This window comes from Eublepharis macularius, chromosome 12 (assembly GCF_028583425.1).
Source record: "Eublepharis macularius isolate TG4126 chromosome 12, MPM_Emac_v1.0, whole genome shotgun sequence".
Lineage (NCBI taxonomy): Eukaryota > Metazoa > Chordata > Lepidosauria > Squamata > Eublepharidae > Eublepharis > Eublepharis macularius.
In genome coordinates, this window is record NC_072801.1 from 73,167,426 (window position 1) to 73,239,168 (window position 71,743).

The 71,743-nt window shown below is 41.9% G+C and overlaps 5 protein-coding genes across 5 annotated transcripts; 4 read left to right on the forward strand and 1 right to left on the reverse strand.

Annotated features, from left to right (window-relative positions):
• Positions 1-9,470: 9,470 nt before the first annotated feature.
• On the forward strand, positions 9,471-15,137 carry LOC129339852 (vomeronasal type-2 receptor 26-like). Its single transcript, XM_054994427.1, has 4 exons — positions 9,471-10,268; positions 11,030-11,257; positions 12,194-12,320; positions 14,218-15,137. The coding sequence occupies exons 1-4, from the start codon at positions 9,471-9,473 to the stop codon at positions 15,135-15,137; spliced, it is 2,073 nt and encodes a 690-aa protein (XP_054850402.1).
• Positions 15,138-23,859: 8,722 nt separating this feature from the next.
• LOC129338198 (vomeronasal type-2 receptor 26-like) lies at positions 23,860-30,124 on the forward strand. Its single transcript, XM_054992249.1, has 4 exons — positions 23,860-24,657; positions 24,962-25,189; positions 28,161-28,287; positions 29,223-30,124. Exons 1-4 carry the CDS (start codon positions 23,860-23,862, stop codon positions 30,122-30,124), a joined length of 2,055 nt encoding a protein of 684 aa, XP_054848224.1.
• Positions 30,125-37,656: 7,532 nt separating this feature from the next.
• Positions 37,657-38,619, forward strand: LOC129339853 (olfactory receptor 49-like). Its single transcript, XM_054994428.1, has one exon. It carries the CDS (start codon positions 37,657-37,659, stop codon positions 38,617-38,619), a length of 963 nt encoding a protein of 320 aa, XP_054850403.1.
• Positions 38,620-46,736: 8,117 nt separating this feature from the next.
• On the forward strand, positions 46,737-51,835 carry LOC129339854 (olfactory receptor 6C1-like). Its single transcript, XM_054994429.1, has 2 exons — positions 46,737-47,632; positions 51,739-51,835. The coding sequence occupies exons 1-2, from the start codon at positions 46,737-46,739 to the stop codon at positions 51,833-51,835; spliced, it is 993 nt and encodes a 330-aa protein (XP_054850404.1).
• Positions 51,836-70,002: 18,167 nt separating this feature from the next.
• Positions 70,003-70,971, reverse strand: LOC129339855 (olfactory receptor 6X1-like). The gene has a single exon (XM_054994430.1). It carries the CDS (start codon positions 70,969-70,971, stop codon positions 70,003-70,005), a length of 969 nt encoding a protein of 322 aa, XP_054850405.1.
• Between the last annotated feature and the right edge of the window lie 772 nt (positions 70,972-71,743).

Genomic DNA, 71,743 nt, shown 5'->3' on the forward strand with positions numbered 1-71,743 from the left:
GAACCTCTGGATAGTTGCCCCTTGCTGGGAACACCCCCCCCCCCACACACACACTCCTTTAGCAACTTCTCAAAGCCACCAGTTGGTCAAGGATTGCCCAGTAGCACTGGCCACTAGTCAGAGATGTGAGGCCAGAATCCAGGTAACATTTCAAAACCACAGCAAAATGCTTTATTACTACAAAGCAGAACTTGAGAGTAATCACAGAACAAAACTCGGGTGTCGGAAAAGGAAATAAAAGAACACCAAAAAGGTTACTAATTAGGTGAGACTTAAAAAATTCCGGACATCTGCCCCTTCCTTTCAAAGGGTGTAGGCATGAAATGTATGCTAGTAATTCTGAATTTTCAGTCATGGTCAGACACATACAGAATCACATATCCACCCAAATCTTCACACTCATGAATTCAAAGGTCCTTTTAAGGTCTCCCCTCTCTCCATGACATTAGAGGCACTAGCCAATATGAGCCTGCAGTTCTGGAATCTAAAACTCGCTAAACCCACCATGTCCAATTGAGAGATGTTGGCAAATCAAAGGGATACTGTGGATTCCTTCTGAGCTATAAAACGAATTCATCCGGGCTGAATGGGGCTTTGACAAGGCTGTATGACTCCATTTGGCTAGTCACTCTCCTTAAATTTCGAAGCTCTCTCTGCCTACCTGCCTATCTCATCTATGACTCATACCTTCTTTAAATATTGGTAGATTTGCATGGGAGTCGTGGAAGAGCTTCCTTTGGGAGGTGCCACTAGGCTGAGTAGTCAATTTGCTTTCATTGCATCACAATTTGTAACAAAATGATGGTAAAAATATCTGTTTTAACTGCACAACGATACACTGATTGTAGCAGGCACAATGGTCATGCTTGCTCACTTTTTTCTTCACACTTCAGCAGGCGCAAAATAATTCCTTATGTCTCCCACCCTAAACTCCATTTGTTTTTTCCATAGGTCGTGCCCCTGTCTCTGTGTAATGATCCCTGCAACTCCGGCTATCATAAGAAAAAGAAGGAAGGGAAGAAATTTTGCTGCTACGCATGTGCTTCTTGCCCCGAAGGGAAGATTTCAAGCCAAAAGGGTGGGTGATGTCATCCAAGATTAGTCAGATGTTTTGATTGTCAATTTTGGATGGAATTGAAAGAGTCATCATTAGGGCTACCTTCCACAGGCAGGCCAAAGTATTTTCAGAATAAAAATCTTGTCAGAAATTGATTAGAACATGACCTTAGTAATCCATCAACCACGACATTCTTGAGTGATTCGTGCAGAAAAAGGTATGTGCAATGTCCCATCATTGATCAAAGCATTTGGGCAGAAGAAAAACATCGGAGGACTGTTCCCCCCCCCCTAGATATGCCTTTCTTTTAAGGGTACTTCAACTAATCCATGGATTCAGCTCAGTAATCACATCTGACTGCAGTTGACATACTGTCCATTAACTGTCAAAAACAATATTGCAGTTCTGCTGCATAAAAGTGACTGTTCCTGCAAAATCTATACCGAACAAGTTGTTAAACAAGTTGTTAAACAAGTTGCACCTATTAGACTAACAAAATGAGTGGTAGGGTATGAGTTTTCATGATTCACAGCTCTCTTCTTCAGATACAGCTAAAATGTGAGTCCGTCTGTCCTTATATCTTGGAGAGTGGAGTGATTTCAGATGCCAAATGACAATGGCAGGTTAAATAACAATAGCCAGTAAATGAAACTAGCAGGAGTGATTGGATAAGCTGATGTTCACAGAGCGACAGGAAGGGTGTTTTTGCCCTTCGTCCCTTCGCACGGGCCTGCAGGGCAGCAGAGGAGGCTGCCATTTGAGGGGTGAAAGGGTATTTTTGCCTTCTCTGCTTCCGCGCATGTCCTCAGGGCAGTGAAGGAGGCCATTCCGGGTTGCCAAATTTGTTCATTGTTATTCGCTGGCTATTGTCATTACCTGCTATTGTTATTCAGCATCTGAAACCACTCCATTCTCCATGATATAAAGACAAATGGACTCCATTCTAGATGGATCTGGAGAAGTGAGCTGTGACTCACGAAATCTCATACTCTACCACAAATTTTGTCATATAGGTGATACTGGACTTTTGCTCTTTTCTACTGCTACAGATAGACTAACACAGCTACTCACCTTAATCGTTCTTCAAGTTGGTGTTTGCCTTTGAGCTGTCAAAATCAGCACCATCTAGAACCAATTCAATAATGGAAGAAAAGTTCTTAATCTGCACAGTGTTACAGAGTGGTCACATCTGAAACCCCATTCTTACTTTGATCCCACTTATTACACAGTTTCCATCACTTGCACTCTTACTGAAGGATGAATTCTTCATCCTTTTTTCTGGATTAAAAAAATGGCTTGGTGTGTGCGGTGTGGAGGGGGAGAGAGAGAGAGATTGAGAGAGAGAGAGAGAGAGAGAGAGAGAGAGAGAGAATGGATTTAGTGAGATGGGGTGTTGACTTGAGGAATAATCATTGCTGGGTTACCTATGAGTAAGGAGGAAAAGAGGAGAGAAAGAAGTATGGTGAAGTTTTATTCTTGCTCACCATTGGACTTTGGGGGAATCTCAGGTTGTTATGCACATCTTGGATGCACCTTCTAGGCAGGTAATGGAAATGAAATTCATACTTCATCAGCATAGGTAAAAGTAATAAAATTAATAGCAAAAACAGTAAAAGAAACAATAATCATTGTAATAACTAATGCAATATATTAAACTGCCTCGGAGTGTTTGGAGTACTGCCATAGGAAGCAACTGCAGTAGTAATTAAATATAAATATTTAATACAAATACAAATACAATATCTTCCCCACATTTTTTCTCATCAGATTTGTCATGTAACTTGTACCATATCTCTTGCCATTGTGATTGTTCCTCTCATCTTTTTTATTAGACGCGGATGATTGCATAAAATGCCCGAGTGATCAATATCCAACCAAGAACCAAGACGGATGCATGCCAAAGAAGATCAGCTTTCTGTCTTTTGAAGAACCTTTAGGAGTTAGTTTGGCTTCCATAGCTGTTTCTTTAGCTATGATCACAATCATGGTGTTAGGAACATTCATTAAACACAAAGATACCCCCATCGTCAAAGCCAACAACCGGGACATCACCTACATCCTTCTCATTGCTCTCTTGCTTTGCTTCCTCTCTTCTTTGCTATTCCTTGGCCAACCAACAAAGGTGACCTGCTTCCTCCGACAATCTTCTTTCAGCATCATCTTCTCTGTGGCTGTTTCTTGTGTGTTGGCCAAAACCATCACTGTGGTTGTAGCTTTCATGGCCACCAGACCTGGGTCCAGCACACAGAAGTGGGTGGGGAAAAGAATAACTAACTCCATTGTCTTTTCCTGTTCTCTCATCCAAGCAGGCATTTGTGTGGTGTGGTTAAATACCTCACCACTATTCCCAGATTTTCACACACTTTCACTGACGGAAGAGATCATAGTAGAATGTAAAGAAGGGTCAGTCCTCCTCTTCTACATTGGCCTCGGTTATATGGGACTACTGTCCATCATCAGCTTGACTGTGGCTTTCCTAGCCAGGAAGTTGCCTGAAAGTTTTAATGAAGCCAAGTTCATCACCTTCAGCATGTTGATATTTTGCAGTGTTTGGTTGTCTTTTGTTCCAACCTATTTGAGCACCAAAGGGAAATCCATGGTAGCCGTGGAGATCTTCTCTATCTTGGTGTCCAGTTCTGGGTTACTCAGCTGTATCTTTTCCCCCAAATGCTATATTATTGTGTTGAGACCTGAAATGAACAAGAGAGAACAACTAATAAGGAGAAAAAATAACAAGAGCAGTGATTCCTAATATCTCTTTCTTCTTCCATAAAAGTTGTCTAGCCTATACCAGCAGTCAGTTGGGGTATTAGTTATATATGAGTTCTAACTTTTATAAATCTAAAGAGGGATAGAGAGGAGAAATGCTGTATACTTTAAGCATACTGATATATATTTTGTTTTTATTTCTTTATGTATTGTTAACTGTTTATTGTTTATTCTTAAATAAATAAATAAATAAATAAGTAAATGAATAAATGAATGAATGAATAAATAAATAAATAAACCTCCACCAGCTGGATCAGCTGCTTGGCAAGGATCTCCACAGCCAAGCAGCTGATCACAGGGTTTAAATTCCCCTTTCCATGCCTCTGCGAAGCTCACCCTCACTTCAGTATGCTCCAAATCTTTACGGAGCATTCCGAAGCAAGCTAAATGCCAGAATCCGAAGCTTCGCAAAACAATATGAATTGCTCTGGGAAGTTTTCATTTGGGGTTTCCGAATCATTGTGAATCAGGTCCAATTCGGGTAATTTACCCAAATCTGAAACCTGAATTGCACACCCTTATTTACCCATATAGAGTGCTAAGGAAACAGGCTGATTGGGATTGCCTGATCTGAAATCATATTTTGCTGCAAGTTGCTTTGTTTGGATGAAAGAATGGGTCTTGTTGAAAAACAGACGATTACTGAATTTAGAAGGGCACAACTTAAGATTTGGATGACATGGCTATTTGTGGCATGATGAAGTCAAATGTTAATGCAGAATTTAATAATCATTATCTTCGGCATGCTTTGTTGAGAATTTGGAATAAATATAAACCTCGATTTTGTCCCAAAGTACCTATGTATGTATGTATGTATGTATGTATGTATGTATGTATGTATGTATGTATGTATGTATGTATGTATGTCATTTATAGTCCACCTTTCTCACTTAGACTCAAGGATTACACAGTATGAGATTAGTACAATCAGTACCAGTACATTTCAATGCAGTATCAAGGACATTTCCATAAACAATGCCATAGGGTAAGAGATACAAGTTTAAAAGACATAGTATTAGCAAGAATCCTATATAAAGTAGAAAAAATACTGAAGCAGAACTTAAGCAATTCTAGGACTGACATTAGATAACATGGAGCACCAGTGGTATATAGGAGTACATATTTAAAGCATCAGATAATATGTAAGGCAATATAGTGATGAAGTCTATGGTCCCTAACTCATTAGCGAAACATGTGGCTATGGCTACAAGAAGCACATTTTAGAAGGGAGTTGGTAAGCCCATCCAATTGGTTAACTTATTGAGAAATGCTAATAGTTTCACAGGGTGATGTTAAAATAAAATCATGAGAGGACTTTTTAAGTGGGGATATACTTGTCAATGGTTTACTTACAAGCAAATGGTGGAAAGGTTTAAAGCAAGAGTCAATATGACTCTGATCAACCTAAGACTGATTTTGAGACAGAATTATATGCAAAGTATAAATGTGTTATAGCTGAAATGTATACACATCAAAGAACATAGCATAAGATGGGTTAAAAACTTTGGTGAAGATATTTTAATGAACAATAGAAAATATATGGTTAAAAGGGTTGAAGTTTACATTAAGTTCCAGTCTTAAGGTGAATTTTTATAAGATAAGGTATTGATAGTGTATGACTCTCGAGAAATTGGGTAGAATGCATAAGACTGTGTCAAATGTATGTTGGAAATGTGTTGCTCAACATGAAGGATCGTTTATTATATGTGGTGATCTTATGAAATAGCAAAAACATTTTGGAAACAGCTACATTTTTAATACGGAAGATTTTAAAGATTAAAGTGCAATTGAAACCTGAAATATTTCTATTGGGAAATACAGATTTTTCGATAGAAAAGAACTGCCAGCAGTCTCTTTCTGTACATGATTAGAGCAGCGAGACTACTATATGCTCAAAATTGGAAGAATTTGACACAGCCCACAATGGGAGAATGGCTGACAAAGACGCTGGAACTGGCCAAGATGGCAAAGCTTAATTCACTGATTAGAAAGAAGTCAATAAATGCATTTGCTACCCTAGTCAGAAGAAAGAGGCAGACACAGGTTTTGGGTACTAAGGGCTACTTTATTAAAGCAACAACATAACATTAACAGCGGCAACAAGGGGAGCTAACTAGCGGTACAGGTCAAGCCAGTGGTCCCATGGGACCTCCTCCTTGAACCTGCCTGGGCGAGACCCACTGCCCCGGGTGCGAGCCATCCAACTGAGATGGCTTGGGCCCGGCCGGCCAGGCAAATGGTTCCCCCCATAAAGCTCCAAACACCCCAAGCCGTACAGCCTGAGATAAGGACTTGTCTGGGAGGTCCCACCAGGCAGTCTGCCCTCGCAGCTGAGCCGTAGAGCCGCAGCCGCTCCTGACAGACCCCAATTCCCCACCAATGAGGATGTGCCAAGGGTACTCACCGGCCCGCTCTCAAATCCCAACTCTAACCTGCCACTAACCTAACAGGCTTCTGCACCACCTACAAATTCCCACAACCACTACAACAGAACAAGGTAGGCGAAAAAACCCCATTGCCCATGCCAATTTGCAACAGGGGGAAAAATTCCTACCTGGCCCCGAATGAGGCGACCGGCTAATCCTGTCCTGTTACAGGGTGCGGGGGGTGGGCCGAGCTCGAGGCGCCAACTGAGGGGAAAACGGGTGGAGCGCGCCTAAACCCGCGAACTCTGCCCACCCCTCAGGTCCTGGAAGGGGAGCTCTGCTCTCTCTCCTTCCAGGGCAGCAAAAGAGGCACCCAGACTTAACGGCTATGCCGTGGCTGGGGGTTGCCGTCTTGTTGATGAATGGACACCCTTCATAAATTATTTACATAAAACAGACAATAATGATTTGATGATTTGTGGATTTATGGACTAAGGGATTTTGACATTAGGAAAAAGGGAGGTTCTAATCATTATCTAGAGGAAGTGTGAATTTAACATGAAATGAACATTTGTTTTGGAGAAGATCTGAAACCTTTTAGTTTAGACAGTTGGTTTTTCCTTTACTGTTGGTGTTTTTTGCATTACGTATTTTTTGTTATTTTTGTTTCTTGATTAGTTGTTTTTATTGTTTTATTAGTATGTACAAAATTGCAGTGTGTGTGTTTGTTTTATATTGATATAAAACTCGTAATAAAAAAATAAAGTTCTTTGCTATATCCCCAATCAAACTAATGTCTCAAACCTCTTCATTTTTGTTAATCTTGGAAGTCTTAATTCCTCTTCCTTTGGTTCCCATTAAGGAGCAGAACAAATATGTGCTCAGATTCAGGAAAAATAAATACCCTGTTTGCTACCAAATTTCACATAGATTTACTATTAGCAGCCATAATTGTTTCCCCCTGGAATTGTCCAAATAACTGTAATCTGCATTTCCACTACAAACCTCCTTTGGCCTTTTAGAAGCTTCTAGAAAGCAACCAGCATGGAAACAGATATAAAACCACTGAGCTATTGACAGCTGGCAGGAAGAAGTCACTGCATGCCAATTTGATCCCTTACGTGTTGTCTTTTTAAGCCAGATGTTGCATCTGAGTACTTTCGCTACGAAGCTGCATGTATTTGTTTTCCTGAATCTTTTAACATAATCAACCCATTATCTTTTAGTCTCAGCTGCCAGCCAAGGTAGCCTGATGAAGGCTGTATGAGGTTGTAAACAGGTGCAGGAAAGTCAGGCATTGCAGGCAGGATGTTGAAACTGCTGATGTTGCTGCTCTTTCTACCTCCAATCATGTGCAAAGCAGATGCCGCCACGTGTCTCATGAAGGATCCTCTCCCTGTACCACATGAGTGGTTCCAGTCAGGAGATCTCCTCATTGGTGGAATTGCTACTCAGATGGGTTATCATTTGCATGAAATAGACTTTAGTCGATATCCAGCTGAGGAGTTGTATAAGAATCCAAAGTAAGGAATAAATATATTTCTCTTGTGAACTCTATACTTGAACAATAGTTCAAGGGAAAGATGGTGGACCCTTCTTTCAACCAGTGATGATCTTTTTCAATCACATTTGGAATCTTATTTATTCAGCCTTGTTTGTGGTTCATCTGGCCTGTGTTCATCCACAAACATGAACTCGTCTTTTTCTGGAGGACAAAAGAGAGCAATCATATCCTCCAAACTTGTAGCTCCTTGATATGAAGCACAGCCTGAGTACAACCTCTACACTGTACACTGCCTTCTGTAGGCTATTTTCATTTATTTTGACTCAGCCTGACCTATGCCCAGAGAAGTGTCTCTTTTTTGGAATAAAAAACATACATATTCTATTATATGAAACTGAGCTGCAAATATATCTCAAGAAGTGTAGTTATTTAAATACCACATTGTGTGCTGTCATGATGTTTTAGTGTTCAGACATGCGTAATTACACACACACATCATCAAACTCCTTCACTTTTACTTTTCCAATACACAACAAAAATGTCCATCTCTTGAACAACTTACTGTTTCTATATTTCTGTTTACAGTATGATGACAAAGTTCTACCAGCATGTCCTGGCCTTGGTGTTTGCTGTAAATGAAATCAACAGAAATCCCAAAATCTTGCCCAACATCACTCTTGGGTTCCATATTTGTGACAGCTACAATGATATGAGGATGACCTATCGCACCACTTTTGATCTGCTCTTTAAATTGCACCGATATATTCCTAACTACAAGTGTGATGGCTCAAAAAACTTAGCAGCTGTCATTGGGGGATTGACCTCTGATACCTCATTCCACATGGCAGACATCCTAAGTCCCTACAAGATTCTACAGGTAAGACTTTTGATTAGAACAAATGATTTCACAAATTGTAGTATTTCTTTGCTGGGTGTTATTCTGTGGTTAAGAAAAAATGGAGAGATGTGAATGTCCAAAAGGAACCAACCCAAAGAAAATTTCATTATACAAATGAGAGGAATAAGAAGGAGCAGACAGTGGGAATGGACTGGGGCTAAGTGGTGGAATATACACTTTATTTCTGGGCAGTCCCTGGTTCATTTCAAAGCATTTCAAGTTGATGGGATCACATTATAGGTCAAGCAAAAGACTGAATACCTAGCGAGCCAATGCTAATCAGAGTTGACAATACTGACCAATAGACCAGTGGTCTCAAGTAATATAACATAACATTTTATGTTTGTGATATTTTTAGTCCACTATTCTCCTCAAAATTTGTGTTCTCAGAATTTGAGATAAATCTACCAGAAGTGTATTTGGTTTTAACTCTTGCCAAATCTACAGTTTCCCAAATGAGAGAATAAGCGATAAGCTTTAGCAATAAGTACTGTGCACTTTAAAATCTTATGGGTCTTTGAATGGTACATGTGACTTACACTTTCTAGTTGCCTTACTCTGATTTTTCTAAAAATCAGTTGCCCTAAGTATAAACACAGTGATTATATGGTGTGTTGCTGGTAAAAACCAAATACAGAAACTGCATTTATAAACTGATCTTGATACTTTATTGCTGACAGCAAGTACTTTATTGTACTTATTTAGGTTCTTGTGAAATCTACAGTTTCCTTCAAAATATTCATATGCTAATTAAACATTAGCACTCAACCATTTTTCCTAATGTGTATAATAGACATTTCCAATTATTTTTAGCTCACATATGGCTCATTTGCCCCAGAGCAGATAGAAGTGAAACAGTCTCCTTCTTTTTACCTCATGAGCCCAACTGAAGCTCATCAGAACACTGGGATCATCCGGTTACTTCTCCATTTCCAATGGAAGTGGGTCGGACTTTTTGCAGCGGATGATGACAGTGGAGAAAATTTTGTGAAAGTCCTGGAGCCCCTTCTTTCCCAAAATGGAATCTGTTTGGCTTTGATGCGGAAAATTCCAAACAAATCCAACTGGAATGACCTGGATTACCTCAATGATATATTTTTATCTACATACCTACCTTTTAGAGGCAGCAATGCCAATACATTTATCTTCTATGGAGATTCTGTTGCACTTACAGCAAGCATTCTTATATTCCTCAGCAACCCCAACTATAAGGAAAATGCATCATTGAGAAAAGTGTGGATTATGACATCCCAAATTGATTTTGCACTAACAGGTCTTCAGAGGGCCTGGGATTTTGAGATCTTCCATGGGTCCATTGCCTTCACAATTCCCTCAAATGAACCTTATGGCTTCCAGAATTTTCTCCAAAACATAAAACCTTATAAAAAACAAGAAGATGGCTTTCTCAAGGAATTCTGGGAGCAAGCATTTGACTGTTTCTATCCGAATCCCCAGGAGCCAGTGGATGTCAGTGAAATCTGTACTGGGGAGGAGAGGCTAGGCAGCCTTCCTGAGTCACTGTTTGAAATGTGCATGACTGGCCACAGCTACAGCATCTACAATGCAGTCTATGCCGTAGCACATGCTATTCATGTTCTGTATTCGTTCAGATGCAATCAAAGGACTGTGAAGGGTGGCCAAAGAACAGAACTTAAAGATGTCCAGCCTTGGCAGGTATTGTCTCCCTAAGGAAATTTCTCTCTTTTCTATGAATATAGATAGAACGATATTTTTCCCAACTGGGCCAATTACATACATATTATTTGATGTCAGCTTGTCTGCATTCTTATTTATTGTGGTAACTAGAGCATGAGAAAAAACAGTGTACGATGTATTGTCGAAGGCTTTCATGGCCGGAGAACGATGGTTGTTGTGGGTTTTCCGGGCTGTATTGCCATGGTCTTGGCATTGTAGTTCCTGACATTTCTCCAGCAGCTGTGACTGGCATCTTCAGCGGTGTAGCACCTCTGAAGATGCCAGCCACAGCTGCTGGCGAAACGTCAGGAACTACAATGCCAAGACCATGGCAATACAGCCCGGAAAACCCACAACAACCATAGAAACAGTGTACTTTGTTAATCTTCTTCAAATGAGATATAACTATTAACAAGCTTGGTCTACTTGAATAATAACATTCAATTTATATACTGCCCTTCAGAACAACCCACTCAGATCGGTTGACAAAGTGTATTATTCTTATCCTCATGACAATCTCCCTGTGAGGTGGGTGGGGCTGAGACGGCGCCAAAGAGTTGTGCCAGACCCAAGGTCACCCAGCTGGCTTCAAGCAGAGGAGTGGAGAATCAAACCTCTTTCTCCAGATTAGAGCCCTGCTGCTCTTAACCACTCCATGATGTGAAAGTATAGCCTTGTTATATCTCAGGATTGAGACTCCAGTGTTGTGTTGCTTCTTCCCCACCTACCCTTTCAACTAGATTCACCGCTTTCTACAAGTCATTGCATTTAACAACTCAGCTGGAGAAATAGTATCTTTTAATGATAAGAGGGAAATGGGAGCTGCATTGGATATAATGAACCTGGTCACATTTCCAAACAAGTCCTTCCATAGGGTGAAAATTGGACAGGTAAACTCCAATGCTCCTGAAGGCCAAGAGTTCATCATTCAAGAGAATATGATTGTGTGGCAAACCATTTTTAACCAGGTATCTATTTCAGTTTTGTCATGAGTTATTTCATGGAAAAGTTTCATAATTAGGTGAGACTTAAAGATTCTGGACATCTGTTCCTCCTCCCTTGAATGTAGGAAATGGATGCTGATGCTGCTGTATTTTTCCCATGATCAGAAACATTAATAATCACGTATGCACTCAAATATTCAAACACATGAGCACAAAGAGACTGATCCTTTTTAGGTCTGCTACAATATATGTCCAAAAGAGAACTAGGCAATCTGGGCCTGGGGTTCTGCTGTCTAAAACATGCCAATCTCACCATGCCAAAATGAGGGTCATTGACAAATCAAAGTATTTTATTACTACTTTTTATGTAGTCATTTTTTTTGTGATTGCAGAAAAAGTAGTAATAAAATAATGGTGAAAGTATTTCACCAAATATAAGTAGGGAAAGATACACTTATAGTAGCAAGAGCGGGGCTTTTTTCAAATTGAACGTGGTGGAATGGAGTTCCGGCACCTCTTGAAAATGGTCACATAGCTGGTGGCCCCGCCCCCTGATCTCCAGACAGAGAGGAGTTTAGATTGCCCTCCACAGCACAGAGGGCAATCTAAACTCCCCTCTGGAGATCAGGGGGTGGGGCCACCAGCTATGTGACCATTTTTGCCAAGGGCAATTTAAACTTTAAAAAACTCCCCCCTTGTTCCAGCTGACCCAAAGTGACATCATTGTGTGGTCCTGGGAGCGTGCATGCACTTTGCGCACATGCATGTGGTACCCAGCCACCTCCTGCCTGGAGTTGCCCCCTGAGCTGGCAACCCACTGAATTCCATCACCTCTTTTCCCAGAAAAAAAGCCCTGAGCAAGAGCAATGGTCAAACTTGCTTACTTGATTCCTCACACCTCAGCAAACACAAAATAATGCTTAATGCCTCCCCTTTTAAACTCCATTCATTTTGAAATAGGTGCTGCCCCTATCTGTGTGCAATGATTACTGCAAGCCCGGCTATCATAAGAAAAAGAAAGAAGGGGAGAAATTTTGCTGCTACAATTGTGTTCCTTGCCCAGAGGGGAAGATTTCAAGCCAAAAGGGTAGGGGATGACATTCCGTGTTAATTCAGAGGATCATTGTCAATTTTTGATGAAATTGAAAGAAAAATAATTAAGTTTGCCTTCCCCCATTTCGCTCTCAGTGAAATTTATTCATCTGGCAATCTAAAGTATTTTCAGATCAAAATCCTTGTCAAAAATTGGTCAGAAAAGGTCCTCAGTAATTTATAACATTCAAGAGGTCCTGGGGGCATAAAGCCACCACCCTGTTAAGCAATCTGTACGGCTTGTGGTATGTGCTAATGTCCAAACCTGGATCAAGATGTAATAAGACAGTCAACAGAGCAATAAAGCAAAGACAATAAATCCTTCTGTGAAAAACATTCTATTATAGAAATGTATAGTTCTGTTTATCATATAAGGTACTGAGAGCCTTCGGGCCAATTTGCAACTAATTAACTAATTTTTTTACGTTGTTACTTGATTGCGGTTTGACTGTGACTCTTTGAAAAAGATTAATATTGAAACGGGCCATTGAGGATCTAGATACCCCATTATAGTATTTATGACTCTTCATACTCTCCACAGCCACTTAATGAAGAACCTTTGTGTCAAGTCTTATTTCCTCTAATACCATTGTGATATAAGTGCTTTTTGGACTTTCTTAACTGTTGGACTCATGTTTGATTGTTGGATATGCTCTGCAGACTATTATATGCTGCTATACATGCACTTTAATATTTCCACGTGCAATATGATTACTCTTTGAGGAGTAGCACCTTTACTATTTGTATTCTGTGTTTCCGGTGTGTATATCCTTCACCAATTTGCAATAGCACTTTAAGAATTTACTCACTTTAGATACAGAGACCTTAGAACTATACATTTCTATATTAGAATATTTTTCACAGAAGGATTTATTGTCTTCTTTATTTGCTTTAGTGCTCTATTGACTGTGTCTTATTACATCTTAGTCAGTATATCGCGGGCTATCTTGTTTTTGTTTTTGCCAGTGCTCACCGTGATTCTCTCTCCTTGTTGTGCCAAATATGGATCAAAGCATTTGGGAACAAGAAAAATATTGTAGATCTTTTTCCAGATTATTCTTCCTTTTAAGAGTACTTAAAGGGCTTCACAGATCCAGCTCAGTAATCCCGTGTGACTGCTGCAGACATCCTGATTTACACATGTCAAAACATAGATTTCAGTCCGGCTGGATACAAGTGACTGTACCTTCAAAATGTCTACCAAAGAAGTCACAGTGAGCTTTTGGAGAATCAATATTGGCATCATCCAAAGCTTTCTCAAAATCTGGAACAAATTCAGTAATGACAAAAAAAAATCATTATTCTTTGCAGTGTGAAAAAGTGGTCACACAAACCCAAAATCCTTTGTGCTTTTGATCTTGCTTGTCTCACATTGTCCTCCACTTGCATTCCTACTGAATGCAGAATTCTTCATAGATTTACTTTCTGAGCAAGAAATCAAGGGCAGGCATTGGCTTTGTGAGAAGGATGGTTGTCTAGAGGAATTATCATTCCTGGGTTACCTCTGAGTACGGAGGACAAGAAGAGAGAAGGAGGGAGGATGATTTTTTTTTCTTTAGCTCACCATCCTAGTGGAAGAGAGTTCTCAGATTGTAATACTCACCTTGGGTACAACTTGGAAGCAGGTATTAGAATCCAAAGTCATGCTTCATCATCATGATAAAATCAATATAGAAATAAGTGCAAAAACAATAAAAGCAACAGTAATCATAGTACTGACTTGTGCAAGATGTAGAACTGAATGTTTGGAGTACCACCAAAGTATGCCTGAGCAGTAGATATTAAACATGAATAAGATTTCCCACATTGTTCTTGCATAAAATGTGGTCACAAAGAACATATGAAATAATATCTCATATCCACTTCTACTGTGATGTCCATCTCTTTTCCAGACATGGATGATTGCATCAAATGTCCAAGTGATCAATATCCAACCAAGGACCAAGATGGATGCATTCCCAAGAGAATGAGCTTCCTGACTTTTAAAGAACCTTTAGGAATTAGTTTGGCTTCTGCAGCTGTTTCTTTAGCTCTGATCACAATCATGGTGTTAGGGACTTTCATTAAACACAAGGACACCCCAGTTGTCAAAGCCAATAACCGGGACATCACCTACATCCTTCTCATTGCTCTCCTGCTCTGTTTCCTCTCTTCTTTGCTATTCCTTGGCCAACCAACAAAGGTGACCTGCTTCCTCCGACAATCTTCCTTCAGCATCATCTTCTCAATGGCCGTGTCTTGTGTCTTGGCCAAAACCATCACTGTGGTTGTAGCTTTCATGGCCACCAGACCCAAGTCCAGCATGAGGAAGTGGGTGGGGAAAAGACTGGCCAACTCCGTTGTCCTTTCCTGCTCCCTTATTGAAGCAGGAATTTGTATGTTATGGCTTGGAATCTCTCCCCCTTTCCCAGATTTTGACATGCTCTATTTGACTAAAGAGATCATAGTAGAATGTTACGAAGGATCTGTCCTCATATTCTACATTGTCTTGGGTTATATGGGCCTTCTGTCCATCATCAGCTTGAGTGTGGCTTTCCTAGCCAGAAAGTTGCCAGATGCTTTTAATGAAGCCAAGTTCATCACCTTCAGCATGCTCATCTTTTGCAGTGTTTGGTTATCTTTCATTCCAACCTACCTGAGCACCCGAGGGAAATACATGGTAGCTGTGGAGATCTTCTCTATTTTGGCCTCCGGTGCAGGGTTACTGGGTTGTATCTTTTCCCCTAAATGTTATGTGATCCTGGTGAGACCTGAGCTGAACAGGAGAGAGAAACTATTTATGAACAAATACAACATAGGTTGCAATTCCTAATATCTACCTATCTTCTTTACCTAAGGGATGCCGGGCCTACTTCAGCAGTTTTTGGGATGCAAGCATATCAATTGTTCCAGCATACTGCTCTATTCTATGTAAACACCAGAAAGCAACAGATTCTAGGAATAAATTATTTTAAAATCAGTAATTATTTTTCAGTAATATAATTTCTTATATCCAGTCCAGCAACAGCTAGAATGTGGGTAAAAATCCTGTAGTGTAGTCTGTGTTCCACTGATCAGTTTTTTTCTAATATGTGACTTTTCTTTGAAATATTTCATTTCTATGGCTTGCATATTAATGACGGCTCCAAGTAAAAATGGAAAGGATTGGAGAGTGAATTTTTCACAGGGACTGATGAGACTGGTGGATCATCTAGAGGAAAATGGTAGGCATGAATCAATGGAGAGGGACAATAGCGTCATTCATAACGGCAAACGAACTCCCTGTGCTGAGCCTGGATAACAAGTAAGGCTCTAAAGGAGTTTCTGTTTCAGGAGGAACATCTGAGATCTTGAGAAAGGCATCTTGAATTCATTGTATCCTCCAAAAGATTGGAATAGCAATAGCAATGGACTACACTATACAAAGTGGAGAGGTATTCAGAAGGTGGGCAGTGGAGCATCATAGCTGATTTATGGTGATTCCTAGCAGGATTTTCTAGGCTTCAGAGACTGTGGGCCAAGCTACACATGACGAAAGACACTTGAACGGCAAGTGTATTTCTCCCTGTTCACTTGCCCTCCACTCAATCCACTTGCCGTTCAAGTGTCATTCGTCACTTGTAGCTTGGCCCTGAGCTTCAGTGAAATTGCTGCACATTTGAGCAGGTATGACAGTGGGAGAAAAGGGGAAACAGCAGCGTGGTGACAATTCTCATTGGCTTTGGTTTGCTGTTGGCTTTTAGATTCATTTTCATGCTGTGTATATATATATATATATATATATATATATATATATATATATATATATATATATATATATATATTCATTATATGTAGCTATGTATCTCCGTTATTCACATTATACGCATATAATGCTAGTTTACAGATGAGTCATGAATTCAGTCTGGACAAAAGTGAAGCAAATTTAAAATAATGATTTTTCAGGCTGAAAGTACAGGGATGAGATATTCAGTTGGGGAGCTTTTCTAGTCCTTTTAACCCAGCTTTCAGGCTTGTGAAAAGGGAAGAAACACTTGCATGGGAGGAAAGGAATATGGGGACTTTATGATATGCATGTGGGAGAATGGCCGTTTTCACACATCTTACCGGCCTTGGAAAATCGTGCAAAAATCCCAGAACGACGGTGTCTTCCTGGCGCGATTTCCTGTCATTTCTGACGTCATCGTGCTATGAACCAGAGTCATGATGGGAAATCATTCTTCGAGTTTTGCGCCATTTTCCATGGCCGGTAAGACATGTGAAAACGGCCAAGTAGTCACAACTGAAACAAAAAGTGTGCCTATCTTCTATATATGTGATGGTTGTCTTCTGCATTCAAGGTGTCACATCCCCGATCCCCTGGGATATATGGAAAATCTCAGGGTTTCCAGCCAATGAGCGGCCTTGGATTCTTGGTGTGGGGTGGAGGTGGAGTTGTGAGAGGGAGGTAGAAAATGAGGCTCAGCCAGATAAACAAAGAAATAGTTATTAGATATTAATAGGACAAGGTATCCTGTTAGGCAGGTTAGTCTAACCTTATCTGCAGGATCTGAGTCAAGGGGTGATCATCCTGGAAGAATGTAGGAATTAAACAGACAAGTTCCACACTTCCCATATCCCTGTCAGTGTGCTGAAGTCCACTAGAGAAACGATCACAGATCTCACTTTTTACTGAGCCTTTCCTAGATAAAATAAAAATCGCTCCATCTTTCTCATAAAGGGAAACAGCCTGTCAGTTCTGTGGTGGATCACACTGCACAGAGTGGAGATGTATTCAGATGATTAGTGGTGGAGTGGCATAACTGATTTTCCTAGCGGGGTTTACTAGGCAAGAGACTAACAAAGGTGGTTTGCCGCTGCCTGTCTTTGCAAGCCTGGTCTTCTTTGGAGGTCCCTTGACTGCCCTGGTGGGAAAGTGGGAGCCTGGCACTTACCCTGCAGAGCCTGGGAGTTTCTCTTCATACGTGCGCTCCCGGTGTGTGTGATGACATCACTTCCGGGAGTGATTTCATCCTGAGAGTCAAAGGGAGGCCCCACAGGCCAAAAGGCATTCCCCACACACCCTGTGCGTCACGATTCGGCCTGAAACGGGTCCACTGCAGGGTGCTGCAGGGAGTGATTCAGGCCACTGTGGGCACTCTGTGCCACTGGGGAGGGGGCTGAGGATCATACCCCCTGCTGGCCAAGTAAGTGGCCGTGAGGCAGGGGTCAGAGCAGGGGATCCCCCACCCCGGGTGGGGGAATGGCACCTCTAGGTCTCCCATCCAATAATTAATCCAGACTGGCCCTACTCAGCTTCCAAGATCTGTTGAGATCAGGCTTGCCTTGGTTCTCCAGTAGGGGGATTGAGAGGGTTCATTCAAATTATGCACGTTCCCTAGCAACTAATTGGGCCTAGGAGTTTCTCTTCTAACCTCTTTTTTTTTGTTCACCCTTCTAGCTTTAGACCAGGAGAGTTCTCTGCACTGTTCCTTCTCCAAATATAAAACTATGTCATTATCTGTTGGGTGCACATAAATACTAAGTAACATTTTTTTTTAATTTGGGGGGAAAGCCTTCAGCCTAGAGTAATCATTTGTTGACAGCCATTGTCTGTGTGACTTCCTTTCTTTCTTTTTCATTTTAAGAAATGAAATCCTTCATGAAGGTGATGTGAGAAATAAGGTGCAATATAGGGGCTAAAAATGTAAGCATATAGGGGTGTTTTTGAGTGCTATGGAGCCGTGGTGGGTAACAACAATAAAACAGTGCAAAAACAGCATACTTGAACCAATGAAATTAAAACAAAAACCACAAAAACAAATTTTAAAAATAACCTCACCGAAGAGCATTGTCATTTTCTCTATACAAATCTCTGAGCAAGCTGGGAGAAGCCTTGAAGCACTATAGTTAAACATGTAAGAAAGAAAAAATTGAATCTGAATCCTGAAAAGATGGAAGTAATGCCATTTGGGAAGGCTGCGGCCTTGAAGGGCATTGCACTTCCCTCTTTTGATGGAGTTCATCTGAAATTTGCTGACTTGTTGAATAACCTCAGGGTATGTTGGATCCTGCAGTATTGCCGGAGAAAAAAGTTAGTGCAGCTTCACAAAAATCTTCCAATTTTGTCAGGCCTGGAAAACGGCCCTCGACCTTTACTCAGTCAAACTAACCACCCCTAACAACAAGACTAGACCGTCTTAATGTAAAGTGATACATGGGCCTGCCCTTGAAGTCAGCCCAGAGAGTCCAGTTGGTACAGAGTGCTGCAGCACGGTAGGTCAAGAACTGGATAAGGCAGGCACATTATATTTATTCCGCAGTCACTCCATTAGCTGCCCATCATCTATCGAATTCAATTTACGGTACTGATTATCAAATACAAAGACATGTGTGTGGCCTTTGACTTTCAAATCTACAGCACCATCTTTCCAACTGTGTTCCAACTAAGGCAGCTCTGCTCATCTGTTCATGGCCTTCTGCAGGGGCCACCATGCAAACAGGCAAGAGTGTCAGCCAGATGTATCCATGTTTTCTCTGCTGTGGCTCCCAGCTTGAGAAATGGCCTGGCTGAAGAGGTCAGGAAGGCTCCTGCACTCCTGTCATTCTGCAGATTACATAAAATGGAGTTGGTCTGGAGAACTTTTCTGGAAAGGTAACAGAATAGGTTGGGAAGGTTCTTAATATAGGGGAATGGAGTGCGTATTATCTCCTATGAACCTCCCCTTTTACTCCAGTCGTCTTCGGAGACCTTGCCTGGCTGCCCCTACCATCTGACGAGTGGCAAACCAAGAAAGAGCCTTATTAGTCATGGCTCCAAAACTTTGTAACTCTCTCCACAGGGAGATTTGTCTGTCCACCTCTATTAATGTCTTCCAGCAGTGGGTGAAATCATTTTTTTTTTCTTTGGCATGCCCCCAATAACTTTTACGGGCCCTCCTCCCTTTTTGTGGTGGTGTGAGTTTGTGTTTATCCATTTTTTGTAACTATTTTTAAATGGTATTTTAAATTTGAATTGTAATTTGTTTATGTTTCAATGTTCACCTCATTGTGGACCCTATTTCTGTAGAAAGGCATACAGACACTTTAAAGAAATAAAATAAATTATAATGAAATGTATAGGACTCATTATCAGTTCGGTGCATGTATTACTTGCTGTGGTTTCATTCTTTTCTACTGATGTAATACCATTTTTCTTCATTATATATACACATTTTACCATGTTGAATATGCTATGCATATTTGGTGATCATAGACCTAGTGCTTAGCTCCTCTGATGTCTCATCATAGTGATTATATTGACCTACACTGAGCCTATTAGATGTCCTGTCATATAGACCATTGTATGTTATGTACCGTTAAGTTGCCTCCGACCTATGGCGACCTATGAATGAAAGACCTCCAAAACGTCATATCATTAATAGACTTGCTCAGATCCTGCAAACTGGAGGACCATTACACTGCGTCCTCCACCACCCCAGCAGCAGAGCCATGGTAAGTGGGGGGCTGGGGCTTGGGGTGGTGGGGGCTAGGGCTGGGGGGTGGGGGTGGGGGTGGGGCCATTTAAAGGGCCCTGCCGCTTGCAAGTTTAAAGGGTTTTTCCTGCAGGCGGCTGCCGCTTAAACTGCCACATCCGCTTAAATTGGCCTTTTAAAGGGACAGATAAGTGGGTTGGGGGCTAAGTGGGGGGAGAGGGGTGGGTTGGTAGGGGTGCTGGGAGAAAACCCAGCGCCCTGAATCACTTTGGAATGCTCCAAATCTTTATGGAACATTCCGAAGCAATTCAAATACCCGATTCCGAAGTGGCTTGCCACTTCGGGTTTTGGGTATTTCCGAATGTTTTTCCTGGTTCGGGTAAACCCAAAGCAGGAAACCCGAATATTTTGGGTGTACACAACCCTACTTGGAACCCATACATTTCTTGTAGCAAATTAGATTGTTTGTGGTTTTGAACTGCATAGGCCACAAGTTCTTTAGGACAACCTTGATGGATCCATGACACAAGAGGGCATGTTGACACAACTGGGTATGAAAAAAATTCAGAGGAGCAGTTTAGATTGAGAAAAGTTTATTGGCATTTTATTGGCATACATGAAAAAAACCTCACCTCCTATCCCCTGATTTAAGCCGATCTGGGCAATGATCTTGCATTCAGAATGGAACCTGTGCGCCCCTTTTAGCAGTTGTGGAAGAAAGGATGCATGTTCTAAATTCGTAAAAATGTAGCCCACAAAAAAAAAGATGAATTTAGTTCTATTGAGTTGACTGAGATTTCTAAGTAAACATGGTCAACTTTGTGCTGCACAAATAGAAAGCAGTTTTCTATGTTCCCTGTCAAAGTACTGCCTCCATCCTCTTCATCTTTGCTCACCATGAAAGCCATTAAGGAGCAGAACAAACATGTTTTCAGATTCAGAAAAAAGAACCCAATAAAACTTAACTGCTACCAAACTCCCTACAGATTTACCGTCTGCAGAAATAATTATTTCCCACTCGAATTGCCCAAATAAATGTAATCTCTTTTCTAGTCCTAACCTCCCTTGGCCTTTCAGAACCTTCTAGAAACCAATCAGCATGGAAAGACTTATAAAATCACTGAGCTACTGACAGCTGGCAGGAAGAACTCACTGCATGTCAATGTGATCCCTCATGTGTTGTCATTTTAAGCCAGATGTTCTATCAGAGTGTTTTTGCTATGGACCAACATGTATTCACGTTCTTGAAACTTTTCACATAATCAGTCCATTATATTTTAGACTAAGCTGCCACTCAAGGCAGCCTGATGAAGGCTGAGTACGGTTGTAAACAGGCAGAGGAAAAACAGGCACTGCTGACAGGATGTTGAAACTGGGGATGTTGCTGCTGCTTCTACCTTCAATCGCATGCAAGGCAGAAGCCACCAACTGTCACATGAAGGATCCTCTCCCTGTACCACATGAGTGGTTCCAGTCAGGAGATCTCCTCATTGGTGGAATTGCTTCTCAGATGGGTTACCATTTGCATGAGATAGACTTTAGTCGATATCCAGCTCTGGAGCTGTATAAGAATCCATTGTAAGAAATGATTATATTACTCTTGTGAATGTAGGTCCACCCTATACTTGAACAATAGTTTGTAGTAGGAAAAGAATGCTCAGAGAAAGATGGCTGAGCCTTCTTCCACTCAGTGTCCCTCTTTTTCAATCACGTTTGGAATCTTATTTATTCAGCCTTGTGTGTGGTTCATCTATAAAAAAAAGAACCCTTCCTTTTCTGGCAGAGAGCAAATAGCAGTTATACCCTCCAAACTTTTTTATACAGGGGAAATCTTGAAACACCTTGATATGAATCATTGCCTGAGTACCACCTCTACGTTTTACACTGTCTAGTGTAGACTGTTTTCATTTATTTAGCAACAACCTGACCACCGCCTAGAGGAGCGCCTGCTCTTGGGTCACAATCTAGCAGAAAAACTATCTAGCAGCTATTTTACGATATATATCTGAGAGTTAACTTGAAAATACATCTCAAGAAGAGCAATTATTGAAATGCCACACTCTGTGCTGTCATGATGTTTTAGTGTTCAAATGTGCGTTATTACACACACACACACACCATCAAACTCCTTCATATTTTCTGTTCTTAGACATGATAAAAATGCCCATTTCTCAAGCAACTTATTTGTCGATATCATTGTTTCCATATTTCTGTTTATAGTATGACGACAAAGTTCCACCAGCATGCCCTGGCCTTAGTGTTTGCCATAAATGAGATCAACAGAAATCCCAAAATCTTGCCCAATGTCACTCTTGGCTTCCACATCTACGACAGCTACTATGATAAGAGGATGACCTATCGCACCACCTTTGATCTGCTCTTCAAGTTGCACCGATATATTCCTAACTATGAGTGTGATGGCCCCAAAAATGTAACAGCCATCATTGGGGGACTGACCTCTGATACCTCCTTCCACATGGCAGACATCCTAAGTCTCTACAAGATTCCACAGGTAAGATTTGTGATTAGAACAAGTGATTTAACAAATTGTAGTATTTCCTTGCTGGGAGTTATTCTGGCATTAAGCAAAATGGAGATATGTGAAAGTCCAAAAGGAACCAACCCGAAGAAAATTGCTTCATATAAGTGAGAAGACTAAATAGGAGCAGACATTGGGAATGAACAGTGGCTAAGTGGCAGAGTGAGCAGAAAGTCCAAGGTTTATCCTCTGCATATCCCATTAACAGGATCACATATTTTTTCACATGAAATACCTTAGCCTGCTAGAGACACTGCTAGTCAGAGTAGATAATACTGTTGAATAGTTGTGGTCTCAAATAGACATGGGCACGGACAGCATTATGAACGCAAAAAACCCCATGAACAGCCTGTTCGACTGTTCGCAAACAAGCTATTTGTGAGGCCCCGTTCTAAATGTACAGGTGACACTGAGAGATCTCTGTCTTTTGGTGCTACACCTCTGAGGATGCCAGCCACAGCTGCTGGCGAAACGTCAGGAACTACAATGCCAAGACCACGGCAATACAGCCCGGAAAACCCACAACAACCATCGTTCTCCGGCCGTGAAAGCCTTCGACAATACATCGGTCATTGCAAGCCTCGTTCATTGCTGTTTGTTGCTGTTTGTCAAGCCAGACAGTCTGGCATCTGCAATCAATTCCCTTGGCAACTTAGGCAGGGATTGTCTGAACTCAGTTTGAACTCCTGCTGTTGCCCTGGAAACCCCAATCTAAACCCAATTTAGTTTGATAGGCAGGTCTTCTTTCCAAGTGTGGACTGGAGCTCCAAATTTGTTATAAGAGGAAAAGACCAGGGGGAGTGGGGGCTCCCAGCTCTGGCTTTCAGGGAGAGATAGCTGCTGTTAGAGAGACAGGGTGAATGCATTAGAGCTTGAATTTTCTTTGTGTGTGGGATAGGGATCTACCTCTACAAGTTTCAGGGCTGCTGCCAGGCTCTGGATCCAAGCTATTATTTATTATTGGTACCTTTACTGCTGCCTGCTCAGGTAGGGTTTCTGGGAGTGGTGCAGTAGGGATCTACCCCTTCAAGTTCCAGGGCTGCTGCCAGGCTCTGGGGACAAGCTATTATTTATTATTGGTACATTTCTTGCTGCCTGCTCAGGTAGGGTTTCTGGGAGTGGTGCAGTAGGGATCTTGATAGCTGGAGGAGATCCTGCTGGCCCCCAAGAACAACTAACAATGAACATCTTCATGACAGGATCATGTTCGTCAATGTTTGTTGTTCATTGTTTGTGGATAGCAATGGACCATGTTCGGTTTTTTTCTGTTCGTGCCCATGTCTCATCTCAGTTAGTATAAGACAATTGCATGTGTGCATGTAACAGTGTAAAATGCTTTTCGCACCCAGAATTTTAGATATGTTCTCACAATCTGAAATAAATCAACGAAAACCATGTTTGGCTTTATTTCTTGCCAGATTTACAGCTTCCTTCACAAAATATTTATATTGCACTCAGTACTCATAACTTGTCTCATATATATTTAAACATATTTTTAGCTTACATATGGCTCATTTGCCCCAGAGCAGATAGAAGGAAAACAGTCTCCTTCCTTTTACCTCATGAGCCCAACTGAAGCTCATCAGAACACCGGGATCATCCGGGTACTTCTCCATTTCCAATGGAAGTGGGTCGGGCTTCTTGCTGTGGATGATGACAGTGGAGAAAATTTTGTGGAAGTCCTGGAGCCACTGCTTTCCCAAAATGGAATCTGTTTGGCTTTGATACAGAAAATGCCTACCAAACAAAACTGGAATGACCTCGATAATCTCGCTGATATGTTTTTAAGTACATATTTACCTTTTAGAGGCTGCAAAGCCAATGCATTTATCTTCTATGGAGATTCCATGGCACTTATAGCAGGCATTCTTATATTTCTAGTCAACCCCAGCTATCTTGAAAATGCATCATTGAGAAAAGTGTGGATTATGACACCTCAAATTGATTTTGCACTAACAGGCCTTCAGAGGGCCTGGGATTTCCAGTTCTTCCATGGAACCATTTCCTTCACAATTCCCTCAAATGATCCTCGGGGCTTCCAGAACTTTCTTCAAGACATAAAACCTTACCAAGAACAAGGAAATGGCTTTCTCAAGGAATTCTGGGAGCAAGCGTTTGACTGTTTCTATCCAAATCCCCAGAAGCCAGTGGATGTCAATGAAATCTGTACTGGGGAGGAGAGGTTAGACAGCCTTCCTGAGTCACTGTTTGAAATGTGCATGACTGGCCACAGCTACAGCATCTACAATGCAGTCTATGCCGTAGCACATTCTATTCATGCCCTGTACTCATCCAGATGCAATCACAGGGCAATAGGTGTTGGTCAAAGAAAAGGACTTCAAGGTCTGCAGCCATGGCAGGTATTGTCTACCTAAGGAAATGTCTCTCTTGCCATGAATATTGTTATATAAGATTGAACAGTATTCAACTTTCCCAGTTGGTCCCATAATATACATATCCTTAGATGAAAACATATCTGCATTCTTATTTGTTGTGAGAATCGGAGCATGAGATGACAGATACGTTGCATACTGTCAAATTACTTCAAATGAAATACAGCTGTTAACAAGCTGGGTCTATCTGAAATGACATGAAAATTTAGCATTTGTATATCTCAACATTAAGCTACCAGCGTATTTCTTCTTTTTTAACCCTTTCAACTAGGTTCACCCCTTTCTACAAGGCATTACATTTAACAACTCAGCTGGAGAAAGATTGTCTTTTAATGATAAAAGAGAAGTGGGAGGTGGATTTGATATAATGAACCTGGTCACATTCTCAAACCAGTCCTTCCATAGAGTGAAAATTGGAAGGGTAAACCCCAAGGCTCCTGAAGGAGAAGAGTTTATCATTCATGACAATATCATTGTATGGCAAACATTTTTCAACCAGGTATCTATTTCAATTTTCTTATTGGCTATTTCATTTTCAGATGGCTAACTCGTGAACCATGGGAGGCGGGGCAAATTTTGTCTATCTGGTCCTTTTCTTTTTGGATTAGACTCAATGATCAAAACTGGCTACACTCTGAATTCAAACACTAACTTGATATATATATCTGTATTCTTTACAACATATCTGTATTCTTTACAACATTTGAAGCCAATTGCATATTTTCCAGGTTTTTTTACATAGTGGGAAATACCTTTCATGATGCTGTAATGGCTTCAGGCCACCCTCAGCAAGATTCTTTCACTGACACAGAGATCTCCTAGAACAATGGGGCAGGATGATCCACTTTTAACCCTCCCTCCACTGACAGGATGTGAAATAGGGCTGACGTCATCACACTGTGAGGTGGGGCAGGCACCAGAACCTGTGTTTTCCAGTGGAGCCCATGGAGTATTCTTTGCCCTGGGCTCCTCAAAACCTGCAATTGGTCCTGCTGTGGAATTTTACTTCGGTTTGACTGCTACCACCTCTGGATAGTTGCCCCTTTGTGGGGGATTCCCTTTTCCTACACCAACTTCTCAGAGGCACAGTTGCTCCGGAGTAATGTCAGTAATATGGGTAAATGATTTAAGATCAGAAGCAGGACTCCAGAGTATGTGCCTTGGCTACCCTCCTCCCAACTTTATTGTTATAAATCACAAATCTTATTTTTTTGGATGCTGAAAAGGCATTTGACAATTTGAACGAGATTATCCTGTTTGAAGCCTTAGGAAAGATGAATTTTGGAGAAAATTTTATAAAATGGATGAAATCAATTTACACTTCACAGAACGGCAAAATTATTGTAAATGGAGAATTAACAACTCGAGAGAAACTACAGTAGAAAACTAAGATGCAGGTTAAGTATATAAAAGAATATGGATAAAGTTACTAATTAGATGAGCCTTAATGATTTTGGACATCTGTCTCTCCCTTCCTTGAGTGTAAACTCAGATGGGTGTAAAAATGAAATGGATGCTTGCAATTCTGTATTTCCACCCATGGTCAGACACATGCAGGATCACATATGTACTCTAATGTTAACAAACATGAATACAAAAGAACAGCTCCTTTTTAGGTCTCCTTCAATGTGTGTCAAAAAGGGAATTAGCCAATCTGGACCTGAGTTCATGGAGTCCAAAACTTACCTAGCTCACCATGCCGAAGTGAGGGACATTGACAATGGGATACTGTGTTTTTCTTCTTAACTGTAACATGCATTCATCAGGGCCAAATGGGGTTTTCCCCAGGCTGTATGACTCCATTGGTCAATAAAAGTCCTTATTCTCTCACTTTTTTTAAAAAAAAAAATTATTTAAAAAGTATAGTAAAGTAAGTGCATAGTAAAAGGATTATACAGATTCTAGATTCGACACTGAGACTTATACAATCTTATACAAACAGTAATTATGTAAACTCCCCCCACCCCCGCCAGTCGAAATAAAAGGCAGACACAAAGCTTGGGTTTAAATTTAGCCACTTTATTAATTTCAACTTAAACTGTCAATAAGGCAAGGGATCTAACTAACTAGCAGTACAGGTCAAGCTCTGTGGTCACACATGACCTCTGCCCTGACCTGTCTGGGCAAGCCCCCACTGCCCTGGGGGTGAGCCATACAATGCATGGCTGGGACCTGGCTGGCCAGGCAAATGGTTTCCCCTCCAAACCTGCAGCATCTTGCTGTACAGCAGAAGGGCCTTACTTCAGGGGAGTCATGTGGCAGTCTGCCCTCACAACTGGCTGCCGTGGACCCCACCTATTGCTCCTGACAGACCCCAATTCCCCATCAATGGGGATATGCCAAGGGGGTCACCGTCCTGCTCATTTTCCCATCCTAACCTGCCACTGCTAGGGCCAAGCCTCTGCTTAGGCCCTTGCGCCCTCAGTAAGTATGTAAACAATACGTCTGTAATAGTTTGGGGAGTTAAACTAACAATACTTTGATCTAATAAAACAGAACATTACATATTTGAGTTCCCTTAGCTTAAAAACATAACATTTCTCCTTCCCTCTCCTTCCCTCTCTCCCTCTGAGCTTCTGTATCAATTAATTATACCTCAATAATCAAAAAGAGCTTTCTATTTTTCCAGAACTCAGTTAACAATCTCTTATGTAAACAAGTAGTCAATCTGGCCATTCATGAATGGTATTCATGAATCTTGTCCTTCCACTCTGGAAGACCTGGACAGGCATCAGTTTTCCATTTTGCTGCAAATAGTACTCTCTTCCGTCACCAGATAATGGAAGAGATCTCCTTGTTCTTTTCTCACATTAATTGGTAAAATATTTAAGAGCATATATTGTCGAAGGCTTTCACGGCCGGAGAACGATGGTTGTTGGGGGTTTTCCGGGCTGTATTGCCGTGGTCTTGGCATTGTAGTTCCTGACGTTTCGCCAGCAGCTGTGGCTGGCATCTTCAGAGGTGTAGCACCAAAAGGTGGACACTGAGAGATCTCTGTCTTTTGGAGCTACACCTCTGAAGATGCCAGCCACAGCTGCTGGCGAAACGTCAGGAACTACAATGCCAAGACCACGGCAATACAGCCCGGAAAACCCACAACAACCATTTAAGAGCATACTTTTCAGATTTAGTTCAAATCTGATTTTGAAGGTCCTTAATCTCCATAAAATCTTCTCTCACCTATGATAGCAGCTTTCTTTAAATGTTGGCAGACTTTCACTGGAATCATGGAAAAAAATCTTTTTCTGGGAGGAGAGGCTGGGCTGAGTAGTCAATTTCTTGTGACCAAATAAGGAGGAGTAATAGAATGATGGTACAAGTGGCGCTACAAGTGTGCTACAAGAGGAGAAAAATACAATGATTGTAGCAATTGCAATGGTCAGTTTTGCTCACTTCTTTCTTCACAGCTCAGCAGGTGCACAAGAATTCCTAATGTCTCCCACCCTAAGATCGATTTATTTTTTTATTAGGCACTGCCCCATTCTGTGTGCAATGATTACTGCAAGCCCGGCTATCATAAGAAAAAGAAGGAAGGGGAGAAATTTTGCTGCTACAATTGTGCTCCTTGCCCAGAAGGGAAGATTTCAAGCCAAAAGGGTAGGGGATGCCATTCAGCGTTAATTCAGAGGACCTGTGAAATTTTAATGGCATTGAAAGAAGAATCATTAAGGTTACCTTCCCCTATCTCTCTCTCAGTGAAATTTATCCATCAGACAGGCGAATGTATTTTCAGATCAAAACACTTGTGAGAAATTGGTCAGAAAAGGACCTCAGTAATTCATCACATTCAAGAAGGCCTGGGGGCATAAAGCCATCATGCTGTTGGACGGTCTGTCCAGAAAGGGGTATGCACCAATTTCCAATTGTTGGTCGAATCCTTTGGGTTGAAGAAACACATTGCAGGACTGATTTTTCCAGCTAGTCCATTAACAGTATTCCAGTATTGGTGGATATGAGCCACTGTACCTGCAAAATGCCCACCAAACAAGTTGCTTTGAATTATCAGAATCAGCATCATCCAGGGCTTCCTCAAAATCAGGAACAAATTCATTAGCGGCAGAAAAGTTCTTAATCTACAGTGTAGGACAGCATAGACACTAAGAAACCCAAGCTGCTTTCTGTCTTTGATCCTGCTTGTTACAAATTTGTCACCATTTCCAATCCTACTGAATGCCAAATTCTTCATAGAACAAAAGAGGGGAGGAGGGTATAGGTTTTGAGAGAAGGGAGGTTGTAATGCTCACCTTGGGTGCGACTTTGGAGGCAGGTATCTGAAGCCAAAGTTGTGCTTCTTCAGCGTGAAGAGCAAATTGATGAAATTAATATAAATGTAATCACACAATCAGTACAAGCAACAATAATTATTCTGATGATTTCTGCAACATATAAAACTGATCGTTTGGAATACTGCCCCCCCCCCAAACAAATTAGACATAATAAGGTGTCCCACATTGCTCCAACATAAAATATGGTCATGAAGCACCTATCATATTATATATCAACTGCCACTCTGATGTCCATCTGTTTTACAGACATGGATGATTGCATCAAATGTAAAAAGCACCAGTATCCAACCAAGGATCAAGATGGATGCATTCCAAAGAGAATAAGCTTCCTGAGTTTTGAACAACCTTTAGGAATTAGTTTGGCTTCTATAGCTGTTTCTTTAGCTCTGATTACAACCATAGTGTTGGGAATTTTCATTAAACACAAAGACACCCCCATCGTCAAAGCCAACAACCGGGACATCACCTACCTCCTTCTCATCACTCTACTGCTCTGCTTCCTCTCTTCTTTTCTATTCCTTGGCCAACCAACGAAGCTGACCTGCTTCCTCCGACAATCTGCTTTCAGCATCATCTTCTCAGTGGCTGTTTCTTGTGTGTTGGCCAAAACCATCACTGTGGTTGTAGCTTTCATGGCCACCTTACCTGGGTCCAGCATGAGGAAGTGGGTGGGGAAAAGACTGACCAACTCCGTTGTCCTTTCCTGCTCTCTTATTCAAGTAGCAATTTGTATGTTATGGCTTGGAACTTCTCTTCCTTTCCCAGATTTTGACATGTTTTCTTTAACTGATGAGATTGTAGCAGAATGTAACGAAGGGTCTGTTTTTATGTTTTACATTGTTCTTGGCTATATGGGACTTCTTTCCCTCATCAGCTTGACTGTGGCTTTCCTAGCCAGGAAGTTGCCAGATACTTTTAATGAAGCCATGTTCATCACCTTCAGCATGCTGATCTTTTGCAGTGTTTGGTTGTCTTTTGTTCCAACCTACCTGGGCACCAAAGGGAAATCCATGATAGCTGTGGAGATCTTCTCTATTCTGGCCTCTGCTGCAGGGTTACTGGGCTGTATCTTTACCCCAAAATGCTATGTGATTGTGGTGAGACCTGAGCTGAACAGGAGAGAGGAACTGTTTAGGAAAAAAAAATAACATGAATTACAATTCCTAATATTTGTCTATCTTTATTTAATAGATGCTGGGCCTACTCCAGCAGTTTTTGGTGGGCAGGCAGATAAATAATTCCAACATTCTACTAATATTCTAAGCCAACATAAAAAAGCTACAGGTTCTAGGAATAAGGAACGCAATTAAAACATAAATTATTTTATAGTCAGAAATTATTTTTCAGCAATGTAATTTTTTACTTCCAGCCCTCAACAACACCAATAATGTAGGCACCAATCCTATGTTGTGACCTCTGTTCCACTCAGCAGTTGAAATTTAAAAAAATCTTTCAATTTTTTCATTTCTATATCTTGTGCATTGGTGATGGCTTCTAGTAAAGAACGGAAACAGAAACAACAACGTAACAACATTTAATTTATATACCACCCTTCAGGACAACTTAACACCCACTCGGAGCAGTTTACAAAGTGTATTGTTATTATCCTTTCAGCATTCACCCTGTGAGGTGGGTAAGGCTGATGGCCAAGCTACAAGTGACGAATGACACTTGAATGGCAAGTGGATTGAGTGGAGCGCAAGTGGAGGGCAAGCGAACAGGGAGTAATACACTTGCCATTCAAGTGTCATTCGTCACTTGTAGTTTGGTCCTGAGAGAGCTCTGAGAGAGCTGCGACTGACCCAAAGTCACCCAGCTGGCTTCAAGAGGAGGAGTGGGGAATCAAACCTGGCTCTCCAGATTAGAGTCAGGCTGCTCTTAACCAAGACACCAAAGTGGAAAGGATTGTTCGGTGATTTTTTCACCGAGACTGTTAAGATGGATGTTTCTTATAATGGAAACTTTTAGACCTGAAATAATGGAGAGGGCAGTATGTGGCATTCATAACTGCAAAGGAACTCCAAGTCCTTACACTGAGTTTGGAGAACAAGTAAGGCTCTAGAGGATTTTCTGTGTCAGGAGGAATAACTGAGGTGTTGAGAAAGACATCTTGGATTCATTTTTTCCTCCAAAATTTTGGACTAGCAATAGAAATGGATCACACTAGACAAAGTGGAGAGGAATTCAAAATATTGGTGGTGGAGTGTTATAGCTGACTTATTGTCAGTTGTGTTTTCTAGTCAAGAGACTAATGAGATGGTTTGCCATTGCCTGGATTAACTGGCAACTATTTGCCCCTAACATGTCTTTTTTGGTAAAATATCACTATAAGTGCCATCTGAGCTTGTCATTCCCTTATCATACCAGTCAGTCTAGTATCCTTCCTACCCTTCCATATTCCTTAAGTTAAAGATTTATTTTTGTATTTAAAATTAGGTTCCCTACTGTGACACATTAAGCTCTAGGGCTATAGGTGGCAGAACCCTCCCTGAATGTAGGATTGACATTCTGTGTTCAGGCAGAATCATCAGCTAGAGTCACTAGGGCCGTCTCCATCCCATAGCCTGGCTTCGAACCTGAAAACTGTCCAGAGCCCAAGAGTTTTCCGAGAAGGCATAGAGTTGTTCACCTACTGTACTTACAATTAGACATGGCATGAACAGAAAAAAACCCCAAACATTGTGTTCTTTGTTCGTTGCCATCCATGAACAACGAACAATGAACATTGGTGACCATGACCTGTTCACGAACATGTTCATTGTTCGTTGTTCATAGGGGCCAGCAGTATGTGGCATCCAGCCATCAAGATCCCTACCACACCACTCCCAGAAATCCTACCTGAGCAGGCAGCAGGAAAGGTACCAGTAATAAATAAGAGCTTGGCCCAGAGCCTGGCAGCAGCCCAGGAACTTGAAGATGTAGCTCCCTATCCCACCACACACAAAGAAAATTCAAGCTCCAATGCACTCTCCCTGTGTCTCAAAATGGCAACCGCAACTGTCTCTCCCTCACTGTCTGCAAAACCAGAGCTGGGAGCCTCCCCCTCCCCTGTTCTTTGCTTCCTTGTAACAAATTTGGAGCTCCACACTTGAAAGGAAGACCTGCCTATCAAGCTAAATTGGGCTTAGATTGGGGTTTCCAGGGCAACAGCAGGAGTTCAGACAAAGTTCAGGTGGTCCCTGCCTCTGGTTGCCCAGGGAATTGATTGCAGGTGCCAGACTGTCTGGCTTGACGAACAGCAATGAATGAAGCTTGCAATGGCCACCTGTTCATTTTGAATGGGGCCTCACGAACAGCTTGTTTGTGAACAATAGATTTAGCTGTTCGTGGCTTTTTTTTGTTCATATTGCTGTTCGTGCCCATCTCTACTTACAACCACTTTGCCCAGAAAGGGGAGATTAAAGACTGGGCGATAATTGGCTACATCATTTTTGTCTAAAGATGTGTTTTTAAAATAGTGATGGACTGACCCTTTCTTTGAGAAACTGGTGGAAGTTTCCTTGAGTGAGTCAAGGGCCCGTTTATGTGGTCTTTACAAGATTTTTGTAGCCAGGATGGGCTGGGCTCCAGTGTACAGGTACCTCACAGATGCAAGTTTTCTGTCAATCTCTGTCATTGTGACTCAGTCAAAATAATTCAGAAGTGGACTGGATGGTGTGGAAAGCATTAATTCTGCTTCACCTATATTATGTCTGGCATCCAGATTTGAGTGCATTTGAGCTATTTTATCAACAAAAAAACCCTTTGCATAACTGTTACAGCTAATCATTTGTTCTTGAGCCAGTGAGAGTTTAGAATTAGGAGTTAAAAGATGATAAGATATATTAAATAGTTGTTATGGCCACAAACCAGATGATACAATGTTTGCTGAAATATACCAATTATTTTCTGCTTTCACCACAATTTCATAAGTCTTCCAAAGGGCTTTGTAATGTGCTTTATTGCATTCAGCACAAGTTTTCTGCCAATGTCCTTGTAGACATCTTCCAGTGCTCATTAGATCGCCCAGCTCTGTGGTGAATCACATAAGAAATGCATTGGATCAGTTCCTGAGGAATACTGGAATCTTTGACAATTCCATTTGTTCTGTTTACTAAAGTCTAGCTCTTACAAACAGCAGCTGAATTGGGCCTGTAGTATGGTCGCCGACCTCCAGGTGGAGCCTGAAGTTCCCCCAGAATGGCAAGTTTTGCAAGTGATATTCCAAACTACAGACATCCATTTCCCTAGAGAAAATGGTAACTTTGGAGAGTAGACTTCAAAGTAACCAATATTTGAACCTATCACCCTATTGTAAGCAATCAGCTCCAGCCTTCACCATATTTAATATACAGACCTATGATATAAAAATCATAGGACCCCTAGATTAGATGCTGCTTGAGCTGTAGCAGGGGGATTCCAGCAAGAGAGTTGCTGAGACCCGCCTGGGAGTTCAGGCATGAATGGAATATTCATGCTGAATTCAGAGGACTAGGATGGTTTGATTTACTGTGTTCCCAGTGACAGGTGTGAGCTGTGATAAGACAGGGTCTCGTTGAGTCACTCCACTTAGCATATTCTGATACCCTCCTTCCGTGATTAAATCCCCACCCCAAGATCGAGGATCAATCAGCCAGCACTGATAAGTTTATTTTTCTCTGGGAACCTATATTTCTCATACCTAAATTCATCAACTTTGCTCCAGTGGCCTTCATTAGTAAACTACTCCTTTTGGGCAGCAGTAGGAGAGACTGCACTTTCTTTCACACACCCCAGCAGCCAGTAATCAAGGTAATTGAACCTTTGTAATTCCCAGACCCTGACCTTTATGGTCTTTGTTCTGCGGGCTGAGGGGCTCCCCAGCCGCAGGACACATTTTGTCCTATAAGAACCAGGGCTCTTGCCCCATTCAAGTGTGAATGCTTACTGAATCCAAGCACTGCTCCCTTGAGGCCACTTCCCTAAGCGTCTCTCTCCTGGCTGAGAATGTGGGATGTTTGAAGCTACTCTCGTCCTCTGTGGACCATGCTGCTCTTCTGATTGGTAAATATACTTCCCCTCCCCTCACTCTATTCCACCTTCCGCCTAGCCTCCTAGGACTCTCTCTCTGTGTAACCATTTTACTATTGCTCCTGCGTGTGTGTGCATTTATCTCTTTTAATAAAACATGACTCTTTGAATCTAAAAGCACCAGGCTTGTCTGCTACCTTGGGGAAAGGACCCTGTAAACATTGGTGGAGCTGATTCCACAATTACCCCTCTCATATAGCCTTCTTCTTTGCTGCTAATCCCCCCCTCACTCTCTTACTTGCAAAGAGACCAATTCAGGTAACAGTATGCTGTCCCAAGGCTCTGACAGCTGTAATCAATAAAGTTGTGGCCAGTTGTTAACTCCAACATGGTGTTTGCATGTCTTTTCCTTCTGCCTCACCTTCCCCTTCCCCTTTGCTGCTGGGTCTGTGAGTCATTATTTCCCCTTGAAATTGTCCAAATTTAACTGTAATCTAGTCTACATTTCAAAACTTTTTTGGCCTTTCAAAAGGCTCTAGAAAGTCATAAGCATGAAAATAGTTATAAAACTACTGAACTATTCATAGCTGGAAGGAGAAACTCTGTCACTCAGTGGCATCTTCTAAACCAACAAGATTTTCTGGATGTAAGCTTTTGAAAGTTAGAGCTCCCTTCTTCAGATACATACAGGAATGGAAATTCCATTTATATCCCAGCCAGCTGACTTCAGAAAGCTTACAGAAAGCTTGAGTCTGTTAATACTTTAGGAACTAAAATACCTATTGTAGACTCTGTCTAGTGTAATGTCAAGGGTTTAATATATTTCTGTCTTGCCTTGTTGTACCAGAACATTCAAATAAAACAGGAGTTACAGATTCGATAAAACCCAAACCACAGCCGCAATTAGGTTTTGTGAGTTTGTGTGAGTAATCGTAATTTTTTGATGTTTTAATGTCCGCCACCTTGCGGACACTATTGGGGTAGAAAGGCAACATTCAATTTATATACTGTCCTTCAGGACGACTTAACATTTAGAGTGGTTTACAAAATATATTATTATTATCCTGTGAGGTAGGGCTGAGAGAGCTCTGGAAGAGCTGTCATTGACCCAAGGTCACCTAGCTGGCTTCAACCCGGTTCTCCAGATTAGAGTCCCACTGCTCTTAAGCACTACACCAAACTGGTGAAGTAAAATGAAATGTATATGGCATATCAGTTTGCTGCATATATTGCCTGCTGTCCTTTCGTTGTTTTCTACTGATGTAATACCATTTTTTTCATTATACGCACACATTTTACCATGTTGAATATATCTTATTTCATAATCCTAGTCTTAGAACTCTGTTCATTTGATGTCTCGTCATATTGGTTGCATTGATCTAAACTGTGCTTAGTACTAGATGTCTCTTCAAATGAACTGTTGCACTCTGTAATCCACTATGAATCTCAGTGAGAAAGGAGGACTATAAATATAAATATGTTTAAAATAGCTTGAGGCATGTCTGGCTACAGGCCCCTGGTGCCTCGACCCAGCTAAGAGGAAGAGCTGGCAGAGGACTATAGGCTAAACAAAATTATCAAACTGGCAAGAGAAGGAAAGCCCTTTCAATGCTCTCAAATACTGCCACCAGTCCCTCGGGGTTCCCCAAAGCTTTAGGAGGGGAGGGACACCATTCCAAGCCTATAAGGGAGCTAAATATACAAAGTCTGCCTTGCAAGAATATTGTTGCAAGCTGAGTTCACAGCCAAAGATAGTTATAAGGTATGAGGTTCACAAGAACTTGCAAAAATGGGTTCGGCAAAAGTACCTTGAGTTTTGAGACCCCAAAGTCACACACCTACACACAAAATATAATATAATTATTTATTAAGGTGCAAGGTCACATCAAAATGCACAAGACAGAATGTGAGGAATAAAACAATAAATCCTATAGCTTTGTTAGCTCTAACTAATACATACCAATAACAAAGCAGAAGTTGAATCTCAAAGTTGTCAAGAAGGCAAAATGCAAAATCTCTGGTCAAAAGGCAAAGTAATTAGGCTTCACAGCACAGCAAAAAGGGTGGGTTCTTGAACATCCATCCCTAGACAAAACCAAATTTTGAGACACTGAGCAAGTTACAATGGAGGTCACTATAAATCACACAGGTCTAGAGTCTCCGTGATGGATAATGGGTTTTTATGCCTTTCTCACCACCTGAGCGGGGGGGGGGGGCTTCCTCCAAACAACTGGCGAGAAAGTGGTATCATAGTCAAAGGTGACTACGTGCAAAAAGGGGCTAGGCACAAAGGCTGCAGTCCTTGGCACTGAGGTCCTATCTTGCAGGTACAATTAGTTTCATTAGGCAAGAATGTTGATTGGCATACTGTCTGGCCATGGAGGCTCTCTTGCTCTCAGCATCTTATCTAATCACCCAGGTCAGAGCATCCGTGAAGCAAACGACAGCTCCGTTCCCAGAGAAGCTGCTAGCAATAGGAAAAGGGGGAGTTTCTGGGCTGAAAGAATGTCTTAGCAAAAGAGTGAAGAATGATAGGGCCCCTTGACCAAAGTTTTATGAAGCCATGCTTCTTCTGGAAAGCTTAATAAAAAAAAACAGTTAAGCATTTTTCTCTACAAGGACCAAAGGCTTTTCTGAGGAATTCTCTTTTTTCAAACTTTCCAGACCCGAAAAACTGATGCAGATCTTCTAACTTCCTCTGGAAAACTATTCTGTAACATTGTAGTAGCTGTAGAAAAAGCATGAGAATTTACAATGGGAACTGCTGTCATGTCACACATGGCTTACGGCAACTCCATAGGGGTTTCAAGGCAGGAGATGTGCAGAGGCAATTTCCCATTGCCTGCCTCTGTGTAACAATCTTGGACTTCTTTGGAGGTCTCCCACCCAAGTACTAAGCAGAGCTGCCTCTGCTCAGCGTGGGAGATCCGATGAGATTAGGCTAGCCTAGGCCGTCCAGGTCAGGGCTAAGCAGATTTACAGTCTTTGAAAAGTACTGAAGGTTAGAATGGTATAACTCCACTTAGGAGCACACTTCTATTCTCCCCAGAGCACAGAAAACTAAAATAATCATTAGCCACAATGATCCTCTGAGATATACATTATACTATATATCTCTAAGGGTGGAAGAGATTTCCACTTTTATTAAATGAGGAGGGCACAATACAGATGGGGTAAGTGCTCAAACTGAAGACGGGTTGCTTCTTTCAAGAAATAGGTCTCTTTATTTGCTGTCCAACCAGGTCAAGCAGTGTCTTAAAACTGCAGTTGAGCACAACAAATGTACATCTGAATTTTAAATTTACAGTATCCAGTCCTTTTTTTTCTCCATCAACCTTTACACATTGTGTTTGTCTATATGCTAAACTGGGATTTAAGCCACAGCGATGGCCACACTTGATAGATTGAAAGGGGAATTGGATGAATTTTTTGAGAATATGCCCCTCAAATCAGGTGCTCCAGGATGGGACCTCCATATGCCTCTGACCACCAGTGGTTGGGGGATTATCATCTACAGGCTGGATGCTACGTTAATGCCCTCCTGGTTTTATTCCCAGGAATATATTACTGATAAGCAGAATGTTGTTCCAAATGGTTCACTGTTCTCATTTGGAGGTAATATTATGTTTCTGAAGGACTGATATTTTTACAGTTTTGTTTTCCAGTTTATGGTTAATGAAAATCCATCATGATGAAGAACCAGACCAAGATCAAGGAGTTCTTACTTCTCGGATTCACTGAGAACCACAACCTAGAGATCTTTCTCTTTGTGCTTTTCTTAATCATGTACCTCATGACCATCACAGGAAACCTGCTCATTATTATTGTCACTCTGACGGACTTCCATCTCCGAACCCCCATGTATTTCTTCCTCCGAAATTATGCCATCTTGGAAATCGGATATACAACTGCAGTCATCCCCAAAGCCTTAATCAACTTGGCAACTGGAAAGAAAACCATCTCTTATGTTGGTTGTATAACCCAATCCTTTCTGTACTTCTTTTTGGGCACCATCGATTTCTTCCTGCTGACAGTGATGTCCTTCGATAGATATGTGGCCATCTGCCACCCTCTGCGGTACACCACCATCATGAGTGACCGTTTCTGCACTCTCTTGGTGCTCTTCTCATGGATAGGTGGCTTCATCCTGATTTTTGGCCAAACCATGCACTTTATTCAGTTCCCCTTTTGTGGTTCAAACATCATTAACCATTTCTTCTGTGACAATACACCATTGCACAAGCTTCTGTGTGGGGATACACAGCTCCTTGAGCTCATCGGCTTCATTTCCGCTGTGTTTTCTCTACTGGGAACTTTAGGCATCACCATTGTCTCTTACGGGAAGATTATCTCCACGGTTCTCCGCATCCCAACTGCTTCAGGTAGACAGAAAGCCTTTTCCACCTGTGCTGCTCACATTACTGTCGTCTCCATCACTTACGGCAGCTGCATATCTATGTATGTCAAACCAGCAAAAGATGATGGACAAAACTTCAACAAAGTCGTGGCTGTTCTCAACAATGTTTTGTGTCCTCTTATGACCCCATTTGTTTACAGTCTGAGGAATAAGCAGGTCCAACAGGCTTTGAGAGATACTATGCTGTTATGTATGGCTCGTACTGACTGTTGCTATAAACAGGGTCCTACTATGTAATTTTCACATTGTTTGATATTTTTGTTTTGCCTCAGTTCTGTCTTTAGATATCAGGCTGGTTTCAAATTTATAGAAATCCAATTGCATTGTTTAATGGATGTCCTGTTGTAATCTGCCTTGAGTTCTAGTGAAAAAGGCAGACTATAAATAAATAATAATTAAGAAAAAAAATAAAATTTTGATGGGAAAGTGCTGTGTTGTAACATGCAGAGGGGTTTATGGATGTGGAAAGGTGAAGCAAAGGAAGAGCATAAGCTAAAATACAATCCATGCAAACACTTGAGACTCCCTGTACCAGCAGGCTAAATAAATACATTTTAAAAAGCCTCAGGGCCAAGCTACACATGACGAATGACACTTGAATGGCAAGTGTATTTCTCCCTGTTCACTTGCCCTCCACTCAATCCACTTGCCGTTCAAGTGTCATTCGTCATGTGTAGCTTGGCCCTCAGTCTGCAGTCCTGAAAGACTGACAGTATTACATGGATGTTGTACAGGTCTTATGTCATTACTTACTCACCACACTGATATGCTTCATTAATATTTTAAATTACCTTTTTTTAAAACTTCCTCTAATATTCTGACAGACATTTAGTAGGATTACGACTTTCCTATGTGGGCCTCAAATTTTGATCAGAATTTGGTAGCATCTCATTTTTAAAGGCCAACAGTGCCACACTAACTGTGCAATCCTAAAAAGAGTTCTATTTCCTGAGCCCATTGACTTCAGTGGGTCTAGAAGGGCGTAACTCTGCGTAGGATTGCTATGTATTAGAGCTAGTTTGGGGGACGTAACTTAGGGCCAAGCTACACATGACGAATGACACTTGAACGGCAAGTGGATTGAGTGGAGGGCAAGTGAACAGGGAGAAATACACTTGCTGTTCAAGTGTCATTCGTCATGTGTAGCTTGGCCCTCAGCCTCTGGAACAGTCCCTATTTTCTTACTGTTAGAATTGCGCCTCTTCTCAGGGACTTCGAAGGGAAAAAATATACCTGGCATTTGTTTTTGTTTTTTGCAGGAGTTCGATATATCCACACAAAAAAAAGAAAGAAGAAGAACAAATAAAACATAAAAGTAAAGTAAAAATTATATTAGGTTGTAGCTAATGGGTTCAATCCAGAACAAAATTTCCCCTTGTAGTAGCAGTTGGGCACAATAAAAAAAAAAGACCATCATAGCTGTTTGTGCTCAGCTTATTGTACCCTGCATGAATTTCCACTTGAATAAAATCATGTGTATAATTACAATAAGGGAAAGTGGTCCCCAATACACACTAAACAAAGGAGGAAATTCCTAAGAGACCACTAATACAATAATAAAGACTGACTCAGTATCAATAAATACAATGTATAGGTCAAACCAAGTATAGCAATGTTTTGGTCAAAACATATATAATAATGTAATATCCTTCTACTGCAATTGAACTATGGTTTGTTCATATCACAACCAGAGCCTTTAGAGAAATCGTATTATAAGTCAATTTCCACAATGTCCCTTTCAGGTAAGTATCAATCATTATTATTATTATTATTATATTTCAATTTATATACCGCCCATCCCCAGGGGCTCTGGGTGGTGAACAGTTAAAATCGATAAAAACAAGAACTAAAATCAATATACAAACAATAAAACAAATTAACAAAGTGCAGTGGTAGGTGTTGATATCCAATACATGTCAGTTTAATATGTTTTTTTCTGTTTTAAGGCAGGATTTCTTCTGACATCCAACGATGGGTGAGTATGCCTGGCCAACTGTCCAGGAGATTTGGGAATTTTTCCTCTGAGAGCATACTCACCCATCATTGGATGTCAGCAGAAATCCTGTCTTAAAACAGAAAAAAACATATCAAAGTGACATGTGAATATCAACAGATGATCGATACTTACCTGAAAGGGACATTGTGGAAATTGACTTATAATACGATTTCTCCAAAGGCTCTGGTTTTGATATGAACAAACCATAGTTCAATTGTAGTAGAAGGATATTACATTATTATATATGTTTTGACCAAAACATTGCTATACTTGGTTTGACCTATAATTGTATTCATTGATACTGAGACAGTCTTTATTATTGTATTAGTGGTCTCTTAGGAATTTCCTCCTTTGTTTAGTATAAAATCATGTGTAACCAATTTCTGGGCACTTTAGTGTGGTGGGAGAAAAGCACTAGGGGTTGCACAAGATATTGCACAAAGAGAACTTCACTAACAGTACAATCCCAAGAAGAGTTGCTCCAGTCTAAGCCCATAAAAATCAGTGGACTTAGACAGGAATAACTGTGCTATGGATTGCACTATAAGTCCATTTATACTTCCCCTTGCACATTGAAGGATTTTTTTCTTCTAAGAAATGAGTTTTAGCTACTGCTATGATGGACTTCCATTGGAAGACGACTTCTAAACTGGCAGAATGGAGCCACTGGGTCCAAGGGAGAGTACACAAGCACGCGTGTGTTTAAACACTGAGTGGACAACACAGAAGTTACAGGATCAGGCCGCTGTTCATTAAGTCCATCCAAAAGGGGAGAAAAAACCCTTGAACTCCTGAAAAATCCAATTGTCACACAGTGTGAGGCCTGTTCCAGTGTTAACCTAAGCAATTAAACACAAGAGGGCCTCAGGAGGTCTGCCATTGATTCTTCTGAAGGGTTTTTTTTTTAGAGACAGCTGATTTCAGATCCACTGAAGGGGAGCAACTGGAGATGGGCACAGAACAAAAAAAAACCAACCAGGAGGTTTGTGGTTTGTGAAACCCACAAACCACAAACCATGGAAGTGGAACAGTTATGAACCAGTTGGTGGTTCATGGTTTGTGGGGTTTAAATGCCCCTTTCCGGCCTTACAAGAGGTAGGGAAAGGGGCATTTAATAGTTTAAAGGGCCCTTTCCTGCCTTGCAAGTGGTAGGTCCCTTTAAACTATCAGCTGGCAAGCAGCAGCGGGGGATCCACCCTCATCGCCTGCCAGCTGATAGTTTAAAGGGACCTGCCAATGGCAGGGCCCTATAAACTGCCCAAACTCCAGCCACCCTACCCCCACACCCCCAGCCCCACACCCACACTTACCTTCCCCTGCGGTGTGGCATTCTTCCTCTCCTCCCGGGAGGAACAGGAAGGCCATTTTCAGCCTCTTCTGACACCCTGGGGGCACACACCCTGGGGGCGGAAGAGGCCGAAAACAGCCTTCGTGCCCCTCAAATGGCCACCACAATGGCCATTTGAGGGGCAGGGAGGCCGAAAAAAGCCTTCTCACCCCTCAAATGACTGCCGCAGTGGCCATTTGTGGGGCAGGGTGGCCGAAAGTGGCTTCACCCCTCAAATGGCCGCCATGGCGGCCATTTGAGGGGCAGGGAGGCCATTTTTGGCATCTTCCGCTGCCCTGGGGGCCTGCAAGGTGGCAGAGGAGTCTGTTTTCAGCCTCTTTCACTGCCCTGCGAGCCCCCAGGGTGGCGGAAGAGGCTGAAAACGGCCTTCCCACCCCTGCTGGGAGGAGAGGAAAGATGCCACACCACAGGGGAAGGTAAGTGTTGGGCTGGGGCTGGGGATGCAGGATGGGGGTGGGAGGTGGGGGCATAGGGAGGTGGGGGGCTGGGGTTTGGGCAAATCCCTTAAAGGGCAGTTTAAATGGCCATTTCCCTGGGGAAATGGCCATTTAAACTGCCCCTGTAAATACGACACAACAAACCAGTATACAGTTAGTGGAAGTTCCTTGAAAAGGAGCTTCCACGAACCATGTTTCGTGAACCCTGAACTGGCCTGGTTCGTGGTTTTTTTGGGGGTCATATTTAGGTTTGTGTCCATCTCTAGAAGCAACCTTTTCCCTCTCCACTTTTCCCAGTTTCAAATTTCCAGGGAGGACTAACACACAGGAAGAGGAGCCCAAGCCTTCCTTAATGTTACCCCCCTAGCATTGATATTCAGCAGTGTTCTCCCTTCCTCTGGACACCATGGTTAGTAACCATTGATATATTTATCTTTCATGCATCTATTTCCTTTAAAAAATGTTTGTCCTGTAGACCGTCACTGCAGCCACTGGCAGATAATTCCACCATTGAAGTAAAGAAATGTTACCGTACGTCTATCCAGAACATCTTTAGTGATACAGTCCAGTGTCACTCATGGTGATTCCATCAACTCCTCCTCTCCGGACCAAGAACCGAGAAGAGGGAAGTTGCACCCTCTCCTTCTAGTGGACAACAGGAGCAGCTGCTTGCCAACAGCCAAGTGTTCCCTCGGACACTCCCGTATCTGTCTGGAAAGGTAAATGTAGGTGCCTGCCAGAAGTTGCTGTTGCTCAGGGGGAGGTCAAATAATCATCCTGAACTGGGTGGCCAAGTTTCAAATGCCCAGCTTTAATTTTTTGACATGTTGTGCCTTCCGGAGATAACAATGACTTCCAATACAAAAATCAGGGGTGGGTGGGTTCTGGTGATTACATGGGCCAGGATGTTCCGATTTCCTTCACATTTGGCACTGCAACTCATGTACATATACACTTGACGCTGCCATATACGGTATCGGGGCATTTGTCTACCACGATCAGCATCATCAATTTAGACTGGCAGTGGCTCTGCAGAGTCTTTGGATAGAGCTATTTTCCACCGCTACTACCAGATCCTTTTAACTGGAGATGGCAGGGATTGAACCTGGGACCTTCTGCATGCCAAGCCGATGTTCTAGCCACAGCCACCTCCCCAAAGTCCCATGGCAATCCTAAAGCTTGTGCCCAACTTTTAGTCTACTCGCTTCATTTTATGGGGAGTTGTACATGCATGATCAGACAGAAAGACAAATAGACTGGCGAACAGATGGATGAATGGATCCTTATATTGTTACCAATAACTTTGATGTTTGTAGTGGAAAATGCCCTCAAGTTTTAGCTGACTTATGATGACTCCTGATGGGGTTTTCATGGCAAGAGACTGACAGAGGTGGTTTGTCATTGCCTACCTGTGCAACCCTGGTCTCCGTTGGAGGTCTCCCATCCAATTACTAACCAAGGCCGACCCTGCTTAGCTTCCGAGATCAGATGAGAACAGGCTCACCTGGGCTATCCAGATCAGGGCAACTTTTTTTTTTTTCAAAGTCTCTATACTTTTATTTTTATTTTTTTAAACCAAACAAACAAACAAAAACAATGTACAGAAGTAAAATATAACAACAACAAAGTCTTAGTGAACTATATACAATAAACGTCATGCCAATATAGTTAAAACAAAGACAACTAGCATTTTTTTTTCAATTATTTGATAGTCGTTGCTTCAAATCTGAGTAACAAAAAGTAAATGCTTAGGTGGAGAGTGATTTGTATTGGAAATGAATTCAATGAATGGTAACCATTTTGCAATAAAATCAGTTTCTTTCAAATAGTGTTCACTCTGGTATAATTCGTCATATATTTTTTCTTGTATATAGTGGTCCCATATTTTTTCTAACCATTTTTCTGCTGTGGGAATCGTCTTTGATTTCCAATGTAAAGCTAGCAAGTTCTTAGCTACAACCAAAAGGTTGCTAATTAGATCTTTTCTTATTTGTGGAATTTCGAAAGTATCCCATACATTCAAGAATATGATCTTTGGATCAAGGGGGATTTTGTAGCCCGTTATTTCTTTTATATAACATAATATATCATTCCAAAAAGGTTCTATTCGGGGGCATTCCCACCAGCAATGTTTAAACGTTCCTATATTTCCACACTCTTTCCAGCAGAGCGGAGGATTTGTTTTAGTTATTAGTGAGAGTTTTCTTGGTGTTATGTGCCATCTGTGAATGATTTTGTAATTTTGGATTTGGGAGGTAACTGTCTTAGGTTTTAGAATGTTTGCAGTCCATATTTCTCTCCATTGTTCAGGTGTTAGCTCTATGTTGCAATCTAAGTGCCAATTTGTTTGGCATTTTAGAGTTTTAATTTGGTTGAGAGATAAAAGGATGTTGTATAGTTTAGAAATTAATCCCTTTTGTTTGAGTGATTTGGTATCAAGTAGGAGTTCAAAATCGGTTGCGTTCTTTTTAAGTAATTCTTGTATTTTTATTTGTTGTAGCATGTTTGAGAGTTGAAAATAGGCAAACCAGTGAATCTTGTGTTTTATTTTTTGTTCTAATTCTATTTTGTTTATGATTCCCTTTTTTGTTGTTATATCAATTATGCGGATCATATTTGCTTGGAGCCATATATTTTTAAAGGCTTTAGTTTGAGATCAGGGCAACTTTGATGTTAGCGTAGTGTAATTATAGGATGGTGAATCGGTCTTGCCTTGAGGATCATTTTGAAAAAAAATAGTATAGATTTCTTTTACATAAAAAATAATTAAGAAATGATTATGATTTTGCATTATGGTCTACTTCTTGTTGTCCAAATTCCATGTGCATCCCACTGCTTATTACTCATGGTGCAGAAGAGTAGAAGTCAGTAAGCCATGGTTCAACACATTGATAGTGCCACCATAAGAAGATTTACACCCTTTTAGATGTATTAATGGTAAATAGCTTAGAATGGTGTGACGTCAGTTTAGAGCACAACTCTATTCTCCCCAGAACATACAAAAGAAGTCATTAACCATGTTGTTCCACTGAGACATACAGCATCCTACATATCTCTAAGTGTGGGTTTTTTTGCTTTATTAAATGGGACTGTGGCAAGATTGACAGGGTAAGTACTGGAACTGTGGGATGGTTGCTTCTCTCTCTGCATTTGCTGTCTAACAAGGGCTGGCATCTCCTTCAGACTTCAGACGGGCATAACAAATGCACTTCTGATTTTCTTTTGAAAAAATAGAGTACCCAGTATCTTTTTAATTCATCCATTGTTGCACATCGTGCTTATCTTTATAGATGCTGAACTGGAATTTTTCTTGTCCAGTAGCACCTTAAGGACCAACAAGATTTCCAAGGTATAAGCTTTTGAGAGTCAACACATCCAAACAGCTTTGATTGTTTTCCCCTCCATAACATTCTTTATTTCATGCTGATTATATCCCTCAGTCACAATCAGGATAATAGAAAACAGCATGGATTTCAGGTGCTAAATAAGCAATGCATTGACTTCCATGGACTTACCTCCCACCCATAGAAATATTTTAGAAATGTTTTATTGGTGCTGGGTAATATGGGCTGCTGCTTAGAGCTGTTTTTTACTTCTGAATTGTATGTTTTCTATGGTTTTTAATGGAAATTTTAATGTAACTCTAAATGTTGTTATCTGCTCTGAGCCTGCTCATGGAGAGAGTGGACTATAAGCTAAATAATAATAATAATAATAATAATAATAATAATAATAATAATAAGCAGAAGAGTATAATTCTATTTAGGATGGCAATGAAAATGTTACAGACACCAGCTGACCATCAGTATGTTGTCTATATTATAAACTTACAATGTTTTATGTACCTGGATCTCGCCCTTTCAGGGCGTGTCAGCTTTCTTGTTTGAGTCAACAAATGATTTTAAAAAATCACTTGTGGGATAGTTATTTATATAAGAAGAATTTTGTGAGGGTTTAATTGATGGAGCTATTTGTTCCGGTTTTTTAATTTCTTGTATTATTTCACACCAATCATTGTTGGCGGATAAATTTATAGTTAATTGTGTTGTTTTCAGTGAAAACCAGAATGGATATTAATCGCTTAAGGAAGTTGAAATAAACGTTTTTTTTAATTGTTCACCAGTAACTGTAGTTGCCATCTGAGCAACTTGAACTGAAATCAGGTATGTTTTGGATTAGATAAAAAGGCTTGTGAAACATAACGTTTGTCAGGAAGTTTGGGGGCAATAAAATATATTGATGGCCAGATACTTTTAAAACTTGAAAAGTTTTGTAGGACTTGTAGGACAAGTTGTAGGACAAGTCTATCCAAGGATATGTGCCCAGATAGGACCTCCGTATCTGGTTCATTATTCTGATCTCTGACCGCTGGTGTTTGGCGATTATCATCTACAGGTTGGATGCTGCCTTAATGCCCTCCCGGTTTTATTCCAAGAAACTTATTGCTGATAAGCAGTATATTGCTTGAGAAGGTTAATTGGTCTGGTCTAGAAGTTATATAAAGTTTCTGAAGGACTGATCCCCCCCGCCCACATCTTCTTTTCCAGTTTATGGCTAATAAAAATCCATCATTATGAGGAACCAGACCAAGGTCAAGGAGTTCTTACTTCTCGGATTCACTGAGAACCACAACCTAGAGATCTTTCTCTTTGTGCTTTTCTTAATCATGTACCTGATGACCATCACAGGAAACCTGCTCATTATTATAATCACTCTGACGGACGTCCATCTCCAAACCCCCATGTACTTCTTCCTCCGAAATTATGCCATCTTGGAAATCGGATATACAACCGCAGTCATGCCCAAAACCTTAATCAACTTGGCATCTGGAAGGAAAACCATCTCTTACGTTGGTTGTATAACCCAATTCTTTCTATACTTCTTTTTGGGCACCACTGATTTCTTCCTGCTGACGGTGATGTCCTTCGATAGATATGTGGCCATCTGCCACCCTCTGCGGTACACCACCATCATGAGTGACCGTTTCTGCACTCTCTTGGTTCTATTTTCGTGGATAGGCAGCTTCATCCTGATTTTTAGCCAAACCATGTACTTTACTCACTTCCCCGTTTGTGGCTCAAATGTTGTTAACCATTTCTTTTGTGACTTTGCACCATTACACATACTTCTGTGTGGGGATACACGGCTCCTGGAGCTCATGAGCTTCATTTCTGCTGTGTTTTCTCTACTGGGAACTTTAGCCATCACTATTGTCTCTTACGGGAAGATTATCTCCACGGTTCTCCGCATCCCAACTGCTTCAGGTAGACAGAAAGCCTTTTCCACCTGTGCTGCACACATTATTGTGGTCTCCATCACCTATGGCAGCTGCATATCTATGTATGTCAATCCAGTGCAAGATAATAGGCAAAGCTTCAACAAAGTCGTGGCTGTTCTCAACAATGTTTTGTGTCCTCTTATGACCCCATTTGTTTACTGTCTGAGAAATAAGCAGGTCCAACAGGCTTTAAGGAATACTATACTACTATGTAAGATTCGGGTACAGTAACACCTTAAAGAAGAATTAGAGTTACAGGGTATAAGGTTGTGAGAGTGACTCTCCAAAGCTCATAATCTGGATACCTAGTTGATTCTTGAGGTGCTACTGAACTGAAGTCTTGCTCTTCTACCACAGACCAACACAGCTACCTGCCAGAAACTATACTACTGTGTGTAGGTTGTACTGCCTATTACTGTGGCAGGATCCTAGTATACAATTTTTACTTTGTTGAACATATAATGTTAATGCTTATCCTTTGATTCTGTTCTGTCTATAGATTTCTGGGTGGTTCCAGATTTCAGCAATACACATCCTATTGCATTGTTTATTGGATGTCCCAATGTATTTTATCTTGAGCTTTTGTAAGAAATATGGGCAATAAATAAAGTACATTTTAAATAATAAAATTCCGACGTTAAAGTATTATCTTATAAAATGCATAGGTTTTCATAGAGGTAGGAAAGTGAAACAAAGATCTCAGGCTATGACAGAACCCATGAAGACTATTGAGACTTCCTGTACCAGCAGGCTAAATAAATATATTCAGAAAGCCTCAGCTCACAGTCCTGAAATACTGACTATATATTACCTGAAAATCTCATATGTGATATTTTATAACGTCTTATGTCTCTCCTAAATATCTTTAGTAATAAAGCCTACTTTCACCCATGGTGGTACCACCAGCTCCTCCTCTCCAAACCTAGAACTGGGAAGAGGGCAAGTTGCAACCTCTCCCTCTGATGGACAACAGGGGCAGATGCTTGCAAACAACCACATTTCCTTGGGCACTCGAGTGCCCATCTCTCCAGAGCGTAGAAAACCAAAAGAAGTCATTAGACAGGATATTCTGCTGAGAACAAACATCATCCTTTATATCTCTAAGAGTGCAAGAGATTTCCTGATTTATTAAATGGGACCGAGATAAGAGAGACAGGGTAAGTACTGAACTGCAGGCTCTGGAAAAAGGCTTGTCCTTTTGAAAGGCTGACAGTACCACACTAACAGTGCAACCCTAAATGGAGTTATACCCTCTTAAGCTCATCATAACTCCAAAATTAGCAGAATGGTGTTACTGGGTTGAAGCTGCAAAACACTGTAGTTTGGTGTAGTGGTTAAGATCAGCAGAACTCTAATCTGGCGAACCGGGTTTGAGTCCTCACTCCTCCGCTTGAAGCCAGCTGGGTGACCTTGGGTCAGTCACAGCTCTCTCAGAGCTCTCTCAGCCCCACCCACCTCACAGGGTGATTGTTGTGGGGATAACAATAACACACTTTGGAAACCTCTCTGAGTGGGTGGTAAGCTATCCTGAAGGGCTGTATATAAATTGAATATTGTTGTTGTTGTTGTTGTTGTTGTTGTTAGATAGTGTGCAATTTGTGTAAACCCAGAGTAATATTTGCAGACAACTGATTATTAAATCCATCCAAAATGAAAAATAGACCCTCCCTAAAAGATCGAAACACCACATAAAAGTGGCCAATGGCCTATTTCAGTGTTTCAATGGGCTATTTCAGTCTAAGCAGTTAACCACAAGTGGCCTCTGGTGGTGTGTGGCTGGTTCTTTTTGCAGTAATTTTTTTAAGTCAGATTTTTTCACTCAAGTAGGGAGTAACCTTTCATTCTCCACTTTCCCCAGTTTCAGATTGCCCCACCATGATTGACCAGTAGATGAAAACAAGCAGGTTCCACCATTGCCAGTTTGCTCTGGGACTGGAATTTAACTTGGAAACTTTGGAAATGGCGCAGAAGAAAAAAAAATGTGCCTGAGTTCCGATACCTGTCCAGATCAGACCTCTGCTCAGTAGCTGCAGGCAGTCTTTTACAAAACCACCATTCTAAAGAATTCATGTGATTTGGCCCCTAGAGAGAAAGCTTCACATTATTTGTGGCTAGTTCTACCCGGGAAAAACTTGGTGCTGGACCAAAAAATGTTTGCATATGAAGAGGAGGAGGCACTTCTGAGTATGAAAGGATTTCTGAGTCTCATTCGTTTTCTTGTTTAAGCTGAAGCTCCACACTCCCGTTCAATATCTCACACTATTTCATAGGGCCCATCAGTTCTTTGGCTCTGGCCCAATACATCTCAAGTTACTGATGAATCTCACTACATGGACATGATTCTTGCTTATACTGTTTTTTAAAAAAAATCCTTGATTTTTTTAAAATCCTTGATTTTTATGTAAAAAGGATTATCTTTTCCCTTGACAAATCTCTTTGCCTTAGTAAATAGGAGTGGCCACCAGGTGGCAGCAGAGATCCAGAAATAACCAACCAAAGTCAGTAGTTTAAAAATTCATATAGAGAGAACCATTACTTATGAAATTAGCAAGTTAGATCCCACTACTTCTTTCCTTTCCCCTCCAGAACCTGTGCACTGGATTGTCCTTTTTAAAAATCACAGCAATCGGTTTGGTTGACTAGGCAGAGAATGTAAAGGTTGAACTTACACAGCAAGGTGGAAAAGGTGTGGGAACCACTCTTCCCCCTTCCCATACTCAAGGTAGAGACTCCAGAAAGGGAAATTCCTGGAGATTTGGGGTTGGAGTTTGGCAAGGGTGGGGTTTATGGAGAGACCTCAGCACAGTATAAAGTAGCCATTTCCTCCTAAGAAACTGAAGTCTGTCTTTTGATGATCTTTTTTAAGTTGCAGAATCTCCTGGCCCCACTGGAGGTTGGCAACCCTACCCACAGGTAGCCCCCCAGGTCTGTCTGGCATGAGCTCTCTAACCTTTTGAACAGGAATGGATCACACAATCTAGGCATCCCAACTAGGGTTGCCAGCTCTGGCAGGGTTGTGTCAATCCTAGGGTGTCAGTCCCTGGCAGTAAGATCCACTCACAGAAAGCAAACAGGTGCATTGGTTGAGGAAGCTTTATTTAGAGATCTATTCAGTTCAGGTATTCACTCACAGGTAAAAGTTGGCAGAAGTAATTAGTCAAATAGGACTACTGATATAGGGGGACATTCTCCCGCCCCTTTGCATTCAGGTGTGAAAGCCTAAAAAGTTACATGGGAACCAAGCAGTTTAGTCTAGACAAAGTACAGAGTGGAACCATTCCCTCCTGTGAAAAGATACATTTCAGCACACAGCTGCAGCTTCGGCCCAAGGCCAAAAAGTGAAAGGGCATATTTCTTAGAGATAAGAAAGAGGCCACTTGCTCCTCTAGTAATTAATACTAGCAATCTAGACCCTTTCAGATAAATTTTATAAACTGCATAAGATACAGTATTGAACTTTGGCATTATAGCAGTATGAGTATAAGATATAGTGTAAGATATACCACACAAAGTTGGCATAGATACTGATATCACTCTCACTACAAAATGCAGCATACAACAATGGCATGGGTGCCTGCAGAACACAGTAATGACATATAACACAACAAGCATGGGTGCAGAATACAATAATGGCATGGATGCTGGCATACACGACAGGTTGCCAGATGGCTTTCCCCCCACAACTGAACAGGGGCCCTGGCACTTCTGGTTCAGCTGATGATGTCATCACTGGAGCATCGAGTAAGAGGCCAGGCAGGTAGACTGGCCATCTGCTTCCTGGGCACACGACTGGCTGGGCATTTGGGCAAGTGGGATGGGCATGTGCCATTCAGCAGGCTGGTCAGTTGGGTGCATGGGCAAGCAGGGCAATCAGATGAGTAGGCTGTGTGTGTGCCACTCAGCAGCCCAGGCAGTTCAGTGCATTGGCGGGCCACTCCCTGGGTATGCAGCAAGCTGGTCAGGTGAGTGGGCCAGCCGCTCCCTGGGCATGTGGAAGGGCAGCCTGCTTGAGTTCACAGGTGCATCCTGGACATGTGTGCTCACCAGGTGTCTGGTTTTTCTTCTTTGGTTTTTCTGCTTTGATTTTTCTGGGGGGAAAAACAAATTATTCAGGGGAAAACCAGACCTCACAACCTTAGGCCTTGGGATGGGAAATTCCTGGAAATTTGGAGGATGGAGGAATGGAAGAGAATTCAGCATAATATAATACCACAGAGTCCATCCTCCAAAGCAGCTATTTTTCCCCAAGGGAATTGATCTCTGTCTCCCCGGAGATCACTTGTAATTCAGGGAGATCTCGAGACATCACCCGGAAGTTGGCAACTATAATCCCAACATTCCCTATTCAGGCCCTTGAGATACAGTGTGATGTGCTGGCTAGAGTGTCAGGATAGACTCTGAGAGCCCTGGATTCCAATCTCCACCCTTGTCACACAGCTTACTGAACTCACATGAAGCTGTATTATACAGAGTTGGACCAATAATCTATCTAAGTCAGTACTGTCTACTACTCTGACCAGCAGGATCTCAGGCAGAAGTCTTTCTCATCACCTGATCCCTTTGAACAGAAGGTGTCAGGGATTGAACAGGACCTATAGGACCTATAAGGCTCACAGAGTCAGGAAGTATTGCCCTTGCTCCGCATTAGGTTCATATTTCACCCGAGTAATTTCAGCACATAACCACAAGGAGGCGCACCAACACTTTGAAAAACACGCCTCACTTCCTTCTAATGAACTGTGTGAGAGATAGGCTGTAGACCTAATCATTAAACCATACAGGCCATGCCCGTAACAGTGATCCTCTTTACTGAAGATAGAGTGATCACCCACAATATGGACATCCAAAGCTGCTTACGAAGTTGTCATGTCATTGATCCATTGTTCCTGTTTATTGCAGTTGGCAGCAGTTCTCCAGGATCCATGGCAAAAAAGGGTTCTTCTTAACCCCTGTTACCTGAGAATAACTGCAGATGCAAGGACGACATCAGAAATGGCATTCTAGGGCACCTGGTGGAAGCCTTATGGGGAGACCACAAAGCTCTGACAAGTCGTATGGCAGCAAAACTAAAAAGCAAGGAATAGGGGCCAAAACCTGCAATGTTTCCTCCTAGTAGACATGTTCAGAAGTTTGCTGTCCCTGAAAGTGGAGGTTCCTTTCCTGTAGTCACTACAATTAGTAGATATTGATATATTTTCCTTTATGCTTGAGACTGTCACTACTAAAGATGGGCATGAACCGGAACCCCCCCGAACCATGCGGTTCATGGTTCGTCAAATTTCACGAACCACGAACTTTCACAAACCTGCCCCTGGTTCGTGAACCAGTTCTTTTTGTTTGTGAAAATGTCACATCCAGGTCAGAAAATCATCACTTGTGGGTCAGCAGAAGGTCATTTCCAGGCCAACAGAAGGACACTTCCAGGTCAGCAGAAGGTCTGCAGGAAGTCTATCCCCTGTTGCCTAGGGAACTGATTGATTGGCACCAGCTTGTCTGCAGTCATGAACCAAAAAATGAACCAAACAAATCAGCCTAAAGTTCGTGGTGGTTCATCAGAAATGGGATCTGACGAACCGTGGTTCACAAACCATGAACCGGCCTGGTTCGTGCTGAATTTTGGTTCGTATTTCGATTCGTGCCCATCTGTAGTCACTACATCTACTGGCAGTGAATCCCATCATTTATTGACTCACTGAGTAGAGAAGTATTTTTTTGGCCTGTCCTGTACATCTTTGGTCTTGCAGTGCACTGTTGCCCATAGTGGTGTGATAGGGTTGCCAGTCTCCAGGGGGTGGCTGGAGATCAGCCAGAATTATCTCCAGGCCAAAGAGATCAGTTCCCCTGGAGAAGATGGAGCTTTGGAAGATGGATTTGATGGCATTATGCCCTGCTGTGGTCCATCCCCTCTCCACATACTCTCTTCTCTCCAGGCTCCACCCACTAAAGCACCAGGAATTTTCCATCCTGGAGTTGGCAACCCTATGTCCCATCAACAATACTTTCTCTCCTCACCTAGAATCAGGAAGAGGGAAAGTTGCACCCTTTCCTACTGGGGAACAGCAGGGGCAACTGCTTGCCAACGATCACTTGTTCCCTTTCACATTCCAGTACCTGTGTGGAAAGGCAAATGCTAGAAGCAACTGCTGCCCAGGGGGACATGGTGGTGGAACAGCTACTTACTTGAATGCCCAGAGAAGGCAATCGTTCCAAGGTCCCATTCAAACACTGCAGCCCATAGGAGCACACTGCATACAAAGGAAGTGATCTTCTGTCTCGCTTTAGAAGCTCTACTTCTGAAATACCCTGGGCAGAGGCTCCATCAGGGTTTTAACCAATGATTGCAATGTTAGTGAGTGTCAAGAAACTGCAGGTGATCCATCCTCTCTGTCGCTAAAGAGGATGTGGTCCTTCTATCCCCAACTGTTAGCAGTCAGACCCCTCTCATGTTAAGAGGGCAGTTTACGCATATAATGTTATAAAACCCTTCCTTATATGCAATAAGCACAAGGCACTGCCTTGCCCAGGGTGGATGCCAGCAAGAGAGGAGCATGGAAAGCAACCAGAATATGAGTCATAGGTGACTGACTGACTGATGGCCCTTCTATGCCCTGGAGAGATGGATAACTTAGAACAATGAGGTTTTCCAAGAGAAACTCGGGACTTATCTTGTCCACACCCAGCTTCACTTCCTCTCAACAACATAGATTGATTACGCTCTCAAAATGTGGGCGCTTTTCCCATCCAGTAATTGGTGGGTCATCAAGCATCCTTTTACGCCTAGAAGTCCACACGAGACAAACTTATCAAACTTCTCCCAACTTTTGTGATACCTCTAGACAAACCATTAAGTCATTGTCTTTGGAGGGAAGGTGTCAGTTTCCAACTCTGGAATTTGGAGGCGGAACATTGGAAGGGTGGGGTTTGTGGAGGAGAGAAATGTTTTTAAAAGCATTCCCAAACATCATGATTTTACAGCAAGGAACACCAGACAATTGGGGATGTGCCTAATAGATGCATAGGAGCCATTCCTTAGGAATATCTGAATCTTTGAGAGTGGGCCTGGTGTAGAGATGCCAACCTCTAGGCTGAGCCTGGAGGTCTCTTGGACTCACAACTGATTTCCAGACCATGGACATCAGTTTCATTGAACTTGTTCATGGGGAGGGTGGGTTAGAAATTTAATACATTAAAATAATTAATTAATAAAATAATCGATTTAATTAATTTAATTAAAATGGCTGCTTTGAGGAGTGGACTATATGGCATTATACCTTGCTGAAGTCCCTCTCCTCCACAAACTCCACCCCCAAATCTTTAGAAATTTCCCAGCCCAGGGTTAGCAACCCTTGCCTAGAGTGTATCACTTCAAGTTTCAGGGAGATGTTCACATAACTGCTGTTCCTTTAAAAATAGTTCTGAGGACATGGTAGTGAAGATTGCTTTCAAATCTGACTTATGAGGCCCCTGGTGGGATTGTCATGGCAAGAGACTAACAGAGGTGGTTTGTCATTGCCTTCCTTTGCAACCCTGGTCTTCCTTGGAGGTCTCCCATCCAATTACTAACCAAGGTTGACCCTGCTTAGCTTCTGAGATCAGATGAGATCCCAGGGGTGCCACCTTGAGGTGGTGGTGGTGGAGAGTGCCCTCAAGTCATAGCTGACTTATGGTGACCCCAGAGGGGTTTGCACAGCAAAAGACTAACAGAGTTGGTGTGCCATTGCCTGCCTCTGCAATATTGGTCTTCGTTGGAGGGCTCCCATCCAATTACTAGCCAAGGCTGACCCTGCTTAGCTTCTGATGAGGTTAGACTCACCTGGGCTATTAAGGTCAGGAATTCTAAGGACATAAGAAGTGCCTTTTGGGATCAGATCTAGAGGTCCCTCTAGTCCAGCATCCTGTTCCACACATTAGCCATCCAGTTTCCCTAGAGAGCTAACAAATAGGGCATAAGTATTAAGAATCAGTGTGGTATAGTGGTTAGAGTGTTAGTGTCATGTCTGTGTACAGCCCTGCCATGATTGTTTGGTTGTCATGTCACTGATGCTACAGTATATTAAATGTCTAATGCTAACCTGATGTATTTCCTCCTTAGCCATGTTCTTTCCATATTATAAGTGTGACTTTTTCAGACCCAGGATGGGCCTTCCATGTTATCTCACAGAAATATGCACCTCTAGGCTAAGGCTGGCCTTGGAGTGTCCAGATGCCAGCATTTGATATTTTGCCCAGACACTGGGGACATATTATTGTGTATTGAATCTCTAGCCATAACGAAAAGGGGTTCTCACAGGACCTGTGCAAACTTGTGCGCCAAAACCTTAACAACTATTTGTGTGCGAAAACCTAGTATAATACAGACTTTTTGTTTTGACTTATCACTTCTACCAAGCTCCATGATGGATTGCAGACTGGAAGTGTAAAATCCTGAATAAAGCCTTTTCTTTTGAAACCAATGTATGTTCACTGGAGAGGGGCTGAGAGATCTACATGGCAGGAACTGACTTGGAGATACTCCAATTCAAAGGCTCACTGTGCCTTGGAAACTTGCTGGGTAACTTTCATCAATCACACACTCTCAACCTAACCTACCTTGGAGGGTTGTTGTGACTATACAATTGAGGAGAAGAGAATGATGTAAGCAGCTTTGATTCTTCATTGTGGAGAAAAGTGGAGTACAAATGAGATGAAATCAAGGCCTCCTAGGACTGGTATCCAGAGGCTTCCTGACTCTGCATGTTAACCATAATAAAAATTGTACTTATATACCACTCTTCTACACAGATCAGTGCCCACTCATAGAATGAATAAAATCAATATTACCCCCACAGTACAGCTGGTCCTGAGAGGAGTGGTTTACCCAAGGCCAACTGCTGGGCTCATGGCAACAGTGGGATTCAAACCAGCAAAGTGCTGATTCTCAGTCCAACCACTTAATCTCTATGCTATGGAATGTTGAGGTCCCCTACATTATGAATAGTCACCTTTGATGAAGCACTCTGAGTCTGCTTACAGATGGAAAACTGGCCCCCTGCACCCAAATTACTTGAACTTTCTTGTCATACAGAAGAACCTTGCCAGATGAAATAATCTATCTAGCCCAGCATCTGTTTTCCCACAGTGACCAGTCACAAAGCTGTAATTAGGATTAGAGATGAGCACAAACCAGAAAAAAACCAAACCACGTGGTTCGTGGTTCCTCAAATTTCAGGAACCACGAATCACAAACTTTCATGAGCCTGCCCCCGGTACATGAACTAGTTCATTTGGTTTGTGAAAAATAACATCCCTGTCAGAAAATCTTCACTTCAGCATCAGCAGAAGATCACTTCCGGGCCAGCAGATCACTTCCAGGTTGGAAGAAGGTCTATAGGAAGTCCATCCCCTGTTGCCTAGGAAACTGATTGATTAGCACCAGGCTGTCTGCAGTCTCGAACCAAAAACTGAACCAAACAAACCAGCATAATGTTCTTAGTAGTTTGTTAGAAATGGGATCTGAAAAACTGCGGTTCGCGAACCACGAACCAGCCTGTTTCATGCTTAATTTTGGTTCAGATTTCGGTTCATGCCCATCTCTAATCAGGATATTGAGTCAATGATCTACTCCTGTTCTTGCTGCCTCAGGAACTGGTATCAGAGGTCTGCTGCCACTGAATATAGAGGCTTCATTTTGCCATTATGGCTGACTGATGATAGTTCAGAAGAAGGTGAAACACCTCCTCTGTTCTTTGTAAGACATTGTTGTAAGTAGCTATGGCTTTGGGCCTACATACTAGATATACCTCACTTTCCAAAAATCACTTTTGTTCAAAACATGTTGATCGTTTGAGTTGTGTGTGATAACATTATTGCTTTTATTATTAAAAAAGTGTAGGTAACTTGAATAAATAAAATTTACTTTTTTTTTTTACAATTGATCCATCCAAGATTTGACCTTTGAACTTTGCAGTATTTTACTGAAATATAAAATAGAAAGCAAGAAACAGAGCAAAAGAAAAGTTAGTTCATTTCCCTTTCTGCTTGAATCCCTTGGCACTTACATAGACTGCATAATACTTTTAATTAACCCAACAAGGTTTTCTGCCGTTTCGGGACATTAAATCAAAAGGGAAGAGAACTGCAAACTTAATTGATAGACTTGGGAGTTAATCAGTGCCGTAAAGTTTTGAAGATATGACAACAAACTTTTTGGTATATTAGGAGATACCTAATAATAGCCTAATAATGAGTTTGCTGTGAAAGGAGAAAAATAATTAAGCATGGATCTGAAGATGAGACATTGTTTGAAATCATAGCAATAGGAAAGAACTTTCCCAGAAGGTCCAAATGGGAAAATACATTTGTAATATAGAGCCGTGAAGTGATAACTTTATTGAAAATCAGTTTTACTGGGGGGGGGGGGAAGGCTCACTGGTGATGGGATACAAAAAGAAAACCTCAAACTAAAATGTATTTGGATATCCTTAGTATGACACTAACCTCTACACCACACTGCCCCAGAAAATCGTGCTTTGCACACTTGAATCAGTTTAGAGGTTTTCTAGAAGTCCTACCAAGAACAGGATTTCTCCATCATTAACCAAAAGTGCCTCAGAGCCAAGCTTCAAGTGACGAATTACATTTCAATGGCAAGTGAACAGACTTGTGTGTATTCCTCTCTGTTCACTTGCCATTCACTTGCGCTCCACTTGATCATTATATGATCAAGTGAATGAAAAGTGAACAGGGAGGAATACACTTGAGGGCCAAACTACAAGTGACAAATGACTCAAGTTGGACACTTGTCAGTTTCCCTCAAGTTTTGATAGGAAATGTAGGCAGCTTGGCAGAATGTTGGACAAGTGACCGTTGAAAAGTCCATTGGACAGCAGTCGGAGAGTCAAGCTGCAAGACCAGGAGGCCTACATTTCCCATCAAAACCTGAGGGAAGCTGACAAGTGTCCAACCTGTGTCATTCGTCACTTTTAGCTTGGCTCTCTGAGTCTGTTCAGTTACCATTCAAGTGGAATTCGTCACTTGTAGCTTGGCTCTCAGTCTTGTCTGGATTATGGTTCAGTATGAGGGAATGGTTCAAACTTAGCTAGCTATGGCTCAGTGGAAGGTCATCTGCTTGACAGAAGGTCCGAGGTTCAATCCCCGACATCTTCAGTTAAAAGGACCAGGCAGAAGGTGATGTGAAAGACCTCTGCCTGAGATCCTGGAGAGCAGCTGCTAGTCTGAGCAGACAATATTGACCTTGATGGACCAATGTTTTTATTCAGAATAAGGCTACTTTACATGTTACCTGTGTTTTATTATATACACAACATTAGTTATCTATCCAGGCTCCATCTTGGAAGAAAGTCTGACATTTTTAGTCCTGCCAGACCTCTGGCAGGATTCGTATGTGCACAGCAGATTAGTATGTGCACAGAGGGGATGAGATTGCATCCTTTGGCCCCAGGATCCATCTAATTCTTCAAAACACATGGAAGTCAGAGGTAGCACCAATGGATTTATTCATGAACTTCCTGTTATCAAGATGCAATGTGTCTCTTCTAGATCAACATGTACTCAAAACAAGCACTGTGCACCTTAGAATTCAGTTCAGGAACCATTGCTTTGGTTAACATTTAAAGCACAACAGTCGGTGGTGCATCGAAGCCTTTCGGTTTCAGCTGACTTGATTCTGACACTCAGCATTCAAATGATGACGCAGGTGTCAGTTTCACGGACCGTAACCTCAGGGTTCGAAAATAAGTTTAGATCCCCAAAATGGCATCTTGAAAAGTAGACCATTGCATCCTGTTGTTGTTTATGAAATGTTTTAAACAAAAATCAAACATTGACGCCAATATTTTTTTAGGAAGCGCAGAATATCCACTCAATTGTTTTTGTGTATGCTTTCTTTTTTCTTTTTCTCTTGACTCTCATCAGGCTTTTCACATTGTCTATACTGATTTCCCAGTATTTTTTTCTTTTATCTGCTTTTCTCTACAATACCGTATCAAATAGCATTAGGGGCCAGTGAACAGGGTAGCTGCCTTGGGTGTGGCCCAAAAGAGAGGCAGAGGATTAACTCCTGTGCATGACCCTCGGAAGTGCCACTACACAACTAGCTTACCTAAAGATGGCCAGATTAGATGTGACATCAGATCACCAGCATCACAGTGAGTGAGACTTGACCACTATGGCTGCAGTTGGTGAAACTTTCCCCAAGTACAGTTATCTAGCTATTGACCTCGTCAATCACTCAATCACACTTTGTTTACCAGCCATGTTGCCCAGGGGCTATGTAGAGGATCTATTGGAATAAGATCGTAACACGATCCCTCCCTAGATGAGGGGGCTGTAGATCAGTGACAGAGCATTTGCTCGGTATGCAGAAGGACCTCGGTTCGATCCCCAGAGTTTCCAGTTAAGGTGATCAGTTATTGGTTGTGGAGAGTGCCCTCAAGTCATAGCTGCCTTATGGAGACCCCTGGTGGGGTTTTCATGGCAAGAGACTAACAGAGGTGGTTTACCATTGCGTGCCTCTGCAACTCTGGCCTTCGTTGGGAAATGTGAAAGACTTCTGCCTAAGAGCAGGAAGAGCTGCTGCCAACCAGAGCAGGCAATACTGATCTTGATGAACCAAAATGTCTGAGTCAGTCTAAGGCAGCGCCATGCATGTTCATGAGACTCAGAGTCTCTAAAAACTCACTCTTGTTGCTCGAACAGATGTTCTGCAGAAGGCAGCAAGCAGGCAACCATTCTCCCCTCGTAACTGGTGTTCAGAAGAACATGTCCTCTGAACATAGAATTTCCAGTCAGTGTCCATGGTTATGCTACTGATGGGCATATCCAGCTAGTGTGGAAGAGAGTTAGACTAGGATCTGGGACACCCAGGTTTGAATCTCCCCTCTGCCACAGAAGCTTGCTAGGTGACCTTGGGCCAGTCATACACACTTGGCCAGACCTGCTTGACAGAGGATAAAATGGACTAGAGCAGAATGATGTAAGCCAGTTTGGGTCTCCACTGGGGATAAAGGTGACGTATAAATGCATATAATAAATCATAAAAACCCACCATTAATTTGCCAAATACACATTCAAAGCTACTCTAGTTAGTCATCACAATAGTGCCCAGCCCTCTACTTTGAGGGTGGGGGGATTGAGTGGCAGCCATTGGCCCATATTCCATTACCTGGGTGACGAACAACAGAGCAGAAATATCACAGCTCACCTGTTATTTCTGTTCATCCAACTCACCCTTCTATCCATCCACCCCATCCATCCATCCATCCACCCACCCACCCACTCACACATCCATCCATTCACCACACAACCACACACCCACACACTCACCTATCCCTCTGTCCACCCATCCATCCATCCCATGCACCCATGCATCCATTTACCCAGTGTGATCCCACACGAAGCTGGAACTGCTGAGTAAATCTGAATAGGATAGAACTGTGACATGCCTCTGGAATGTGGGATGGGAAATTCAGTGAAGCATCACAATCATCTCTAATATGATTAGCTCATCCTCAATGGCAAAAAGTAAATTTCATGACAGAGAGGTGATTCATACCCATGTTTTCCTTGCCCTGTTCCTCTAACTACCAGATCACATTGACTCAGATATTCCAAGTAAAGTGTGTCTTTGGCTAATAACATATGGGCACCAGATGTGGGATGGGGCTGAAAGGAAAGTAATGAATGTGCTACTCAGGTGCCAACCAGCTAGAGTAAGACTGAAGAATGTCTCTTCTAAGAATTGGTTTTCAGCTGGAGATGACATTCCAGGACATCAACATAAAAGGGACCATATTTGGGAAACCAGGTAAATGGAAATTTTGTCTTGTCTACATCTTATCATTATAGGCCCCTTACCATGATAGGCCTGCGGTGAGGTGGAAAGGTGGGTCTAGAGGTTCATGTAAGATCTTACTTGACATGCCCTAAGCCTCTCCTTGTGATTACATATCCCTAGTGTCCATTCTGACTGGTCATGGCTTTCCATATTTTCCATCCAAGGCCTCATTATATCATTTTGGGACATTTTGGGACATGAAAAACTTCAGCTGTCCATTTCCACACATTAAGGCTCCGTTAAAGGGGACAGGATATTTTTTTTCTCCAAATCTACTGGCAACTTTAGTGGGAATGCAAGCCCAGATCTCTCTAGTCCTAGTTTAACTACCACAATTGATTGAGGACACTTTTCCAAAAGCTGAATTCAACCACCCTGCAATAACCTGTCCTCTAGTAGATGCTGAACCAAGTGAGTTAGTAAAAAATATATTTCCTTTGTTATATTTATCAACCATCTGCCATTAGCTCTTCTAGGATTTAAGCTTTCATAAATTTTGGAAGTCATTTACCAAGGACAAGTGTCAACTTAATGCTGCATACCTTCCAGAGGCCTCTATAAATTTTTAGTCTGGGTTACCATGCATGTGTTCACCATCGATCTATCTATCTATCTATCTATCTATCTATCTATCTATCTATCTATCTATCTATCTGTCTGTCTGTCTGTCTGTCTGTCTGTCTGTCTGTCTGTCTGTCTGTCTGTCTGTCTGTCTGTCTGTCTGTCTGTCTGTCTGTCTGTCGGTCGGTCGGTCGGTCGGTCGGTCGGTCGGTCGGTCGGTCGGTCGGTCGGTCGGTCGGTCGGTCGGTCGGTCGGTCGGTCGGTCGGTCGGTCGGTCGGTCGGTCGGTCGGTCGGTCGGTCTGGCTGGCTGGCTGGCTGGCTATGTTTATTTTTATTATTTATAATCCACTCTTTTCCCTAAGGCGCATGTTGTACAAGTAATCTGCTCACAAAAATGGAAGTTATCTATTCAGCTCTTAGCACATATAGCCTGATTACAAAATGGAGGTTTCTAGATAACACAACCATACTAACATTTTAAAAATTGCTTCTTCCTCAGATAATCGCACTTTTTTTTTTTGTTTCAAACTAATTTGCAACGAACCACTAAAAATTGTCTTTTCATTTCTTGGTCTCTGCTTTCAAGTGCTGTCCCCGTCACCAGATGTTTTCAGCACACAGGAAACCAACGTGAGTCATGTGTGCATGGAGACATGTGGGCTGACTTCCTGTTACATGTTCTCGAGTGCATTGATCTCCGAGTCTGGCAGAAGATTGAAAAAAAAGTAAAAACAGGAATTGCCTTTAGAAGAGCATTAAATAAATAAATGGAGTGACAATCCTATGCCATACACTCTTCATAGGCAGCCTATTACAGAACCTAATATTAGTTCAAAATGTGGTTAACCAATCAATGATCATCTACACCAACCGTAATTCAATTGAGCTGGCAACTGATTTCCAGGCACAACTGATAGGTGCTGCTTTTCACATTAAAGGCTGCAAATAAGGTCAGTGTTAAGGTTGCCAATCAATTGCAATTTGATGGCATTTTCCTTCCTTTCCTTCCTTTTACTATGGTCCCCATTGTAATACTCTCTTTATAGCTGACATGAAACATTTCAGCTGACCATTTCTACACAAAACTGCATCTATTAAAGGGACAGGGCAGTCTTCTCCTGGCCAGTTGGCAACCCTAACCAGAATCCCAGAGAGAGGCAGAAGGGAATTTACTTTTAGTGTGCATGCTCACATGCACTGACGGGTGGCGTGATGATGTCACTGTAGGAAGTGATGTCATCCTGGAGACCCCTCCCCTTCCAGAAGGACTGGCTGGCTCCTCTTGGGCAGTGCCACACTGCCACAGGAGGCTGCCCGGAATCCTAGAGTGGTAGCCCACTTTCCCAGTTCAGTGAAAGCACAGTGCAACGACAGGAGGCTAGGTGGCCAGGAGGGCGATGAGGAAGAGGGTGAGGCTGGGCCCAGGCCATGTATCCAGTATTTGACACTGTTTTCCCAGACAGTCCTCCAAAATATCAGACTGTCCGGGCCAAAATCAGACACCTGGAAACTCTAACTAGAATACTTGGGATGTTCACATTCTCCAATATAAGCCTATCCAACTTCTGGGGCCCTGTTTTGTGTGCCACCCTGGGACAAGTTCCATTGGCAAGAGTTCAATCCTAGCAGGAGCCAGGTTCAGGTAGTTGATTCAAGGTTAACTTAGCCTTCCATGGTTGGTAAAATGAATTCCCAGGTTCCTAGGGGTAAAGTGTAGATGACTAGGGAAGACAATGGCAAACCACCCCGTAACAAAAGGTCTGCCAAGAGAATGTGATGCGATATCTCCCCATGGGTCAGTAATGACTCAGTGCTTGCGCAGGGGACTACCTTTACCTTTACCTACATTTTATTATAACAACAACCCAGTGAGGAAGGTTAGGATGGGGAAAAAAATGACCGTCCCATGGTAACCCAGTAAGCAACAAGGCAAACTGGCATTTGAATCTGGTTCTGTCTAATCTTAGTGCATCTGACAGTCTAACCATGATTCTACGTTGGCTCCCTTCTTCTCCCTTGGATGAGGTTGCCATAAATCAGTTGCAAATTGATGGCATTTTCCTTCCTTTCCATGATAGAGGTCACCCAGTGGATGACCTCTATCATGGATCATAGATTCAGGTCATATAAAAGGCAGTACTTATTTATACGATGCACAATTAATTTATGGGATTCACCGGGCACATGATGGGGATTAGATTGTTTTTAGAGGGACTTCACTGAACTCATAGAAGATCAAAGGTATAAAAGTGACTTTTAGCCCTGATATTTACATGGAACCTTCACATGCAGAGGCAGCAGGTTTAGGAATTGCAGATCTTAGACTCAAACAATGGGGGGAGTGGTGCTGCCTTCATTTGTGGATTTTCTGGATGTATCTTGCTGGTTGCTGTTGGAATGAGACTGCTAGGGTATTTTGGATTTTGGTTCTACTCTTAAAGGGCAATTCAGAAGTTCTTACAGAGACAGATTGTGGAAGGATGAGGTAGAAGGATGGGAGAATTTGCTCATTTTATCTAGTTATTTATACCCTGCCATGTTTTTGAGATGGCTAATCATCTGTTACAAAATACAATGGGAGGATGGATTGAAGCATGAATGTCAGAAGGAAAGGTGGGCATTGTGATGAGTTTAATATGGTCAGCTGATAAAATCTGTGTTGGTCAGAGACCTGGGATAAGACCAAAAAAAAAAGAGGAGACCCCCCCCCAGGAAATGCTTTAATCCTACTATATGAAAGGGTAAGCGTGTTCCCGATGACACACATTTGGCACAGACACCGTTGTGCCCTCTCCAACCAGTCAGCCAGGAAGGGGCAGGACTGCTGAGCAAACAACCTGCCTTGTCCTGCTGATCCGCAGCAAGGGGGGGCTGCGAAGCCTGCCACTCAACTGAGCAGGGAGAAGGTGGGCAAACCTAAGCATACTGCACGCCCTGCCCAGCTGATCAGGGAGCAAGGTGGGATGGCTGCCTTCTCCTGGCCCAGCTGATCAGCAGGCAAGGAGGGGAGGGGAGCCACCGCCTTCCCTGCCCAGCTGATCAGGGGCAAGGCAGGACAGTGAGCCCATGGGGCAGTGAGCCTGCCACTTTCTCCCTGCCCAGCTGATCAGCAGGCAAGGAGGGGAGGCAAAGAGCTGCCTTCCCTGCCCAGCTGATCAGTGGGCAAGGAGGGGAGGTGACCTGCTGCTTTCTCCCTGCCCAGCTGATTAGTGGGGGGCAGCTTTCACCCTTGGCAGGGGGCCTGGAAGGCTGAGGGGCCCTTGCCAGTCCACCTGCCTGCTAGCCTTCATTGGCCCATCTTCCTGCCATCCCTCTCCAGTCCCAGCTTTCTAGAGCCTGTTGCATTCCCACAACGGGCTTTGTTGCTAGCAAATATATAATATAATTGAATTTTATAGAATTAGTTCATCCGAAGTCCTATCATCACATTGTTTTATTGATGAAGCTGCAGCAGAAGTTAATTATTCTTGAAGTGGGTGAAGCTTAATGATGTCTCTGGAGGAACGGAACATAATTACCAACTTAGTAGTCTACTCCTGAGTTAAATGTTCGATCAGAATAAACTCTACCTCAATTGTTGTAACTGGGAAGCATTTTGTTCATAGCGAAACTTGAAACACTGAGGTTCTTACAAAGCTCTTTCGAAGTTCAATCATCCTCTATTCACAAAGCGGTTTAAACAATTTCCAAAAATAAGTTCTTCATTGGCATAGCACTTGATGGCTGTTCATAGTTTCTATCCAACTGCCAACTCTGAGATATTTTAGTGTGGGTATTTCTCAGAATTTTGACACCTGGGTCTTTCGGTTGTCACCACTGAATATCCTTGGGAAGCACCATCAAAAAAAGAAAAAATGAAGAAGTCCTAGTAACTATACTGCAGTGATGAGAAAGCAGAAATATGATTCATGACTGCACAAAAAATGGGAAGCAGGAGCTTGGGGTTTCTTCAGATATAACATTAATCACACCTGGTTGAGAAGTACGTCCATAGGAACCAAATTATTATTATTATTTTAAAACACAGAAAATCAAAGAATATTTGTATTAGAAAATATTACTGTGGCAGTAATGATGTTTCATGTTCACCATAGGGTCAGAACATCATATTGTGATGAAAAATGTTCTATTCACATATTACGTACAATACTCCATTAGACCACAGGTAAAAATATAGTCACAAAAGTATACCATACAATTGTTAACATCACGTGTGCCGATCTCCTATATAAATGAAGACTGTGGATATCATCCCCATGTTTATTAAAGAAGATTTGTGTAATATGTAGAATAATACAAGTACACTTTCCATGGCTTTTATCCTATTTATGATTTAAGGTCAGGGCTTTGTTGTTGATTTTCATGGAACACTTTTGTAGGGCGAGGCTGAAGTTATCTCTATGATAAATTGATTGAAGCATTCATTATCAGTTTAAACTGATAGAAAGTGCACAGCAGTAACTTTTTCTCCCTCTCCCATACACTAGATGTTGGATTGGCTCCAACTCGTTCTTTTACTCAATCTCATCCAATTCTCCTCCTCGCCATGGCCCCAATTCTTCAAGCGCCATGAACCCCAGCGTAGCCCTTTTGGGGGGGTCAAAAAGAAATCCTTTCTTCCTTTATCATCAGCAGAAAAAAAGTCTGGATTCAACCCACCAGAGACATCCTATAAAGGTGGCTTGACTAAGGGAGATAGCTTCTTCATTCTATCAGTGTCAGGTCTGTTGGCCACAGTGTAAGGAGTCTTCCACTGGTGGAATCCAACACTTCCACTCCAGAAAGCCTCCCTGAACTCCTTGAGCTGACTTCGTGGATAGAGAAGAGAATAGCCTATTCCCTCTGTCATTTGAATAAAAATGTATGTGGGCAGAGCCAGATTGAGGTTATGTCCCCTGGTTCCATCACCTCCAGCTTCCACATGATCAAATATATCGCTGGCATAAAACTCTTGAATGCATACCCTAACATAATATGGCCCTCCTGGCTGGCGGCTGTATTTTGCCTCCCCAGAGGAGGGAGGCAGATGGTGCATTCCGAGGGGGTGGTCTTATAAGACCACCCCCTCAGCATCCCTCATGCTTGGCCCACCCACCTCACGCTATTGCAGTGCAAGTTTAGCCGGTCGCCATTATCAGGGCCACGTAGGAATTTTTCTCTCCTCTCCCATAATTGGCACTCAAGGAGGGGAGTTTTTTTCACCTACCTTGCACTGTCAGAAGAGGGGGGTAATTGGCTTGGTCGGTTAATTTCACCCCTAGGGCAGGTCAGAAGTTAGGGGGAAATGAGTGGGCCGGTGAGCACCCTTGGCATCTCCCCATTAGTGGGGAATTGGGATCTGTCAGGAAGGCTGACTGCTTTATGAACCAGTGGCAAGGGCAGACACCCTGGTAGGAAACTCCTGGACAAACCAGTCCTCCTCCAGCTTTATGGCTGGATGGGGGAGGTTTAAAGGGATGAACCACTTCGCCTGGCCAGGCTGGGTCCCAACTATATGATGGATGGCCCACATCTGGGTCAGCAGATATTTCACCCAGACAGGTCAGGGTGGAGGTCCAGAAGTGACCCAAGGGCCTGACCTGTACTGCTATTTATGCCCTTGTCATGGCTATAGTTTGTTGTGGTTTATTTTAATAGTGGCCCTTTTTCGTTCCCAACTCTTTTGTCTGCCTTTTTATTCCAACTGGGAAGGGAGGGCAAATCCAGAAAATTACCTTTTTCAGTGTTTTATAGTTAAGTATTTATTTCTCAAAATGGTGAGGTTGGATTTGAAGGTGCCCTTCATGAACAGAACCACACGGTTGGGATGTAACTCATTCCAAGAAAAGACAATGTTTTGTTCCCAAGGGAAGTATAAGAATCATATTATCATGTGTGATCTACCGCTTGTCATGAAACAACAGGTGTCACTTTCAGATGCTGAGAAAAAGAACCAATTTTTTAAACTCAGGGTTTCAATCTCAATGAGAGAAATGTGAAACCGAGAACTAGAACAGATAATGACCGTTTGAATCCACTCCTGTCATGTCAGGTGTGTGAATGTGAGTACAGAAGCCAGAAAAAAATAGCAGATGAAAACATGGGAATTTAGCACACCATTTAGTTGTAACAATTATTTATCTGCACTTTGGAAGGGAGCTAGATAAGATCCTTAAAGATAAAAATGTCTTTCTGGGAACCAAGGTCAAGATAATCCAAACTATGGTATTCCCCATTGCCATGTAGGGATGTGAACGTTGGACAGTGAAGAAAGCTGACAGGAAGAAATTTGAAATATGGTGCGGGAGGAGAGTTTTGTGGATACCGTGGACTGCCCAAAAGACAAATAAGTGGTGACTAGATCAAATCAAGCCTGAATTCTCATTAGAAGCTAAAATGACAAAACTGAGGCTATCATACTTTGGTAACACTATGAGAAGACAAGATTCTCTGGAAAAGTCAATAGTGCTAGGAAAAGTGGAAGGCAGCAGGAAAAGAGGAAGACTTAAAAGGAGATGACTTAACTCAATAAAAGAAGCCTCGTCCTCCAGTTTGCAGGATCTGAGCAAGTCTGTTAATTGTATGACATTTTGGAGGTCTTTCGTTCATATGATCGCCGTAGGTCAGAGGCGACTTGATGGCACATAACACACACACGTAGGCTTCCACAAATTGTCATTTCCCCTTCTTGTTCCTTTGTGACCTCTGGGGGCCCTGATTTAACTCCTGTTTGCTTCTGAGCTGCCTCTGGAAGTGATTCTATTGCCTCCCTTCCCCATCTTGGGGTACTATATAGTATGATGCCCATGATCAAAGAATAGTTTCAACTAGGTAGCTGTGTTGGTCTCCAGTAGAAAAACAAGAATTCAACCCTGTAACATGTTAAAGACAAACAATATTTCCAGGTTATAAGCATTTGAGAGTCATTCTCTCTTCATTAGATACATTCCTACTTATATCTGATGAAGGGAGCTTGACTCCTGTATTATGGAAATTATGTTGTTCTTTAATCTACTACTGGACTCAAATCTTGTTGCCATGAACAAAAAACATACATCTATTACTCTGCAGAATAGTTTGCCTCTCAATTTTCACTCCTTTTACCTTGATTCATTAGGAATCATATTGACCTTTGGTTCATTTCTGCCATTGAGGAAAGCTTTTCATATTCACAAACTGGATGAAGTAAAGATTACTCTTGGCTCGCCCATATCTTTAAGTCCAGCTCAGCCCTTTGCTGGAAAGGATGCAATAGCCTTGGTTCTTACATGTATTGTTGGTGGGAATGCCCAGTGATTGAACCTTTCTGGCATCAGATTCATTCCGTGATTTTACAAATCACAGGAATTGATCTACCTTTTCTCCCAGAATCATTCCTATTGACATATTGGCCAAACTTACAACTGCAGAAAGATAAAACGGAGATCATTAGCATCCTCACTGCAACTGCTCAGTTAACAGTAGCAGCACTTTGGAAAAACATTAAAGCCCCTGGCATAGAACAGTGGTATAAAAAACGTTGGGATCACTTTGTGATGGCTAAGTTAGCGGACAGCATGACACAACTTAACAATGCTGGCTACAGCACTAAATTTCATACTATCTGGTACTCAATTTTGCAGCATCTCTTAAAAAAATATATAATCCCTCGTAGAACTATCTACAAAAAAATTTGTACATTTCTGAATATCCTGGCTCTTTAAAATTATAATATGTTTTAAATAATTTTATTATTATGTTTTACTATATTTTAATGTTACGTTAATATTTTTTTTAAAAAAGATTACTTTTCCCACTATTACCTACCCAGAGATTGATTTTTTAAAAATATGAAACTGTTATAACACACTTGAAAGAACTAGGATAGTTTAAAGAAACTATCCTGTTTCTTTTGGATCCACAGATAAATATCTTTGAAGTTTTGCCATAATGACAATATATTGATCTATTAAATAAATATCCAAAAGACAAATGAATTCAAGTCCCTACAAAACGACCCCAGGACAAGATAAGAGAAAACCAAAATTAAATAGGAAATGTCCCGTACAGACAGAAAAGAAAACCTTTCTCAGTAGCAGAGCTTAAGTTATACAGCTGCAAACTTGGAGGTGTTCTGTATTTGAACTTGGGGAAAAGATGGCTGCTTCGTGGCTTCAGATACTTTTCTACATCAACATGATATCTCTCTACATTTCCCTTTGATGCAGAGTCTTTCTTGAAGTCTGTGTCTTTCTTCTGAAGATTTTCCTTAGTGCCTCTTTAACTTCCATGTTCCTGATGGTGTAAATGAAAGGGTTTAGCATTGGGATGACCACAGTGTTCAGCAAAGAGACAGCTTTGTTGAGGCTGAAAGAGGAGTGTGTGATGCTTGGTCTTAAGTAGATGAAAAGGACCGCTCCATAGTATATGCTTACCACAGTCAGATGAGAGGTACAAGTGGAGAAGGCCTTCTTCTGCCCGCTTGTTGAAGGGATGCGAAGAATTGTGGAGATGATGAAGACATAAGAGATCACCGTCAAGAGTAGAGAAGTTAATATCACAGCCACGGCCACAAGGAAATTCAGGATTTCAATCAGCTGTGTTTCCCCACCTGCAATTTTCAACAATGGTCCTACATCACAGTAGAAATGATTGACAGTGTCAGAATCACAGAAGGGAAGTGTCGCCACCATTATCACTTGGTAAATGATGGAGAAAAATCCCCCAGCCCAGGAAGCCACTGCAAGCAGAAGGCAGAGGTTGGAAGTCATGATGGTGGAATATCTCAGTGGATTGCAGATGGCTAAGTACCTATCGAAGGAGATGACAGTCAGGATGAAAAATTCGGTCACACCGAAGAAGAAGAAACTGAACATCTGCACCATGCAGCAGTAGAAGCAGACGGTGGACTTTTCCGAGAGAAGGTTGACTAACATCTTAGGAACAGTAGCAGTGGTATGGCCCATCCCAAGGCAAGAGAGGTTGCTAAGGAAGAAATACATTGGCTTCTGTAGCTGATGATCAGCTCTCACAGTCACAATGATGAGGCCATTGCCTGCAATTGTCAAAACGTAGAACACTAGGATAATTGTAAACAAAACAATATTCATTCCTCCTGTGTGTGAGAATCCAAGAAGAACGAACTCTTCCACCCTTGAACAATTATTCAAAGCCATAGCTTGGTTCTGATAGACATATGAAGAAATAGTAGGGAAACGTCTTTATTCAAAAGCTCTATTCAAGATGAATACTAGAAAATAAATTATTTTGGTTTCCCTTATTTCTATACTTCCTATATGCTATAGGTGTGGCGCCAAGACCTAGATGAGCAATACTAGCCTGATCTTACCAGGTAAGCTAAGCAGAGGCTGTCCTGGTTAGTACTTGGATGGGAAACCACCAAGGAAGTCAGGATTGCTGCACAGATGTAAGCAATGACAAACCAGCTCTGTTCATCTCTTGCCTTGAAAACTCTACTGATTCACCATAATACAATTTGAAGGCCCTTTACACACACAGATGGGCTAAAAGTAGATGAGGAAAATCATCTGCCAGAAATCGCTGACAGTGTCTGCCAGGCAAAGATGTGACATACAACTCTCTAAGATATGCTGCATTCATACAGCTGAATGAATGCGGGTTCTAACATGACACTATTCAAGAAATCTCGGCATATGTGTGTAAAAATGCATTCATTTGGAGGATACAAGGTGAGAGAGTAGATAGGTAGGTAAAAAGGAAAGGAGGATGGAGGTGTGATGATGGAGAAGAGAAAAAAAATTGAAAACTGGAATAGACAATAGGATGGTTATAGATAGATGCATACACCAACCATAGGCAGGGACAGAGATTGTGTAGCTGCTTATGTGATATTAAAAGATAAATAGCTGGTCAGTTAAAAGGCCAAAAATAGAATGAGTATGGAAAAGTTAAAAGCAATGTATGGAC

What these genes read in the sequence shown, in the direction of transcription:
- LOC129339852 (XM_054994427.1), top strand. Translation starts at nt 9,471, where the DNA reads ATGAGCCCAACTGAAGCTCATCAGAACACTGGGATCATCCGGTTACTT. An exon ending in GGCAAACCATTTTTAACCAG is followed by an intron (nt 11,258 to 12,193) that starts GTATCTATTTCA and finishes ATTTTGAAATAG; the next exon opens with GTGCTGCCCCTATCTGTGTG. An exon ending in GAAGATTTCAAGCCAAAAGG is followed by an intron (nt 12,321 to 14,217) that starts GTAGGGGATGAC and finishes TCTCTTTTCCAG; the next exon opens with ACATGGATGATTGCATCAAA.
- LOC129338198 (XM_054992249.1), top strand. Translation starts at nt 23,860, where the DNA reads ATGAGCCCAACTGAAGCTCATCAGAACACCGGGATCATCCGGGTACTT. An exon ending in AAGGTCTGCAGCCATGGCAG is followed by an intron (nt 24,658 to 24,961) that starts GTATTGTCTACC and finishes CCTTTCAACTAG; the next exon opens with GTTCACCCCTTTCTACAAGG. An exon ending in GGCAAACATTTTTCAACCAG is followed by an intron (nt 25,190 to 28,160) that starts GTATCTATTTCA and finishes TTTTTTTATTAG; the next exon opens with GCACTGCCCCATTCTGTGTG.
- LOC129339853 (XM_054994428.1), top strand. Translation starts at nt 37,657, where the DNA reads ATGAAGAACCAGACCAAGATCAAGGAGTTCTTACTTCTCGGATTCACT.
- LOC129339854 (XM_054994429.1), top strand. Translation starts at nt 46,737, where the DNA reads ATGAGGAACCAGACCAAGGTCAAGGAGTTCTTACTTCTCGGATTCACT. An exon ending in AAGCAGGTCCAACAGGCTTT is followed by an intron (nt 47,633 to 51,738) that starts AAGGAATACTAT and finishes TTCAGGGAGATC; the next exon opens with TCGAGACATCACCCGGAAGT.
- LOC129339855 (XM_054994430.1), bottom strand. Translation starts at nt 70,971, where the DNA reads ATGGCTTTGAATAATTGTTCAAGGGTGGAAGAGTTCGTTCTTCTTGGA.